Here is a 72,089-nt window from a genome sequence, read left to right as displayed (position 1 = left end):
TTTAGTTTGTTTTTCATGCGATTGCCTATCCTACTTCGAGGAGGAAGATTCGTAGAATTTGAGTACGAAAGAAGTGGAAGAAGCTAATTTAGATATTTATAAGTACTGTATATTTATGCAGACGTGAACGGATGAAGGGGATGAAGATTCGATTGTACTCAGAAACGTTCACGCTTCGGTTAAATGCGGCATAAATTAGAAATTGCATTAGTGGTAAGGCTCTTCCGAGTTTCATGGATAAAAGAGAACGAGCAATGTCCACTCTTACACCAACTTCTTTCTATGCACAAGTATCAGTCACAATGCGAAAACGTTCTTCGGGGAGTAATCGAAATGGATCGATCTAGGAAGGGGAGATTTCGGAATAGTATTATGTATCTGTACCATCGTGTTGTCCATACCATACGTACAATGAAACGGAGCAACGTATTCCGCGAAGTGTAGCTACCGTGGTCGCAATGAAAATGGCGAGGAAGAACGAGGCGGTCTGATATGAAAAAATGACCGCCTACGAGTACCTATTTAGCGTATTGTTAAGGAACGCAGCGAACCGTAGCTCCTTCGGGAACACTCGGCGTGTTCATTCTTGCCGAAGACAGAAAGGACATTGCGACCGGCATTTTAGGTACTTTGTGTCCAATAAGTTCGCCAAGGAAGGAGCAATTACCGTTCTCGGCCTGTAAATGCATGAAAATTATGGGAACCCCTTTCCAAGCGAGCGTTGTCGCTCTGCTCTTTTATTCCATTGCACGCACGCGCATTGAAAATTAACGACAAATTTTACTATATAATTATTGAATTGTGATTCTTTTGATAATTTAAAGTGATAATCGTCAAGATTTCATGCCGGTTACACGTCGTTTTATTTTAATTCATAGAGTATGCATCGAAAGAGAATGTACATACGTATACATACACATTATCTACGTCAGGTAGGAGTTTAGTAACCAGGCGAAATCGGCAGATAATAGGATTTACGAATTTATTGAATTAGAATAAGTAAGTTTGAATTATAGAACATTAATCGGTACAATTAGGCAGATTGTAAAGATAGCATTATAGGAAAAATCAGCTTACAGGATTTTTAAGAATCATTTATATTGAATCACCATTGGAAAAAATGAGGGAATTCAAATTAAAATTGGAAAAAGATTTGGAGGTGTTTGCCTGTCGCCAAGGATTGTGCATTCAAATCCATTCTAGCTGCGGGTAGGGCTTCCTCATGCGAACACGAATTGTCTCAAAGGGAACATTCAACTGTTTGCGGTTACGCTCCTCTTCCCCTTTTCGGGTCTTTTATATTAGAGAGTGATCAGCTGCGTCTGTCAGGTGTTTCAGTAAAGAAACGGATACAAATTTTTCTCCCTTATTTCCTCGAATGGATAGCCTAGTGGTCTTTCTGCTACTCGTTCTTAATTCGCCTTCGCAACGCTAGAGAACACGTGTGAAATACCGCTTAAATCTTCTAATAACTTTTTTGTTGCACCCATTATCTGGGACGAATGATTTTCGAACTTATTCCTTGCTAAATTTCGGTTTTTGTACGTATAAAATTTATCATTGCCAACCTTGGATCGAAGTCTTCTTGTAGTTTAGACTCGAAAGAGCCGAGTATCGAATGACCGCAGTATTAATTTGCAATTGCTTAGTGGATGTCTGCGAGTAGTTGTACGGTTTCGCGAATCGCCGTGTGTATGACGCTTCGCGATGGCAAAGGCAATATCATTCTTCACTTAGGCGAGGCACACATGAATGGCGTATTACCAGGCGCGAACGGTAGTGACACCTGAGCAGAATAATAATCGTATACAAACGGCAGTTTAGTTTATAGTTTGTTGAGTACCTGCGGCGTAACCATTCGTTCTTTTTCTCGTTCATCCGTGTTTATTATGCAGTAAAAAGATTAATGCATCGCATCTCCGAGCGAGACGACACGACGTCCAGACAGAAGTTGCTGTCAAGAATCGACCCACGAAAAGAAGAGTACGAGTTCACTCTGATACAAAAATAACTACTCTCTTATCTACATGACTACTACGTTTTGCATAATAAAATTTTATTTGTCTATACATATTTTGAAGTATGCATGCAAATTGCACTTGATAAGTGATTGTAAAACGGATGACAATGATAAAATTAAGTCATAGTAGAAACGTATTTTTTCAGGGTAACAAAATACAGTATCGCCTATTGATAAAAATATGAAGTTACTCGTCAGGCGTAAAAAGAAAATAAACTCGTTTTGTAAAAGTAATAGGTCGAGTCTATCGTTAAGCAACACGGTTAGTAGGAAAATGAAGACGACTGCGAAGGCATAAAGGGTTTTAAACACATTGTTAAAACATTACTTAGTGTAACTTTTATGCATTCGAAAAGAAAGAGACACGCCCCCGCTTCTTGACCCAGGTCTCTTAGAACCACGTAGACCCATTCGAAATCGAATTTTATATGGAGATTGCCGTTGTTCCCGAGAGCACTAAAGAGTTAAGGGCCTCTTAAAATGACTGTCGTTTGTTCGTAAGAGAGGCAGCAGCCACTAGCTGCCTTCCTCCGCTACGCGCTGGTCCTTTCCGTGACGCGGGCAGCTGGCGTTATTATTATTACAAAGACGAGTCCGCGGTATAAATAAATCGTAAATCAACCAGCGTCATAAACGTCGAAATGCTTCGAGACAGTTCGGAGCGTGCGATCACCGCACAATGGCGCCGCAATTTTGCAATTTGAACGCTTATAACCATTGCCTCAACTCCAAACTCTTCGCGTACGCCCATCGTGTTTATTCGCCCGCGAACGAATCCACGAATCAAATTTCTTCTTTTCCTCCTTTCAACTCTTCATTCCTCGCCTCCTCTTTTTGGCGTAAGTGTGCTCGCTCGCGAAAGAATACGTGATTCGGGTGTGAAGAATTGATTTCGAGGATTTGGCTCGCATCGTCTTAAACTTACGACCGGGCGACATCGGTCTGAATTCGTTTTCGCCCTTTTATAATTGAATCGACGAAAAGTCGCGGCTGAAGATTTATTTCGACGATTTATCAATGCGTCTAAGAGACAGAAAGGCGGTACGTAGGTATTGAGTCAATTATTGTAACGTAATCCCTATGAATCTCTGTATCATTATTTACTGAACACTAGCTCTTGCAAGTAGTAATTCATCGATTGTTTCCAATGTTCGAAACGTTGTATGTTTCGTTCAATTTCTTTCCATACAATGCAATAATATCATGTAAGGATGACTTCCGTTCGAATAATTCAACTAATTTTTTCTCGACACATTAAAATAGTGTCAAATACGTTTAATAAAAATTTACTTGATACACTCATGATGTACTAATTACATCTTCGATGTATTCATTTTCGTCAATCGTAAATGATCGTTTCATTCCATTAATCAAACTGGAACCATGTGCGAAAGCCTTTAAAGCGAATCCTGGAGGGTCTCATAATATACATATACCAAAACTAAAGTATTCGTCGCACCCAGTCCCATTTTTTACGAATTCCTCCTTGAGCGATGTTATTAAAGGATAAATGTTTCCCTGGCACTCGGCGAATGACGCAACATGATAAAGAGGAACTAATTACAAGCGAAGCCGGGGATAAGGTGGTAGGTGGTTCGGGTATCCAACTTTCAAAATAAGAGCACATCCGCTCGAGGGTGCAATTAATCACGCCGGAAAGAGAGCTGCCTTCCGGGGTTTTATTAACCAATTACCCGGGACGCGGTACATTTGATGTTCCGAATAAATAGCCGGCAAATAGCGCCAGCGAATTCATTAGTGGATCATTGGTCCTATGAATACCACTTTTCCACCGAGAAGTCGTAATTTCACAAAACTTTTTAACTACTTTTTTTTTAAGCAACCATTAACGACTTCAGGATATCGTGATAAATTAAACGTTGTTTATTGCCATAATAATTTATGAAGCCTACACGAGAAGTTTGATGATTCTTCATCGTTATTAAAAATGTTCGTGTCATTATCGATTATCCATTCATGCGACAGACGCTGGTTCTTTTGGCACAATTCCATCGCTATAACGTTTCGAGTTTGATAAGCCAATCTCAACCGCACGTTGTAAAGATCGGGTTTAGTTACACCGTCCGTCGACGTAAAAATTTATTTACCCGATAGTCGGTATACTTTTGACGAGCGTAGTAGATTGCCGTCCGGCATGCAACGCGGTTACAAACTCAAACGGCATAGGTAATAAGCCGAGCCGTACGTTTCCCGAATCTAGCCAAAAATCTATGAAATCCAAATAGGGAAAAGAAACGTTGGACTAGAGGACAAGAAGATTCGCAAATCACTTTCATACAAATGTATGAACAGCCGGGGACTGGAAATCGTGATTCCGTGAGAGTGCGGCGCGCGAGGAGCTTTGCATTGTGCTAGGAGCCGCGAGGAGGGTCGAAAAAGAAAGAAGACGTCAAGGAGGATGCGGCGACGATATAGAGAATAGCGTATTGCAGTTTAGAGGAGCGCAGTGTGCGGTTTAGTAACGCGCAGCAGCGATCGTAGCGTGTGGCGTGCATACCACCGTGGTTGTATGTCTCGTCTTGAGCCTGGTCTCTCTCTCCCACGCATCTGCCAGTCTCGCTCTCTCGTACTAGCGGCGGCACCCTTTGATCTTTCTGGCCACGCCCCCTTTTTTCATTTTTTCACTCCTTAAAAGGCAGATGGACAAAGTGTATTGTAAAGTGGGCAGCGCGCCCAGGAAGACAGTCAGAAGAGAAAGAGCGAGCAAGAGATGAAACATACGGAAGGATAGATCTCGAAGAGCAAGGAGAGATGAAGAGGACGTTGCGGCATAGAGGAGATGAGAGAGAAAGGATGACTAGAAGGGGTAAAGGAGAGAGGGACGCTGTAGGTGAGGCTGCTGGCTCTCCGTGTCCAGTTACAATTATTAAGGATTCTCCGCTGGCCTGCCATGGGAGAGAGGAGGATGCTTCGGGAGGAAGAGGCAAGAATCGGGCGAATGCTTCGCTAATTATCCGATCCCCGCGTCTTGGGGCTAATGGGCCGTGGAAGAAGAACAGAGAAAAGTCGGGAACTTGAGCGAGACAGCCAAAGACCGGTAATATCCAATTGATCATCCGACAAATCTTACTGATGAACGAGGAACTTCCTATCTCATTCTGCTCGTTCTATGCGAAATCTGCTACTTCTATTGGCTGCTGATATTATTCGGCTGACTCGCGTTGAGTCTGACAATGATCACCTTTGCGTATTTTATTGGTGCACCGTCAATGATTCATCGACTCCGCGAGAAGAATCGAAATTGACGAATGGAAATTGAACTGAAAATGATATTACTACCTGTAGTATGATGCGAAACAATATTCTATTGTGCCATAGTAAAAGAATTGCAGACAACCTTTGTCTCGTAAAAGAGGGACTTTTTAAAGTCTGATGCGATTAATCCATTTCACGGTTCGGCCGAGAAACTATTCAAATTTCCGGCGAATCACGGTGGTCTTTTACCTCGAGGCTCTGATTCATCCAACAACACCAAAATCCCTGGGCTAACATTCAAGCTGACGTCTCGTAGGTGACTGACCGTCAAACTAATTTTCTTCTTTTTCTTTCTCGTTTCATGTGGAACAGCAACATCTTTCTTATTTTACCTCCACGTGTAATTGGTGCTATCTTTATCGGTTACTGACATCTGGTTTCGTAGCGAATTCCTACCTCTGTCCGTGAAAATGATATCTTAATTGGAGCTGATGATATCGCGAAAGAGCGAAGGTAGAGTGATTCATAAATCCATTCTGTTCGTACGCTTTCAGGAAAAGTTTTCGCGTGTTGGGCATAGCTACGATGAAGAAAAACTTTCGTGGATAAGTGAATCTGCAGACTCGCCTGGGGTAGATGGAAACACGAGGGTAACTATGGAAATTATTAAATATCTGGACTGCAGAAAGCGATTGATCAAACTCGGTTTCCAACGAACGACTTCCAAATATCTGCATACGTACACGTACTTTAAACCTATCCGCGATTTTGAAGTAGCAGCAAACATATGCGTTTAGATTTCAGTACTTTCTACACGGTACATGGTAATTGCCACGTAATGAACCAGCGATATTGACGAGTAATACGTATAATAAAACAGTCATGTGATTCGAGTGCTCATGAACCGGTCAGCGTTTCCGCGTTTTCGTTTAGCCATTCGAGGATAATTGTTTCATAATAGTTACGAAAGACGACGCAGTAGAGTAATGCATGGTTTCAGTTAGCTATGATCGTTGGGGTTTATCGCGTAAATGGTCTCGGCATATGATTTCGTGGCCTTTCCGCTTCGACTCGAGTGCACCTATGGAAAATCATCGTTCATCGAGCTTCCACTCGATCGTATCTATAAGCGGTTGCCACCCCTCACAGTTATGCGAACCATTACTTTGACCGAGCACGATCGTATTATAGGTATAGTTCAATAACACGACAGATTAAGCCCTCTTCCGTGATTTTTACCGCGGGACGTTACAGGCAATTGCAAGTATTCGAGTAATCATCACGGACGCATTACGTTGATCGCGTCGAGCGTGCCATAATATCGGGTAAAATGCTGCTCGTTCAAAGATTCAACTGGCTCACAAAGGCGCATATGGCGAAGGTAATTTTCGGTCCGTACCGAATGCAAATGGAGTGTCAACGAGTTCATTATGGAGGAACGTTTATCCCCGTGGCCTCTCATGCGACGAGTAGTCGATCGTGTGGCCCGAGCCAATAACTCGTCTCGATTTTCCCCGGTAATAGCTGATGACGTAACGCGCGTCACAACCTGAAGAGCATTCTCTTGCGACTTTCTTCCTCTTTCTTTTTCTCTCCGTCTCTCTTTCTATCTCGAAGGCTCGTCATCCGCCATCTTACGAGAACGCCGAAGGATGTGGTTATTAAAATTACAGGGAAGGGCATATACGTACGTACACAGACCGGACTTCCTCGAGGTAACGAGTGCTCGAGCGAGAAGAAGCTCGCGTCTCTTCTCGTTGATGCAGAAAAATTCGCGTGTACACGCGCAATTGTGTCATCAACCGCACACAAACGCATGGACCACCGACGTTTTCCACGTAAAGTTGTTTGCACGCGGTTCAACGTCGAGGTATTATTAGCCGGAGCACAAAATGGAGCGCAAAACTGTAAATAAAAGTCGTGCGACTTCTTTTCAATGTACTTTCCTACCTACGCTGCAATGCTTCTTTGTTCCTTCTTTCGACTTGTCGTCTGTTTCGTTTTAACACAGACCGATTGTCAGAGAATAGAGTCGTCTCGCCACGAGCGGACGATCTTTCCGTTTAAGAGTAGAAGAAAAACTTACAAATCGTTTCGTATTAAGATGTACCCACGGCGACAAAAGAATCGTGGGGACGGGTTTTTAAATGCATTAAGCGCCATATTGGTGCCGATGCATCAGCCCATGATTTAAGCGGCTCTAAATATTAATCCCAGGAATTATAAATGAGATCGTGACTTTAGAGTTCTCATTTACATACGAAGAGCATCGTCTTGCTACATATTCTATAACAGACTTTATCTACTTAGATCTTCAATAGTACAGAACATCTTCGGTACAACTGTGAGAATAAGTCGAATTATATTTATTCAATGAATCATATTATTGCTTGCATGTATTGTTATTATCCATGTATAAGTGTTAACTATACGAATAAATTTATAATATTTAAGTGTACGAGGTTATGATAGTATATCCAGCATATGTGGGTGCGTGTAATGGAAAATTTTCCGTTTATTCGAGAAGTTTTCGTCCCAAGGGGTGTAACTACATACATAAATATCAAACTGTTTCAGTGCACCTGATGGCGCGGCGCCGTGTCGTGCACACGCGAGCGAATAGGATTTTCTATGGAATCAATTTCCCTTGTGCGATTCAAGACTGTAGATACCGACAAACTTTTGTCGAGCAAGTATAACTGAGCGTTTCTGTCTATTGTTGTCCGAGTTTCAAGTTAATCGTAGTATGCTGTGATTTTTGATATTGCAAGTATGAATTAAATATTATGATTCTCTTTTTCAAATCATATTGCGTACCACATAATTCAGTCGTTAGGTCACGTCGACTGAAACCGCTTCTAATGCAATCTACACAAGTTTATATGACTTACACACTTTTGTGTTTTACTTGTAAACTCGTTTGGATATACAGAATTTCAGTATTGATTGTACAATCGTGGAATTGTATTGTACTTGAGAAAATACAAATAAAAAATATGTAACAATTTTGTTCATTTGGAGCTTTATTTTCGAAAAACCCGGCTTTAAATTTCTTCCGAGTACGTATACACTTGTCTATGTTGTGGTTAAATGGATCGATACCCTGTAATCTACTGTCACAGCTGTGCTACTGTCTCTGACGGTGATAATTAAACAGCGGACTTTATGCATGTTTAACAAAACGGAATATGCAAGAATTATGAATGCTGCATGTGATGCACAAAACTATGGAGACTATCAAAAGCTGAATGCATATTTCAATGTTTCAATGCTAAAATAAGTGTTTGTCTGAACACAAATCTTTCGCACTGATACCATAAATGTTTTATTTCGCATAAACATCCGCTGTCTAGTGACAATCATAAAAGCTTTAGAGATTAACAAGATTAACTGAATTCTGTATCATCTATTTCGAGTATTTTCTGAAAAATGCAACCAAAGAACGAGCGATTCCCATGTACAACTTTTTTAATTGTTTTAAACGCATATGCGCAATGTTTGGAACCAGAAAATCCCAAGAAAGGCGCAGTTTACGCGGAAGAGTGGCCATTGAAACGGGCCCGATACTTCCTGTTTATTAAGGTTCCTCGAACGTTTACGCAATACAATGGATAATTGTCGATCGCGTTTAATACCGTCTGTTTTTTTCACCGGGAGACCGTTAACAAAACCAACAGCAAAGTGTCGAATAGGCTGCAAAATGTAACGCGCACAACCGGAAGGCAATTAAGGTGAAAATAACAGTGTTGTGCATTAGCTTGCAAGATGGTGGATGGAACGCGTTCCACCCCCGTTTACCGATGTTCCCAACGGCTTATTATTTCCCACGTCGTTCAATTTCCGCTTTCGTAACGGATTTTTCTCACCGTCTATCTCTCTTCACTCATCGTCCTTCCTAACGCCTCTTATCTCGAAATCCTCCATAGAGTTTAGAACGTTTCAAGGAAATTACGGACATTTTAGTTTTATTTCTAAAAGACCCCATTCGATTCAACAGTGAGTTGTCGGTTTTTAAATTGTTGATGAATTCTCGAAATAGGTAAGAGATGCAGATAATTAAGGAAAAGGGGGGTTTATATCGACGACGAACGGAGGACAGTCATTTTATTAAAAATGATAGGAGGGTTGCCAACGGTAGACGTGGCTCGATTTCTTAAATATTTTATGCATCTACGACGGCGGCCATGTTGCACACTGTACTTTGCTACGGAGCATTGAACAACAAGGGTTGTTAGTCTCTGTATCTATACTCTTAAACTTCGTACACTTGCACAAGTCGTGTAATTCCAACGACGACGATATTACGCGCGTCATAAGCTCCTCGTATCGATGGGAGGGATTGTTTCTAATTGAGTCGCCATTTCAGTTTACTTGAATAATTAATCGAATCTCGACAAGCGGCGAATTTTATTTTAAAGCTTAAGACAAATGCGGTTGTAAAAAATTGTCGCTGTTCCTTCATTCCTTCGATCTTACGTAATGAAGTAATCAATAGTAAGTAAGAGGAACTTGAATGATACTTAGGATCACGGTGATAGATACTGTAGCTTACAGGAAGTCGGAAATATCGCAAACGGATAATTCATATTTAGTCGACGTGGAGTCAAGATGGAACTAGCGATCGCGTAACATAATGCGCAATTCTTGTGTATTTTATCGATGACTTGCAGAGAATATATTTATGAGGATACACCCACGTTATAGAGAAATTATGGTTTTCAGTCGTAGCGCGATTGCATTATAATAATTCGTGGTTAGCCAGAAATATGCGTGTCTACGCAGATATCTGTCTTCAGCCTATTATTCTTCCTACTTTCTCTTTCGATAGGTCGATTCGTGATGCATTGCGAGTAGCCGAGCTGGTTTATTCTATTCGAAAGCTTCGTTATTTATTGGTTCTCGTAAGACTACCGTTCGGGAAAAAATAGTTGCGCGAGAGTTTTGAAACGCGGCGCGCGCAATGAACAACGTTTCCGCGATTCATTCGTGAAATTCAAACGAGACGTAATGGAAATAGGAACGCGACGATCTCGTGACGAAACCCAGTAAAATGCGAGGCGCAAATGGAACCCGTAGGTGGTGGAAATTGGCTGCGGCTAGATTACCGTTGTTAGGGTGAATCGAAAAAGAAAAGTCTGAGCTAGACGGTTGATTACTACTGGGACTCATCTGCATCGACAGAAATTGTTTCCGACACGAATTCTCCTCTCCTTCGACTGTAGATGCCTAGGTACTTTGAAAATTAGCGACACGAAACGGTATCCACGAGAATGTTTGCAAGTACAATTATTATAGAAATCCATCGTAAGTGGTCGGGTAAGGTAAAGTGATCGCGGTTGTTTCAAACTCGTAGATCGAATAATAAATACATATAACAGGGAAACTTATAATTCTACACCACAATTCCAAGCACCCAATCAATAATAATTTTCAACGTAGATATACTGGGGATATAATTCAATTTCGACGATGGAATATTGTTCGTATTTGCTTCTCATCTCCAGGAAATGCTAGAACATCATAATTAAAACAGTCAAAGATATCCAGCGACTGGCATGGCAATTGCGATCCGAGGTAATCAACGAAATACCGTAGCTTTTCTTCCCCTCGGCTCCTCCGTTCACGATCGTGTACTACCCGCATGTAAATTGTCCGCCTTGGCGTCTCCGCGTTTCCAACTATAATATCATTTTAATGACGAAAAAGCCGCGTGTGCCGCGTCGGTAGCAATTAGTCCACGAAAAAAATTTGATACAGCGCAGCGCGCGCAGAGTAAGTGTACTGTCGATTATAATACCCTCCCGGGTCCGTGTAATACCTACGTTTCTCTTTCCCCGAGTTGATCTCGGGATTTGGTCCCATCTCGAGCGAGCGTAGGTGGACGCGAAATGGCAATCGAAATTAGAAAATGTTATTAGAAGAGAGACGAGGTCGCTACCGGAGGACAGAGCCGTGCGCGTCTGTCTCATCCGAGGTAAATTGTTGGAAATGTTTCGTGTACGAGATGCCACCGTAGGATCCATCCTGATGGACGTGCAAGAGACGCTCACGGAGATGAAACGTGGAAAGGAAGACTGTAGGGAATAGGAGACCGCTGCCGCCGTGCTGGTTATTATCCGCAACACTTGACGAAAACTTTTCGTGCCGAGCGGATAATTGTTTACGAAGCTCCGTCGAGCGACAGAGTGATTTCACGTGAAAGGATCATCTGTTAGCTCGGAGCTTGGCGGTGGATAATAATGAATTAAACCGAGCCAGATGGATCTATCAATCGTTCCGTTTCATCTACGGCACGATGGAATTATTCTCGTCGCGAACGGAATCTAATGGCGCTGTGGATTGTTCTGATGACACTGCAAGAGCATCGTGAAGAGAGAATATCGGAGAGATCAACGATGAGAAGCTAGAATCGGTTTCAACAATGATGAGACCGGAAAGCAATTATCCTCCGAGGATCTGAATGGCTTTAATTCGATAGAGAAATGCAAGTAGGAGAGCTTTATAGTCGAGGTCACGACAAAATGGCATCAGAAAGTCCCCATAGAGAGAGAAAAGAAAAAAATCATAGAGGAATGTCCATAGAATTTAGAACGGTTTCTTTCTCCCGGACGATTTATCATCGATCGAGCGGTGATCGCGTGGGTGTTGCATCGCCGCAGGTAACTAGCGAACCATTGAAATAAAACATCTGCGAATGTTGAATCAGCTCGGGCAGTTTCAAATTGTCGACCACGTATTCCCAGAACTCGCAGCACCTAACTGCGGATTCTAACTACCAACGAAACGAAGAACGTTTAAGTTGCGGTAAAAGTTTCTCGTAAAAGTTCCTCGGCGTGTAATCAATCTTTCGATAGTTCGCGGTAACCGCGCAGAACACCTCGATATTTCGCCGCGAAACTTATAACGGTATCACACTCGGGGCGAGCGAACGCTGCGCTGCTCGCTCGGGCCGCGCGCGAGTGCGCGTAATTGGAAGATGATACACCGTGTTAGACTTTTAACCGCGCCAGGGTAATTGCTTGTGTAATTCTTAATTTCACGTTACGCTGAAAATTCCGAAAGCAAAGCAGAGACGGTACCTCCCCTTTTCGCTGTTATCTTTCGTATCGCTCGGGGCTATCCACACGCTGCTCGAAGCTCGAGCATCCGCGATAGACAAACTCTGACACGCTTCGTTAACGCGAAGGCGCTCGCTTCGTTCGTGCTAATTAATTCGTAGATAATTTTTAATTTTACCTTAGTATGTTGCTAGTGCGTTTGCTCGTTGACGAACGCTTTATTTATTCGTACACGTGTTTAATTGTTCCGTTCCGCACTGATATAAACGATAAGAATAGATTATAGTGTTATTCGACGCGATTCGCACACCGATATTATTATTGTCAGATTACCCTCAATTTTATGAATCAGATTGTACAGTACTAATCGTGTATATTCGAAGTGAGGATGTTTTCTTAAATTGCTCCATTTTATTCTACGAAGAGGTTTAAACGTAATTTGTCATTCCATTCTGGTAATACGCTGGGCGCGTAGCCAATCAATCCGTTCTCTATTTCACTTATAGTCATTTCATTCGTTCCTCGACGCAATCGCGATGTTTGCATTACCCAAAAGTAGAATTTCCGGTTCGAGCGGGATTACGGTTATAAAAGGAGAAGGAACGTAAATCAATCGATCTCATGGCACCGACGTATGGTCTTATCATTTGTTATCGTTGTCGGGTATCGCAACGTTCCATTAATCACCAGTGATTTGGCGTGGGCTCGCGTCTAAATATAATATACCGATTAGAGCGTCGACAACACCGCTTCTTGGTTGCCCACGTGTCCAGCGTGCACCACGAGCGCATTATTAAATGTCAAAGTGTTAATGGAACACGCTCGTGACGAGTCGAACGACGCGACTCGCTGTGATAATTACGGTTAATTAAATCGATCGTTGTTAACCGGTTCGAGGCGTTATGCTCGAGCATCGGGTATCGAGTTCGCGGAATCCAAATGCACGATTCGTTCCGTTTCGTTCACGGATTCGACGTGGAATTCCTCGACTTCTTATCAGCCGTATCGCGACAGGATCTCAGGTAGCCGGGGCATAAAGTACATCGCGAGGCGTGTGTTCGAGGTGTAAAAACGTCGATGAAGAACATGTGCGAGGAGGAGAAGGCCGTGGAAAAGGGTTCGGCGGACGACGGAGAGAGCTGGTACCGGAGACGAAGCGCGAGAGAGTTAAAGATCGAGAGAGAGACCAGCTCGGCGGGCAAAGGGATTGAACGAAGGGTTGCGAGGTGGGGGCAAGAGACGGGAGAAGTGACTCCCACCAGACGCGGGTAGGTAGAACATCAAAGGGAACCGACTTCTCGTTCGCGAGGTGAAGAACCGGCCATCTCCGGGCCACACACGAATTGGTTTTATATACTTACTTTAAGGTTCTGTACCACTAAAGTGTAATACCTTTTAACCGCGCTGCGTCGCGTATCGCTGATCTACGGAAACTCGCGCGGATTATATTTGGAGTAATTTCGTAAGTAGGTACACGTATGTCCTTCGACCCGTCATTCATCATTACGTTCTTTCACGCAAGAAATAATTCACGGACGAATTGATCGACGTGCATAAAAATATGGAAATTACCTTACTAGGGGAGATCATAGAATGTACATCACCCAAGAATGTTTACTTACTTAACTAGTTATGCACTCGTTCGGTAGCACTGATCTGAAATGAATTCTCACGAGAATGTGTCACATGGAAGAGGGAAGACACCGTGTCACGATAGTGTCCCAGCTACTGACGTAAGCTAAATTGAAATCTGCCCGTGGAAACGTACCATTTTAATCTGTATTAAATCGCCGTCCCTCCCTGCTTATCCTTTGACGAGCGAAAAAAAGTAAGGACGGACAAAGCCGTTCGCCGGGGGTAATACGGGCGCCTAGTCGTTCCACCGCGTCCACGTTCGAAATATCAAGTCATCAACGACTATTCAGTGGCTGGTGAGGACGAATCACGGTCTCTGAGCATGACGAATCCAGGGCAGTGTTCACAAACTTTGTCGAGCGATCGACGAACGACCCGATGACTGACTGTGTCAAACGAGGGGAGAGGACCGATTTAAGGCGTGAGCCGGGATGGAAAATTGATGGAGCGTCATGGAAGAGTCAATGCACAAAAGAGCGCCCGAGGACCGTTCGAGGTTCACCAAAATCCACAACGCGTGGATTCATCCATGAATGGCTTGTGCGCAAGGAGAAGGAGGCAGAGAACGATCTTCCCGTCCCTCCCTCGAAAAGTGGTTAGTGAAACTGATTCGGGCTAAATGGAGCCTAAATGGAGTTGGAATTGACTGGCCTGAGTCGCGTCAAGCCGCGCCGCGCCGTTGACTTTTGTACGGCCAGGATACCTCGAGTGTTTGGCCACCCTGGACCTTACAATTACGGACTGAATGCGGACCCGTTTGCCCCGAGGGACAAGGGTGTCACCAGTTATGCCACGCGCTGCTCTCTTTTAGCCGCTCACGCTGCACGATTTTTAATCCTATGGCCATTCACGATTTACTGGAATAAAACGACAACGGCAGACTTATGAAATTTCAGTCGCGACGAATGAGACTCCGATGGTAGGGATAGCAGCGGTCGCGAGAGAAAAAGACGTTTATTGCCGGACGTTACGAGCATCTTCTGTTGAAAGGGTAATTTCGAAAATCGTATCCCTTTCGATTAGCCGGATCGTTCCACGCGTCGCCATGTTGCCTCGGCTACGCCAACTGCCTCGGACTGAAAACTTCGCCGGTAACCGCAACAGGAAATACACAAGGAATTTACGACGTCGTATGGCAACCGAGCAGTGAACTGCACAGTGAACTGCGGTTAATATCGAAGCGTAGATTCGACCGCTGCCTGACGGTCAGAATACGCATCGTAAGCATTCGAGCATTTTAGATGATACTAGATGTAACCGTCTCTAACGAGAAACTTAGATGATTTTCATAATTTCGATGAAATGTATTAATATATGTATGTAGTCGTTCGTAATCCATAATAATGGTGCATTAACATACCTAGCAAGGGATGAGAAGAGAGGCTCTTCTAAATTTTCTGTGCACGGGTAGGGAATCACGACGGAGAGTCACTACCTTGATAGAATACACACGCCTCTTTCATTCAGACCTACCCTAAACTAGACCAACAATACGATTCCGGAAGAAGAGAAAATCCCCTATTGATGCCCCTTCGCTAATTATTAGGGTCATTCAATAAGGAGATTTATGTAACGCATGATGGAGTATCCGGGGTTCCCTCTGGGTGAACAGCTTGAACGATATGTCAAATTGCGAGGAATGACTTATGCTATCTATGTACTGCGGACGCGTAATTAGCTACGGTGTCTGTCGACAGCTTCGTTCAATGGTTTCGGTGAACGAACGATGCAAACGATTCCAGCATTAGAAATAGTTTAAAATTTTTGCCCGAAGGGTGAAGAATGTTCTCACGTGGTTGAAAAAACGAGAGATTCGAACGTTTCTTTGTCGTGACAAAACCAGAACGATTAAAATGCGAGTGCAGTGGGTAAAGCGGTTTCAAATGGCAATTATCAGTTAGCACGCTTTCTAAACGTTGCGAGGTCTCGAGTATTCTTGAACAATTAATAATTTATACGTGCCGCCTTAAGGCGACGTCTCACGGGTACGATAATAAAACTGTCTGGATAGCCAGACCGCTTCCAGTTCTGGCCACGACTTTCGGTCCTCCCGAGAGAACCGAAGCTATCGTTCAACCGGTAGCTGCCGTAACGATTTATTAGTATCGATGGGCGGGACTATTACTCGTTTGCTATCTCCTAGACGCTGTTCTATTTCTTTTTATTCCTCACCTCCTTCTGTATCCAGTTCGTTTAAATTCAATCGTAACTTTAACAATAAGTTTGTCGTGAAAATAGACGCCTCTACGAAATTTCGTAAGTGTCATTTTAAATATAATTCGAAGATATTTATCGATTATGACATGTATTAAAAAACCAATTGCTGATATAGACTTCTCTATTCTATCATAGCATCGTTAAGTCTACACTTATATATACAAGGTAGAAAATATTAACTTGTGTAAAGTTACCAATTGATGGTACGTAAGATCATCTAAAAACGGGTGTTTGCATATGCGATTTGGGTTCCGAGTTGGTTCACGGTAGGAACCGGAGAGTGACAGAGAGCAGCGTGCGTTTCGGGGTATCGCGAATCGATCGGACCCAGAGTCATGCTTGCAAATAAACGCCTGCGGAGAACTCTCGAGTGGTGCGCGGTGTGTCTGTATTCACAGCTCTACATACCTGCGCCGGTTCATTCTTGAATCGCGGCTGCAGGCGTCGAACGCCATCCTCGGGCCCACCCATGGACACGGGGCCCTCGAAGTAGGGAACCGTGGCTAAATCGCATAGAGCACGAAAGGGAAGCGAATCGAGACACGATTCCGGAGAAACGGGATGAAACGACGTTTTTCCGAGTTCATCATTGATTTTGGATTTACATCCTCGCAAGCTGTCGGTTAGATTCGTCGTGGCTAGATTCACAAAGACGTAGAAAACGCGATTGAGATTTAATAATGGGTATACTAGAGGCCATGGAATCAGTTAGAATGAGACCTGATTGCCCTGATTCTTCCTAAATAGAAGTCAATCGCGCGTTTTTAGTATTGGATCGTATTTATCAAATGAAATTAGGAGGTATACAAATGAATAGTCTCTTATAACGGAAATGGTTAGTGTAATAACAGCTTTGAATGTATGTATGTATGTAGGTGCAATCTGTCTTGAAATTCGGAGCTTCGTTGATAGGAGAAAGAAGCGCTGGTATCGATCGGACAATGAACCAAAAGAATCTTCTTCGGTTCATGGTGACCGAGACGACATTCGATTTGTCAGCACCCTAGCTGCTCCGCCGGGCCGAACGATCTCCCGAGCTATATCGAATCATTTCCGGACGATAGAATACAAATTCCCTTTCTGCCGCGCTGCGTCGGTGTGTAAGGAGCGTGTAGAACCGGAAGACTAGCAGCTTCAGTTTAAACGCCCCCTCGACGGTGTCATTAGTCTATCGACAAAGCGAGAACTCCGCTGCTGCCTGAAATTGTCCGTCCGTGTCAGCGAAATGGCTTCGGGCATTAAGAAAAACTGGCAGACTGAACTCACGTTTTTCGTCTTCTTCGAATTTTTTTTCCTCTGGCGTTAAATAAAAACGAACTTACACAATTTAATCTGACTCTACAATCGCTTCCACTATAATCTAATGACAGTCAATTCAGACAATCGTTGAATCCATGACCAGCGAAGTTTGATTTACTTCTTCGTTACGATCCAACGTTTTTCAATTACGCTTCGGGAACAACCTTCGCGCCAGATAATTTAAATGGAAAAGTTAGCCCGATTGTTTGCCATCCGACTCACAGTTTCGAGGTACAGTCATCTTCGCTCTAAAGGAGATCGCGTGCCTAATAAGAGACGCCTTCGAGTTCCGACACCTTCGCAGGGGTTAACAATGGCCGGTCGTTTGTCCGATTGGCTACGGCCATCGACCGGCATTGTTCACTCGTCGGACTTCTGGTCATCTGTAGGTATTTACCTTGAACAACCACAAAAGAGATCTTCCGACACTTCATGGATCCTTTGTACGAATATCTGAAATGAAATTGCGCTCTGTTACATTAACATTCAACAAACATCGTGTCTCGCGTTTGCAAATCCCTTTTCGATTCGATTTTCGTGACGACCTTTCAGTGCGGTGTATCGATCTTTCCCCCAATTTTCATTTCACTACCTCTGCTCTTTTCGTCCTGTCTCCTTTTTACAAGCGTTACATCCGTGGAGACAGATCCATCAGCAGTCTCGGAAGGGAAGCTCGTTAAATCAGCGTCCGGCTCGCGTAATTTCGTCGGAGGTCTCATCTCGCATAGATGAGAAAAATAGGGGCGGGTGGGAATGTGTGGGTGATGATAGGTGGTGGCGCGGCGTGTTCGCGCGCAACCCCCGTTGATACGTAAAAATTCGCCAGAAGAGGGGTTGATGGCGATGGTCGGTAACGGCGCGAGATGTATAAATCGGTGCCGGGATTAGCGTCGCAGCTCGTCGGCCCGTTTCGCCAATCAGAATTAAGCGGAGGCGTGGACTGGAGCGGAAGCGGCGCAAACCCGAGGGTGGTGGTACCAGGAACAGACGGGATAACCTTGAACGGGAGAGAGACGACGAAGGGGGCGAGGGCGTGTTGAGGGCTGGTACGAAGGACGCGAGTGGGGTTAATTTGGTACCGAGATCCGATGCCCGGTGGGGGGAAATAGATAGACTCCCTACCCTCCGCGTGTTCGATCCACGGGGAAGAAGAAGGGGTGCTCGTAACGGAGGAAGAAGAGCGCACATGCGCGAAACCCGGGTTAAACTGGTGTCGGAGAACGGGTTCGCGTGACTCGTACCTACTACCAAGGCTCTCGTCAATTATGGCTAAGTACACGTATCGCGTCTAACGCGGAGAGGACACACGGCATAGCGCAGAACGTGATGGAACGAGTCGATAGCGCGGCGAAGACGTCGTATACACATTATTAGCGGGCGTCGTCACGCCGCTTTATGCCTTTGATTAAGACCCGCGTCTGCGTCCGAACACCGAAACAATGTTTAGACTAATGTTATTCATGGGTAGGGTAGTCTAGCGAGCTTCGTTCCCCCTTGTAGGAGACGCGTTGCTTTGTGCGGTTACGAGTAATGTTTGATCGGTGATAGATACCTAGTTCGGGGGTGACACGCTGCCGCTAGGGGAACAGTGTTACTATTTATTTGCATTGTGACGAGTTCCAAGATGTAATTTCGAATAATACTTTCATAGTTCGAGGTACCCTGTAGTAAAAAGTTAAGCTCATCTCTCAACACGTTCACTAGCCTTAAACGTTAGTGTGTTCCGGTGGAACGCATTAACATGATTGTCTAACAGAATATGGCCGTGTCCACTGCTCCCAGCTTTTATGAGAGGTATCGGGACTGCCGTTTGTACTTGCGATACGAAGGACAATAAGATTATCTCGAATTTTGTTTGATCCGAAGCGGGGACCCGAAGTCCTTGAAGTAAGGCCAAGCAAACAAGCGTCGCTCTCTTCTCTAGAACGTGTGGGCCGCGCGAGTTCTTCACTGGTTCGTTATTACGACGAGATGCACGCGGCAATTACTGTTAAGTATAGGTGTCCATTATATCAGCTGAAAGAGAAGAACCTCGGTTTCGATGGAACGGCTCGATAAGAATGACGGTGTACCGGATAGTTATTAGTGCTCGTCACGTCGTTTTATCCGTGCGAGTGGCAGCTCGGTGTGCGGTATTCTCCGTTTAAACGTAGACCCGATGCAGAGTCATTTTTTCCTTGCCCCAGGACTGCCGCGGTGCGACGCGATGCGATGCCGCCTCATCCATCGCCGCGTTTCGCTGGTGGTAGTGATGGTAATTTTATCGGTAGTTGCGAACCCGCCTCGTTTCGCGTACTTAACGACTTATTAAGTTGCACGAGGCGTTAATCAGACACGGATTTCGATTCCTCGATACGAAAAACGTTATCTTTTCTCGAGACCGAGAGAAGGTAAGCCGAGTAATCGTACATGCATGACGTTTGACTGATATTTCAAAGCTCGGATTCGTTCAGATGCCCGTATCGAACCGCTAACATTCTTCTAAATGTCATGAATTCACGACGGTGGAAAGTCGGAGTTTTTGTCGGCGCGCCAGGAACGCGAAATGCTCGAGTGGATTGCGAAAGGTCTTCGTGGCTGCTTATTTATTTCGCTAACGAATTCAACGTGCGCAAACTGCACGTATCTAACGCGATTGCTAGCCGGCGGACTGTTAGCGTATAAATAACCTTTCATTAAAGCTGATATCTACAGGCTGATGTCCCACGACGATACCTTCCGTCAGATATTGCAAATTATCTGCCAGGACTGTCCCCTTATTTCTTCATCGAATTAGCCATGTATGATATACGAAATTTTCCGTTAATCCTGCAACAGTACAAGTGACTCCCAATTGGTAAAGGGATCTTGAGGAAGCATAGAACCCGATTCAACCTCAATTTTATGAGACACGCGCGTGTGGTCCCACGAGGGAATGATCGGAAGGGAGGAAAGGAAGCCGATGGAAAGTGTAAATTTCTCTGAAAAAAACCTCTCATTGATGAATAGTTTATCGCGTTCCGGATCCCGAAATTCGAAGAGTGGGAATGCTCGAAGTTCGTGGTCCCCTGGCCAACCCCACCATAACGATCCGCTGCGCGAGGTGCCCCTACTACTGGCAGGACACAATGGGCCCTACCTAAATATCGGGGGATCATGCTAAACGGCGGTAGATCAAAGGGACCGACAGAATCCAGTGGCGAGCTATCATAATAATTAGGCTCGCTCGCGCCTCTTTGTATCGGGATAGAAAAGCCGACGGGAAGGCCGAAGAAGATGGGAAGAAAAAGGGCCGGACGAATGGTCCCGTTCCTTTTTTCTCTCTCTCTCTCTCTCTCTCTCTCTCTCTCTTTCTTCGTCATTTTCTCTTCATTCGGTTTGCCTTTGTCGTTTCAACTACATCGTCTCTTATGCTTCTTCTTCGTCTTAAGTCTCTGCTAAATCGGAACCAACGGACAACTGAATGGGCCTCGTCGATTTCGTTGCACGTGATCTTGGATTCCTGCCACGCTTCGCTCTCACTCCGAGATTCTGGAAACAGCAATTGGGATACGTTCCTAGTTCGAGCCAACACGTTGAGTAGCTTTGAAAAGAAGCCGACATTGGATTCTATGATTTGGAGAAATAAATTGGTGCCAATAAGAGGTCGAAAAAATAAATGAATCATTTTACACTATGGGAAACATTCATTTTCATTTATCTTAATTTTATTGGATATCTATCTAAAAGTCATGCAACTGTTCTTAAGGGGCAGACTCTGATAGTGGTGCGATAACACAGAATGTTATCATTGATTGGCTAAAAATATTTGGCTATTGGCATTTAATTGGATTCAATCCTACGTCTTTATTTCCTAATTAGAGACTTAAGACAAAATTCGTTTCAATATCTACTTTAAGATTCATTCTAGGATAGTCTTGTCATTATTCAGTAAGATTATACCGACATTTCATAAAATAAGTGTTACAAAATGGAACAAAGTTCGTAGTCACTATGCTTTTGAATTTCAAATACTTTTATGTTAAAAACAGATTGCTCTGAGTAAAATAAAGATCAACGCACATTGGCATACACCTTGAACTAAGCATTAAAACGAATTTTATCTTGATTCTCTGAGAAATAAAGATGTAGAATCGAATAGCAAATATTTTGCAATATTTTCCCCTGATTGTTGATAAAACAAAACGAGGGACGTTAAAAATTTACCGACAAATGTTAGGAAAATGGCTAGCTAGTTTCTTATGACGGGTTATCGACAAAGAAAAAAGGCGAACAAAAGTGCAGGGCCTCTCTAGTGAACTGTGAAGTAAGAAAAGGAGTAAAATTCGATGTTATTCAGCAAGAAGCACTCGATGGATATAGATTTTCGTGTCGTGTCGGCTGCTAGTTGTCGACCAGATTGCTACGATTACACGACGAGTGGAATCGATTCTCGGCATCGATCGCGGATAATAGTCTGTATAATAGTCGCGAGTGTACCTTTCTAGACCCGTTCCGGACGAGCGATACTCGAAACCGATGTTACTCGGTTCGACCCTACACGACGAATGCTTCCAACGATTCCGGAAACATGTTCGCTACCGAGCATCGCGGGCTACTTCCGCTTGTCTCGGTCGATCGTCGAGATGCGATCGGCATCGGGAAAGAACAAAACTCGATCAGAAAAACCGAATGCGAGCTTGATCGCCAAGACCAGGCTTTAATAATAAATGAATTCTTCCACTACGATTCCAAGTTTTTTGCTAATGCTCCGTTTCTTTTACTGGAGAACGCGTGCACGCACGCGGGCCGAATGTACCGCGATTGCGGTGCCATTACGACCAATTCGCAGCGAGACCTGTAATAATAATAATAATAATAATAATAATAATATTACGTGTAGTAATAAAAGACGTCGCGGGGACCGCAGCAGTGTTTATCGCGTACAATCGTAGAGCAATCGAACGCGAGAATCACCGATAGCAAAAATCATATCCTCGCACGGATAAATCGAAAACATTTACAAGAATACGATCATTACCGAGAATGTAAAACAGTGGAAAATTCGAGATTCCAGTATAGTTTTATTTGACTCGCCGAACGGGAGGAGTTCGCGAGCGGACGCGGCGTTCGAGCGGAACTTAGAAATCGGCAGCCCGGGTGGGATGAAATCATGGTGGGCCTCGTTAGGCGAGCTTTTCGTCGTGGAGGGTCAATCCCACGTTCGAAGCCGGTCCGACGATAGGAAGAAGAGAAAGACAAAGGAGAACGATGGAGAAAGAGAGGAAGAAAGTGTCTATCAGGAGAGGAGTAGGACAAGCCGATCCGTGGACGAGGCGGTGAAACGGGAAGAGAAAGAGGGACGGACGTAAGGGTCGGGTACGTCGAGGCCGGTGGAGCAGTGCCACAGGACGTTAAGTACGTCTCGTAAAAATTCCATCGAGGCAGCGTCATTTTGCCGTGTCTAAGGGGCTACGCTACGCCGAGGTCTGACCTGGGGATTGGATAGGCAGGACCAAGATTAAGGCCGCCCATGGAGGACTACTTCGGGTACGTCCCATCCGCAGAGGTGGTGCTACGCGTAGAAGGGGATTCGAACTCGAACGATCGCACTCCCTCCTACGAAACGCGGTTCGAGGCGGTCGAGAGAGAAACGCCTGCCCCCGCAGGAACACCGTGCCGGAGATATCCGTCCCCGTACCATTTCGAGTCACTGGCTTGGCCTGGCCTGATAGCGAGCCGCCAAATCCTCGTACCTCGTTTTTCCATCCACGTATTGACGTTTCGTACACGTCCGTCGCGGCGACATGCTTCAGTTTGCTACTGGACGAACAACACCGTGTGCTTCGCAGCCGTGACAATGCCGCGACGTCGAAACGTCAGGCAGCGCGAGTGAAATTTAGTTTCCGGTGACGAACGAGGGGGTGCGGATTCGCTGTAAAAGTCACGAGGACCGAGGGTTATTCTTCCTCACAAAGGATCGCAGAACGAGATGGTTAACCGAGTGAACAGTGCTTCTTGAGTTCCTGAAACCTGACATTATTGTTGGACTTGTTTCTTTCTGTGCAAAGGTAAGATTGTTCCAATGAGGATTTCGAGGATGCCGCGTATGGAACGGGCAAAGTTTTTGTGGGAGTCGTAGGAGGTTCTCGTGATGTAAGAGGAACTGCTCGAACGATGACTAGAGACGATCCTATGAGAATTGCAATGACAGTGCATCGTTGAGTAAAGGAACTGCAACGAAAAGTGTTTTCGTAGTGTTTGTTCGTATGCGAACGCGCGATGGCTTGTTCGATGGAGAACGGTGCACGGTTGGAAAATGCGAAAATGCGTGAAATCTCGGTGCGCGTGAATACCAATTGATTAAAATTCGTATTGAAAAGTAATGTTCGTGTATTGAAAGAACACCAAGACTGTTGACTCTCTTAAGTTAGATCTCGTCAACTTTTTCGAAGAATCGATTCCGTCGCAGAGATCCGACGATCACCGATTGGGAATGTGCACCACGGAAATGACAGAATCGTACACGATGTCGCCGTCGACGACGGTGTCTTCCAGCGCCACGACGCCGGGCTGCTTAGGATCGCCGGCTCACCGACGGACACCTTGCAGGAGTTCCCCCGGTCGTGGCGAAGTCCAGGACGACGAGGACGAGATTTCCGTAGGTTGCCCTAGTCCTCTGCCCCTCGTCGTAGCCGCACCCACCGTAGAAGAGGACGAGAGGTTATCCCAATCGAGGGAAGAATACGTGGAACGACTCAGCCCTCGAAGAAGTTACACCAGAGACTCGGTGGTCGACGACGAGGACAGTTACTCCCGTAGCGGCGATTACAGAATTTCGAACGGCAGACGAATGCGAACGCACGAAAGCAGCGGTGGAGACTCCGTGACCACGTTGAGGGACGAGGAAGAGGATGAAGAGGACGAGGAAGAAGTGAACAGTAGGACTAGTAGTAACGGTGCCGCGGCAGCCGGTGCCACAGACGATTACTTCAAACCTTTGAAGCGTCTGAAGATGGTGCAGATGCAGCAATCGGACGACGAGGACGACAGAGATCGTGATGCGAACGAGCGGGGAGTTAAGTCTTTCAGTATCCTGGATATTCTCTCGCACAGACCCAAAGCGAAAATCGTGCGTCCATGGGACACGGTCGAATCGAGCTTAAATCATCATCATCATCGGCATCATTTGCATCAACAGCAACAGCCACCGCATCAACATCACTTGCATCCTCACCACAACCATTCCACAACGGCCAGAGATCTGTCCTTGATGGGAATGTCCTTAGCGTCCATGTCCGGTTCCATCAGTGAACCGCCTCTCAGCAGCTCGTCCTCTTCCGGCAGGAGCTCTGTTTCCGATTCCGGAAGTCCGGACCCTCTGGCTCACCATCATCATGGTTTGCATCACAGCATGCACTCGAGTTTGCATCACCCGACGTTGCAACAGCAGCAGCAGCTCAAGAGAAAATCGTCGCAGCAACACGGTTCTCAGAGCGGGCATCAAGGGAAGAGGACAACGGGACAAGGAAGTCCTCTGGATGCTCTATTCCAGATGACCAGCAAAACGTTCGACGCCGGCGAGCACAGTCAAGGTGAGTTTCTTCGGATGACACCTTTAAAAGCGACGTACACATGGTATAAGAAGGTTACTATTTGGTAATGGAATAGTTGACGCATGGACATTGTTACCTATAAGAAGTTTCAGTTCGAGACAAGTGAAACGGAAGACGGAATTACTGAAAACAGGAATGATATCGTAAAAAATATGACGGAGCAACTGATTACGTGTATCGTATTTCAGTCGCACCTTGTATAACGTCACAACGTGGCGGTGTGACCGGTGAAACAATGGGCAACGCGATTCATTTGCACATGCAAATCTTCACGAGCCGTTCTTAATAGAATCGAATGGACAGTTTCTTTATTAATGGCCGAGGCTCGCTTTTGTGCTCTCATCGCGGTAACATCGATGAATGCAAGCCTTAATTTTGATTGATGTTCTCGTTGGGTTCGATCAGCCAGTCCACTCGACGTCCTTTCGTCGATATCGTTTATGCCACGATGTTATTGTTTCGAATAACGCGATTAATTGAATCATCTTAACCCGGAGTCGCATGATTCCCACTTTCTGACCTTCTTGTTTACGTACAAACGTGAAAATATTAATCATCTTATCATAAACGACATAAGGTCTTCGTCAACCGGTCGTAATGCGTTGGCTCCAACAGAAAACTGTTGATTATACTACGCTATGACATAAAGTACTCATCTGTTCGTCACCCATCTGTGACAATCCGCGTGGCATGACACGTGAATGCGATAATTTGGACAATGAAATACGCGTTCAGTGACGAACAAATAAGCAGGGGAATATTTTTATACCACACGAAAATTTCTTAAGAACGTTGATAATGTTTATACTTGAGAAAAATATTGAACTCGCTGCTGTATGTATATTCGGTGAGGAAACTCATTAGTAAATGGGTCGGTTATTTTTCTTTTGCACGACATTTCGGTAATTAGAGCGGCTCTTTGATGAGCTCCCCTTCGCCAGACAGATCTGTTACAATTTTTAGGTACGAAAGACGCGTGCACGAACGTTTGATATACATACATACGTACACGTTACCAAGTGCTACTTTTCAGAAGCACGCTTCTTCGAACGCGACTAATATTAGTAACTGCTTGTACCGCCTGTTACGAGACGGTTCATAATTGAACGACGATGACATTTTTCAGCGAGGCTTCGCTAGGTATAAAATGGTGTCCGATACTAGATGCGGTCTGATTGCTGTTACGATTGATGGTACGCGAGGGACAAGCTTAATGGAACGCATCATGCGCTAACTTGATGTGTGCCATCGATCGGTAGTCGTTATTTATTCTGTTTCTTACTAAAGGCATTGATTCGCGGTAACTATATCCATCTCGGTTAGTCACAAATAGGCTCTAACTATCCAGGGTCGCTTACCTCGAAATTTTCGTCAATATAATCCATTATTGTTTCACGTTACTGGTATCTAAAACTTTTACATTGGTCTTCAAGTAAATATACTCCAGCTAATACTTCCTGAACCGAGTTCGTCTATGATCATTCTCAAGCGGGATAGTTTCGAAGGTACAGGGATACTAAGAAGAAGTAATGGATCGTAAAAGTTCTATCCCCACTTAATCATCGGCGCGCTAGAGCTGAGAGACCCTCCAGGCTCTAATGGAATTATAATTTCACCGGAGACGCAATAAACGCAAGAATCTCCTTAAGGAAAGCTGTTCCTGGTATCACGGGAACCTCCTTGCGTATTGGTTTAACAATAAAAAATTGGATTTACGGATATCCTCTAAAATCGGCAACACAAACAGAGACTGGTCGGATTGTGTCTGGAATCCGTGCCCGACGTTCCTTTAATCCAATTACCTGCAATAGTAAAGACACGGCAAAGGAAATGCGGACACACAAACACCCGAACTCCTTTTTCCGAGAGGAATCATAAAACCCAGTTTTCCTTAATGCACAGGCCCCCATTAGGGATCTATCGGGACCCGGCAAATTGAATTTCACATCGTTGGTGGGATCAAAATCGTAGAAAAAAGACGAGGGTCCGCAACAATCATCGTAAAATTAAGGGTTTATAAAACGGACCGAATATTCCCTACGAGGAAGGCCCTTCGACCACCAGTCTCGTGATAGTCCATTGTTTACCATGGTCTGTGCAAATTGTTTTACAATACGGATCCATGCTGCATGTTTCGTACAATGGAAACGATTCTGTGTTTCGCTATCTCAGCTATGTAAACATACCGCGTTTCCTTCTTCGGGGGAAGCTGCAACGGCCTTCGAGACACTTTCTAAATTCTTATTGCCCACTTATACTGTACAAACAATGAATTCCTTTATCTTCGAAATAAGATGGTTCATACGTAGCTCTGAGATTTATAACAGGGAGTATACAAAATTTGTATTAAAAGGAAATGTGAAAAGTAATATAATACATTGGTATGATTCATAATGGTGCAATGAATCTGATTCAGATGCATTTACGTACTTTCTTACTTGTTTACTACCCCATATAATGGGACAAGGATACGTAAACGCGACCAGTTGAGGAGGCAATCCTCGAATTATTTAATATTCTCCGTCACCCCAGTGGCAGGATAATGACAAGGAAACGGCATCGCGACCTTAGGCACCTGGATTGTTCGGGCATCAAGACATCGTTCATCATTTTCATACCGCACTTCCGCTCGCTCGTCCAATTACCTTCTCGGGTTGCGAACAGTGGCGGCGGCGGAGGTGCCGCGGGAAGAAAAAATTTCACGACGAACGCCGGGCTACAGTGAGTCGGTCTTAAAAGGAGAGAAAATAAGAGAAGAAAAGGAATAAAAGAAACCCCGTTCTCCGACGAAAGGACAGTTTGGCATTACGTTCGAGGGGCGCGTAAAAGGCGCATATTATCCCGTAGGATGACCAGACGTGGATGGTCGCGCGCACGGACACACTTCTGGTCACGTCCGTGTGCGTGACCGTGCGCCAGGACCAGTACGCAATTTTAGGCCCACCCGTACACACACGCGGCCACCGATCTTCACGCGAGTAATTTATTATGTGGCGCGGCGAGAGCATGTGTCTCATTTGCATATAGCGTGATACAGAAAACGCAAGCCACCACTTCCGACGGCGAAGGCCAATAAGCGAAACATTTCGATAAAAGAGACCGCTGATACTTTTCCTCTTTTTTCTCTCTCTACCGCGTGGCTACAGCGCAACGTACAAAAGATGAGAGGGATAGGAAATGAAAATTCTTCAGGTTCTCTGAATCGTGTTAAAGAACGATTTAGATCAATTCTCTCTTTGGAGAGATTACTCTATTTCAACTGGGATAGATACGTAGATAAAGACTGACGCTACGCGAGAGATGTTCGTCGGCGAAATGATTAATTCTCGTGAGAAAGTCGATTATCCTTAAACTCCATAACCTTGATGAACATCTGACAAGGAAAAAGTCTTGATGGGAATTCGTTAGGATTCGTTCGACCTGTGGAAAGAGTGTCCGGCGATGTTTATCAATTTTAAGTTTAGGCTAAAATGCCACTTCTTAAAGCCGCGCAAGGGCGTCTACACGAGAGAAAGGACGAAGGAAGAAGGTAAAACAGAATGGGGAACCCGAGTTTTGCCTCGAGCATCGCGGTGTAAAACCTGGTGTGCGTTCGCTTTATGCAATTTATTATACGTTCTTTAAAAGAGCTAATATTAGCAAAAAGGCAACAATTACGTTTCGTGATTGGATGTACGCGTATTGAAACTCGGCCAGGATTAATGAAACTTAATCAGAGAACTTTTAAAGTATCTTGTCTTGTTTTCACAATGTGCAGGTCATCTCATAAAATTCTATTGTTGAATTAGCTTTACCATATAATTTGAAATGGGATATTCATGTCCCTTTAGATAGGTAAGTTTGGTTGTAAGACACAATATCATGTAGGAACATTTACAATAGGGACGCGACCGAAAGAAAAGAAAAAAGGTTCCGATGTTCTGCGAAAAGTAAACGGTTAGTACGTCCCCGGTGTATCAAAATAAAAGGATGGTTAGTAATTCGGTTCTGATAGCTCATGCGAACAATCGCAAATTCTAAGCGGTTTACACGTGATAATATTATACTTATTTCTACAATAAATTCTTTCTCAATTTGGTACAGGCTCTGCGGTTTATTTATCAATCCTGATAAGTAAAAGACTCTACATCTATTTTCAATTAAACGCTCTATGAAAATTGTTTAGGGAATAACCATTCTGCTCGATTGGAAACTTTCTAATTCATATGTTTAAAGTCTCAAGGATTTTTTAAATTGTTCATGGGAATCTTGAAGATTTTACTAACTGGGTGACCAACAAGAGTATCAGCTAGGGAACAGTATACACAATTGAATATTTATTTGAAAATGTAAGTAGCTCGGTTTCTCATCACATCTTGCGCAGAAGACTCCCAGTGGAATTGGATCCATTTGTATTATCTCGTAGGTTCTCGAGTCTGCTGGGGGTTCGATCGGGATCGTTTTTGCGGCCGATTCGTATTCTTTTCTTTGCCCCGTACCACCCGGAATACGCATAAAATGTGCTGTTGTTCACACGAGAGAGATCGGGACCCAGCCGATCCAAGGGCCAGTTTTCTTCTTAGCGAAGGCCGCTTGCGGTCTCGGGACCAGAATTACGACTGATATCGAATTGGAATCGTTCGTAATATCATTCGATACGTGTTCCATTACCGCCCGGCCAAGCCTGACCCTCGGGATTCAAATTAGATTACCGGTACGTTAGGTACTGCCGATCGTACGTACCACCCGTGTCCTCCTGAGAAAATCGTGTACTTACATGTCCGTTGATGTCTATGCATATAGTGGACTCATTTGAATATATGCACGTAATTTCTCATGTTCGTTATTCCAAAGCTTGCATTAAATTGTCTCTTATGATGCAGAAATTAAACATGAACGATTCTTATCTAGTTGAACACGATTTTATTTTTCTAAACAGAGATAATCTCGTTCTTCCGTCCAAATGTGATATTCTACAAATGATTATAGATACGTATGTCTGTATCTTTATGTATGAATGTATAGATGAGTATAGAAACGTGAGTATAGCACGTATAGAAACGTACACGTCGGCGAGAACCGTAGGAACAGAGAGAGGGCCCGAGGGTTTCTACAACACGGTAGCCTCACGTATACGCAATTTACTTCTGATTATTATGCTCTCTATACTTACGCGGCATTCTTATCTCGTCTTCCCTTGCTCTTCGTTCGTCTGCTCACCGCATGGTTCCCCCTTCTCTTTGAACCGTTTCTGGTTCCTTGTCTCAATATTGAATTTCAACGATGCCCTGCACGAGAATCGATTTATAATATCTAACTAATCATTAGATACTCTCAACGATACTCAGACTCGTTAGATTCTTAGAATGTACATTATTCAATGTCGTGTTGATATTTATTATCATTTAATTTCATCATTCATCGTTTACACACCTAGTACTTATATTCCCAACGAGTCGTTTACATAGCATCGGTAAGTCTTATTGTTAAAATGTAGACACCGATTTTCAGTTCCTATCATCTTACGCTTGTTACGTAGTCTCGGAGCTGGCAGTCGGCTTCGGCTGCCTGTTGAAGCCTCTAGCTCATTATCGGGGATGCTACTGTACAGGGTGATTCCGGAAGCTGGGTCGGGTTTCTTCTGATCGTATCTCTCGGTACGAAGTATACCCTGTGTATCACGTTGCATATCGGCAAGCATTGTTTCAGCTTCGCGCGCGTTCGATAGCATCGTACGCGATTACGATATTACCAAAATTACAATACGACCACTCTTTCGGTATCACCCTCTACTGATACCTCTCGATTCTTCCCAGGACCTTCAGTTTTCAAGGTTTAACATCGAGCTCATCAAGCAAACCCTAACAACACCGCTTCTATTAAAACATGTATATTGTATATCTATACGTATATACTTACCTTCTATAATGCTTATCCTCTCGTCAAAGTATTTTAACTGAAGAAAGATACGCCATAAAACTCAATTGGACTTCCCGATCCGATCGGTCAGACTTGTCTCGAGATTCCCGAGCATCGCATTTCCTCTCGTTAATAAGCCGCGTTAAATCGACGCCGATTCGGCTGGTTTAACTGGTAAACGAGGAATCGATCAGCAAATTGTATCTCCTTCTATCGGGAGCGACGCGCAACGATCCTCGGTCCACTTTGCGTGTTTTTATCGGTTCTACCTGGTTCAGCTTTTGCGCTGGTCTCGCGTTTTCGTGCTTACCTCAAATTACCGCCCCAAGTCGATTTTTTTCCCCTTTCACGGGCGCGCGACGCAGGTCGTGGTGTTCTTCTCTCGTTCGCGGAACACGCATATAACAGTTTCTCGAACCGGGTTTTTACCCCGTACTCGGCTCGATCCTAGCGAGATCTCTACGCGCGAGAGCCCGCAAACTCGACCGCATCGTGCATCGTAAACAGCTCTCGCATCTCGCTACGGAAGGATTTTCTCCCTTTTTGCCGATGGACCCGGTTTCGCGGGACAATCGAGCGTAACGACGACGACGATAGGCTTCTAAACTGTGAGTCGCGTATCGAACAGCGTGAACAAAAGATATCCCGTTGTCAGATAACGATCGGACTGTGTGTGTACAACAGGTTTGTCGGGACGAGAAATCAGCTGTGGTTGGAATTGTTCCAATTCGAGCGGAGAACTCGTTTTGTTAACTGAATCGTTTAATGCTGTTCGATGTGATTAGATGAATGAAATGCGCGAAGTTCGACAGTAGTTTAATTTAATAGAAAATACTTTAAAATCGTTAGATCTAATATCAAAATAGACATCGACTGACAGCTGACTAATTGCGAGTAATGCATGGATGTCAACTTGTTATTAGTTGGCAATTAGCCTAATCTCGTTTTTCTACAGGTACTTAGCTGGTATCGTTCACGCACTCGGATTGGCATTACGTTTGTTGCGTAACGCCAGCAATGGCACCGACGAACGGCCAGACTCGTAATTATTGGACGCAAAGTTCTATCTCAAATATTAGTCAATATGGAGGTTGTATCTCGGGATTAACGTCCAATAGACGAAACGATGAAAATATTTGCGGACAATTTAATAATTAATCATAACACATTTATATGTAATTGAGCTTGTTTATTTATAGTTTCGTCACTCTAAGAGCATTTTTACAATCATTTTGTAGTTACATAGTTCTGAACGTTTCTATGAGGTAATGAATGGCGAACAAAATGCGCATAATGGTTCAATACTTCCATTCAGCTGCGTTAAAGTTAAACTTTCTGGATTCGCCAGAAATTCGTAAAAGGAAAAAAGCAATGCGAGAATAGTGGCTGCTAGCTTGGATAGTTTTTCAATTCTTTTTATCCAATTCTCGGCTACTTAGCTATAGAGATATCGACATATTTTTATGACATGTCGAACAGGGGCTACCTAATGTATATTTTTAATAGGAATGGAGACTTCTGGCCTTTCCGTGTGAATGCAAAGTTCCGAAGAGTCTCCTTTTAGCTCCTTCAGTTCTCCGCATGTTGTGGTCTCTGGCAGTCAAAACGATATCTGTTTCCTCTGACTAAAGAGAATATACTAAATAGGTTAAAGGACCCCACTCGAATTTCCGTATCCTTGAAGTTAAGCAAGAAAGAAACACGAGGCTGAATCAAAGGAAAAAAGTGTAGGAGGGTAGGTCGTTCGTTTCAAGTTGTTGTGACAGTTTGCCGAACAAACAAAACACCAGCCGCCTCTTTTCGGTTGTAAGAGGAAACAAGGGAGAAAGGGAGAGAGAGAGAGAGAGAGAGAGAGAAAGACACCGGATGCCGGCAGAACTTTTTACTCGATAAGCAGGCACCCCCGCTGCGTTAAGTGACCAGTCGGTTTTTGAACAAGTGTGTGCTGCCTTTTTCGAGCAAGACACCCGACTCTCCTCGTACACCCTCGCAGGATGATTCTTAAACCGAACCGAACGCCGAGTCTCTAGGGTTCCGTTGCATGTTGCTTTACTCCTCTTTTTATTTTCTGAATGCTTTTCGTTGGGTGTTACCTATGATTTGTCCAGAATTCCAATGTTCGTGCAAATTATTTCGTACAAGGCTATAATTATCGATGGTATACTTTTAAGAGTGATTTCCTATGCATTTTTATCAATTCCATATTTACGGATTCTTTGCTTTTCAACGAAATTCTGTAGAATGACAACACATGCTGCGGAAATCTTCAGGGAGTACAATAAGCGAGTAAAAATCGGTGGACAGATGGTATGTACGATAGGTGGGGAACAACAGCGGATTCGATTCATTTCGTGCGGGATACGCGTACAGACAGACTGGTTCCCTGCCACTTTCCTCGCGGTGGCAACAAGGTAGAGCTCGAACGCGAGCTGAGCGGCCTATTAATGCACGCGAGAAACCCTCGATTGGCTGTGGAAATTATGACGCTGTCGCCATTCGTGCAACTTTGTATTACACGGGGTGGCTGCCGTGCTAGCAAAATCACCGGGTACGAAGTTGTAATAAAACGTCACGGCCAGTCAAATTGGACGTAAATTGATGTTAATGATATCATTTTAACCGGAGAAAGTACCACGCGCGCGGATACTCCGTACATCCTCTCTATAAAATTAGAAGATTTGCCTGACTTCTCCTTCTTAAGATTTTTTATAAATCTCTCATCGATTTCATTTCCCGCAATAATGCCGTCAGCTAAGCTAAAAAGTTGTTGATAATAATGATTCATTCTGCGCAAACTTTTAAACATAACACTTTGTGACAGTTCCATTCTAAGATAGTAATATATTCTTCAATTATTTTTCTCCACACTATATCTCATCAGCCGTTCATATTCTCAACATTCTACAACTTCATTTGCATTTCCGGCGAAATTCATGTAGCAGAAATTCAACATCCGGTAAGAGGATGGATCCCAGCCAGGGTTTCCTAATTCTCGTGGAACGTAATTCAGTGGGCGCGTTATGTTCAAGCAATTCCCTCGGAGTTGTGGTGTAATCTCGGTGCCGCGTTCCTCTCGACAGGATTTCCACCGATAACTCAATGAAATTAGCAGGGGACATAGAACGTTGCTATTGCGGCCGAATAATTCTCAATTAGTCGCTGGGACGATCGCGACTCGCTAAGTCGTATTTATGCCAGTCGTTCGAGCCTCGTCCTGGCTTGCTCTCGCCTTTGGCTTCGTATTACGCCGTGCCCCGGGAGATTTATGCGATCGATCCGTCTCAGTTTGGATCCCCGCGTCCAATAATCACTATCCGACCCGTTCCAATGTCCACCCCCGTCTATTTTTCCCTCTCGGCCCGTGCTTCGTGGCATGTACACTACCGCAAACTGCCGGAGCGACGCGTGCCCGAAGAAAATCGTTCCCGTAGCGACAATACTGGATTCGTCCGGGGATTTCCAACCGTGGAGACGATCATCGTCGACCCTCCACAGAGCAAATAGAAATAAATTTCACACAGATTACGCGACGAACGGTGTCCCGATTCACTCGATTTTTATTGATCTCTCGCCCACCTTTATTGCCTGCTTTCGTTTCTTGATCCGAGTGATTCATTTCTCGGGACAGTTCAGGCCACGTGTACGTAGAAGCTCATCTCATGTGGTTTGCAGAGACGAATTTCTTTTTATTTCTTTACGTGGAAATATCGTTTACCGAAATGTCGCAGGCGTGCACGCGTACCTTACGTAAAACGTAAAAATGTAATCTAATACGTTCATCCTGTACAATCGCTCATTGTCCTTTAAAAAATACATAAACAGGAGTAAGAGTAAAAAGGAGATAGGAGAGACAGTCGAAGTCGAAGTCACGGACAGAGCGAGGGGGCGAGAGGTTGAATCTTTCGAAGGCTTCTATAATAGCTTTTACGGCGGCGGACGACGGGGCAACCACCGTTGAAATTGATTTTCGCGTGTCACGTATTTTTCGGCAGGGGCGAGAGGTGATTGTCAGAGAGAAGCGAAGATGCCCGCAGCAGAGCGGCTTCTTTTTGTCTCTCTTCTCTCTCCTCTCCTCTGTCTCTATCTCTTTCTCGCTCTCTCCGTCTCCCTTTGGCGTTTGGGCTGGTAGCAAGCCGAGTGTGTACGTACGAAAAAGCCGCGCTCGGCTGCCGGGGAACACGGCGCAGACACGACGACGAACACCAAGCTGAAACGAAAAGGGTAGGAAAGGGAGAAAAAGGAGAGCTCGGTGGAACGGCTGCAAAACGCGAACCGAAACGGTACGGGGAAGAGGGAGAAAGAGAGAAAGACAAACAGATGGACGGAAAGGAAAGAGCGACGCAGAATAGAGCCATAAAGCCTTTTCGCGTCAAACCGCGTGCGCTCCGAGCGAGCCTCTCTTCATTCTTTCGAATTCGAGACTTCCGTTCGAACAGCCTCTTTGCCCTGTGTTCCGATTCTTGTTAGATAGAACCTCAAACAGCCGTTTCGGGTGTAGCAATAAGAAGAAGGAAGACGCGACAGAATGAAGACGTGAGGCGGTCGTGAAATTGGCGAACGCGTCAATTTCGGAGAAACATCCTTTCATTCTCAAATATGCGTCTATTCCAATGTAATTAGGTCTTCGATGAATTGGCACTGTTTCGTTCGTCTCTTATTTTACTTCCTTCCTACCTTTCTTCTTCTTTCTGTATTTCTCGACTTCATGTCATTTCTTTTCCGCCCCTCGTGATTTTCTTATTTTTATTTTGCATGCAAATCGTACACTGTTCGACGGACGTTCGCGGCCCGCCTTCCACGAAACTTTACGGCCGTGCTAATTCTTCCCGGTGCGGAGGTGTTAAGTGAAACAAAAGCCAGGGTCGCCTTGGACCGTCAAAGAAATGTGGCCTTTTTTCGCCTCCGTTGTAGTTCACCGGCATCGGGTATGCAAACGATCTTATCGGGATCGGGATCGAACGACTTCCTGCTCACTAGTGTTCGCCCGTAATTCCGAGCGCTGACGGGAACGAGACTCAGAAGATGTACGACGTATTAGCATCTATTGTCGAGTCCGCGTCGATTTGGAATCTTTGTACAATTTCTCTTATGTATACTGTTCATGACTGTACTGGATACGTAAAACTCTGTGCTGCCAAACGGATTCTTGAATTGCCAAAAATTGAAGCAACGTCGAGGTATCTCGTTAAAACACATTAGAATTAAAAGGCTTGAGAAATAAGTAGTACCCTGTTGCTGATTTAATTTATTTGCTGATTTCTTAACGTAACGAGGTTTCTCGTTTATAATTAACAGTCGCTCTTATCGGAAATAGCTCGTGGCGGAGTCTCGTATATCTCATAATTCGTTTGAAAAATTCTGTCTAGTGGATTGGCTTCATGAATAGTATGCGATTTTGCGCTCGCGTCATAGTTTCTCGAATGCTATCTAAAACGGCAAGTTACTATGCCCGAGATACGTACGTTATATGTATATTTTATAAGGCAAACGACGACGGAACGCCGCGCCGCGAGGGCGATAGGCGAAAGGTGTGAGCCATTAGACATTGCTCAAATAGAATGTTATACTTCGTTAAAATGGAATGAGTTACGACTAAATTACCTTTCATTCTCGTCAAGGGAAATTATGTTTACCGATATAGAGTTTCTCACGCGTAAAATAGCGTGTTTACGACACGAATGCGTCATGTTAAGTTATAAAGTTTATTCAAGTATCTACCAATCGATCAAATTATCCCCAAAGAATTTCATTTCTTCTTTAAGAAACGCAACGCCGTAGCAAAGTATCGCAATCGAGTATCGATTATCCGACGCACAGGTAGACATAGAGGCTATCTCGAACTTCCATTCACTCAATCAATAACAGGTGTATCGTTATCGATTCATCGAATCATCCATCCCGAATCGTAATCTCGGTTCGCAAACTTGGCAACTAGCTGTTTTTCTTCGCTTATCCTTTCACCAATGATTTCTGTCACGTATTTGTGGAACCACGTAGCAACGATAATCCTGCCTACTATCGTCTCTTTGCTTAGATTCACTGTTATTCGTAGTATAAGTTTTCATTACATGCATATCGATTCTGAAGCGCACACACCAGAATTATTAAGATACTTGCGCTCTAATTCAATTAGTCGTTTTCAATTAATCACCAAATGCACGACGTTTATGCTAAACTAAAACACAACAAACTTCTTTGAGACGCGAAAAACAAGGCGATGAGAAGGAATATTGCACAAGGGTTAATCGATCTGGAAGTCATTAGCGCATTAGGCATGATAGCCCGTCTCGATACGCGAGCCCAGCACGGCCATGTTTGCTCTAGATTAATGTCCTGTGGACATGAACGCCAGGCGTTTCGTATTCTTTAATTAGACAGTCTGGGAACGCTATAAACGTCGGTCACGTAGCTCGCCTAACGTTGAAACCGAGTGGAGCTGTCGCGAGAGGTCTAATCGGAAGATCTACGATTTTTTAAAACATCACGGAAGGAAGTAAAGTGGCCGAGGCCAGTAATGTTTCTTCACGATCGCTTCAATTGATTTCGCCTGTTCGTGGAAATGTAAATTAACGAGGTTTCCGTCTAACTCTCCTAATACCACTTAGGTATCTATTACTATTTTGAAAATTTCTGGCTGTTTGCAATCATTAAACCGTGTCAATTCGAGACCTATAATAACGATTCGTTCTTTGACTTTGATGTACGAGGAAAAGTTTTTAACTGCGGGTTAATAAGACTTTAATCGCGATCACATTTAAAGCCGTGTAACAACCGGCACAGTGGGCTAGCCATTAATTGAGTGACGTATTCGCATGGTTAGAATGACTTAGTCAACCTAGTCGCTACTATCGGGTTGTAGTACCCTTACATTAACCAGTCTACCTTACTTCCACCTTATAGACACGAGCCATCGAGCGACCTGACTCGACTCTCAAGCTCGGTTGAAATGAGTAACGAATACTTCATAAGTATTCGCATGGCTCGTGCGGAGGTATACATATAACATACATACTATAGGTAGTACCTAACACGTAGGCATCGCGGCTAGACTTGGGAGAGCCGCGTATTGTGTACACGAAGTTTTCCATCCGTTGGTTTTGTAATGTTGCAATTAATAATAAAAAAGCCGGAGGAAAAATCGAGGCACGCTCGACTACCGGCCAACTATTAACGTAATGAATCGTCGTATTAACGATAATCGCGTGTATTGCGATTAAAATTAATCGGAGTAATTATCGTCGGAGCTAGGGTTTACGACCGATCCGTAGAATGATTTATCCGGCCCGACGTTATAATCCGCGTCTCGCGTAAAGGGTAAATCAAACGTAATTAAAGCACAGAAAATTTCGCGGCTGTGCGTTGAACGGCTCCGATTGCTAACAACAGCGGACACCGAAGGAAACTGCGACCACTTGCATTGTCCGGTAGCTTGTAATTTAAGATCGTTAAGAATGGTGGTGAAGTTTTTAATGACCACGTACTTAAACGCGAAACTTTCGGTCGCAACTCCTGGTCGAGATAAGACCATTACGATACCGCCGTTTAGTACATTAATTCAATTATCAATGAGAAAATCTATTTATCTTTACCAGTAAGTTAAGAAACGGTGACTCAAACTGATTTAGTTCCTGGCTAACGGTTAATGAGTCGTGAGATAATGCTAAAATCTCAGCTCGTTAACTAGGCAAACCGACTTGGTACAATGTTAGTGAACGCAACGAATGGGTAGCACTGGTGCACCCGGTCGAGCAAAATTCGAGCTCGAATTAGGATCCAGATATTGTTACATGATTGAACTAGAACAAGGGCTCCCCAGTTGGGGTTAACGAGTGTTAGCTGTTACCACATTATAACGAGATATCGAACGAACCCCGCGAGCGCGGTATCGCGTTTCACCCTTAAAGAGTGGATATTACAGGAGATACACTGTTGGCGTTGCGTGGGGTGGTAGCGTAGTAGGTAAATCGGGAAGGGAAGGTACCAGAAGACAAGGAAAATGTTCGGTAGCCGCCGAGAGTCGAGCATCGTCGTGGTTGCACACGCGATCCTCATTACGCAGGTATGCCGTGTCGTGATCGTTACCTCGGTCCGCAATGAATATTATGTTTTCGTATCGGATAATAGCAACGATAACGCGATCAAATGATTTCAGGAGATGATTTTCATCGATATGTTATGTTTGGCAGTGAAGCGTGCCGAGTTATCGCGCGTTAAAAATATGCATGTTTATTTGTTAAGAGAGACGTGCCAAAAGAACAAACTAAAGCTAGGAGCGAGTTTTGCTTTAAGTAAAATATTTTCAAAAGGAATAAAATACAAGGCTTACTAAGAAACGAGGAGGAAGGGAAAAGAATATCTGTTTAGCGATAATCACAAAGTAGCTTGTACAAGAAAAGCGTAAACTCTTATGAGAACAGTCACGTGAACGTCATGTTGTAATGTCTTATAGTAGACTTTGTATCGATTCGTGGACGGTGACAATGTCAATGGCGTTCACGTGGAAAACAAACGGTTTACCCCTGTGGAGTAGTACGCGGGTGTGGAAGATCGTAGGCGTAACGTGAAAATGAGCTTCTGGAGTGTGAATAACTTTGGTGTCGCGTTAGTAGCGGCGAATGGCAATGGGATAGGTATCGTCATCTCGTTCTATCACGTTGTCGCGACCCCGAAAACTTGTAACATCGAGGGCGGAGACGTTACGCTACTAGGGGTTGAAGAGGACAGAAGTGGCGAAAGGGAAGCGTATGGTGGAAGTGGCAGAGGGGGAACGGCATCAGTGTCGTTGCGGGGAAATCGGGCGGAAAATGGGAAATTCAGCGGCCTGGTGACAAATGGTTGTTCACCATCGAGGTGAAGCTCAGCTCGAGGTGTTAGACGAGATCCGGGAATAGGGAACGAAAGAGAGAGAAACAGGGACCACGTTCTAGGGTTTAGGGTGAATACACTGCGCGACCGTTGACCAGTAACAAAATTGCTTGAACGAGAAATTCGCGAATCGACCATTGAGACGGATTGATGAGGTTGTGGCAAGAAAAATATGGTTTACGTAGCTATTCCGTCCAATTTCATCATACATATATAATTTAAAATTGTCACAGAACGCGAACAAGGTCGATTGAAGCGTAGTATTACGTATTCAGCAGCAATGAAGGTTGTGCTATAACTTGACATTTTTCACGGAATCAAAGGGAATACATCAACCAAAGACGTGTGTGACACAATATGCTATATGTGTTGTACATAAGACACTACTTTTTGTGTAATCTCTTTTCATTACTGTCTAGTTGTTTTACAAATCAGCGTACGGCATTTGGAAAATAGGTACCAAAAGTTTTCGCGATAAAAATGATGAAGTTTAAGTATTCGACGTTAACCGGTTTTTTCTCTGATAACAATCTCGAGTAGATAGGTTGCTGGCGTTGGGGGAGGTTGGATGCCCGAAGAGAATGTATCGGCATAGCTGAGATTTTATTAAGCGTACTATCCCGTTGGGGGTCTCATAAATCGATCCATTTATTTTACGAGTCAAGAGCCCCAGGGCATTGTGTCGAGTCTCTCAAAAAACCACTTTTCCGATACACAGACTTCGGTCGATTCTCCCTTTTCATCTTGCGGATGGATTCGAACAAAAAGCCCGCTGGTCCCGTTCCTGGTAGGAATCTTTTGCGAAGGTCGGCAGCGATATCGCGTGGCGATAAAATACGAAATTGCTGAATTCCTGCGGAATAATTAAATACCGCCCTCGGTTACTTTAAACTTGTTTGTACTGTTATCTAGAATCTTTTGGAGAATAAGTTTTGTATCTTTTCTTCGTTCATCTTGTATCTCTTTATAGACTGATGCAAAGATTTGAGAAGTATTGAAATATTGCGTACCTTCAGTTAAGGTAAAAATCGTGTGAAAACGCAGAACCGAGGAACATAGCGTGGCTGGAAGCATGGTAAAATGGAAAATTACTAAATTCCAGGAAGATAATTAAACTTCACTCCGGCCCGGGACGTCGTCGCGACCGTATCTCCACGAGCTTTGTCCACCAACCGAGACCGTTCCGCGTCTTTTAAAACGTGCATTATGCGATCATTACTTATTTAATTTATTCTCCACTAACAAAACAGCAGATAATAATCCCAAACAAAGGGGGGAAAGAACAATTTCTTTTTCGTCTAAAATCAGTTATTTGAACATATTTAAAAATTGCTAAAAAAGAGAACAAATATTTTTCCGACAGTCTGCGTTGACTACCTCTGTTACTGGTATGAAGATTCAGTGGTAAGGGATGTTAGACGGAAAATTGCTGAATTCTCATGGAATAATTAAAGGGCACCCTCGCGAACGGACCGCGACACCCTCCGAACATCCCGGCCGGTTCCTCGAATTTACTGCCGCTCTCGTGGATCTTACGGCCGTTGCGTATCGGTTACACCTTTCAACGCCCGACGATTAACGTCGCCAACCCCCAGTAAAACACGGCGCCGCGCTTCTCGCGGCTGGATACGGGGGTTGAACTCGGCGGATAAATAAACGACGACACAGTCGGAATCGGAAGAGGGTGTCTGAAGAAACGAACGATGAGAGGGGCTCGAAACAATGTGCCGGATAATCGCGTGAAACGATTTGCTCTTTTCACGGCTGATTACGTTCGCAATCTGTTGACCGAACGGGAGAGAAACACCGGGGCGGATAGGCGGTGAAATAATAGCGTTCTAAATTCAATCTGTGTCATCGAAAGTAGCTCGAAGTTGACGTATGATTCCGAGATACAAAAAGCAAAAGAATAATCAAATTATAGGTGAAAGAAAGAAACGTGAATTACTGTTAAGTCCGTTTTTTTACACACTAAGTCCGTGTAATTTATTTCACTGTGTTTTTCGTGTAGCTCATAACGTCATTACAGCTGCAGAGTTTTTACGGATTAAATAATAACGAGTATATGTCTATTGACGTGAATAAACGGCGGGTTAGATTTAGTCTATTTTCGTGTTGACGCACTAATGATTGACGTAATGGCGACGACGACGGTTAGTTTGTAGAGAAGATATTGACCGCGAGGAGCCGTAGTTACGAGATTGGAAAAGTTTCCGAGGGGGTACGTGTAATGTGCCTCACTTAGAGATGCTTTAGTTTAACGCTTCCGAATGTACATGCTATATTCCTGGTATGATAGGAATAGAGCAAGCTTGAAACTTCGAAACTTTCCTGGAGACAGCTTTTATCATTACATGCAAAAAAAAAAGTTTTCCTTGTATAATCCTATGATAGTATTCTATGTACATTTGTATTATTTATGCGCTTGAATACGTTTGCATGCAACGGGTAGACAGAAAGTCCGATTTTTAAATCCATAATAGTTTGAGAAAACTATTAAGAGTAGGTTTATATTTCGATGACAGATAGCTTTGAACGTCGGCGCCGGGTCGGGTACCGAAAAGCGGCCATTTTTATGTGGGAGCCGATAAACCAGAAATGTCTTCGTAAATGAACGAGGCTTCTGCTTCAAATCACGAGCAGATAGCCGGCTCGTTTGAGGATTTATCTCAGCCCCTGGTCTACGGCTGTTCCTCCCTTTTAGTGAGCTTGAACATGGTGCCGTTAGCCTCTTCGCCGCGGGCGATCTCCATTCATGCGTCCAATTTAGACGTCAATGATGCAAATAAAACATCGGATCCCTTAATCGATCATCGCACCGATCCCGGTGTTTCTTTTCTTCTTTCGATGCCCCGTTCTTGCCCTAACGCGGTTTATGCTACCTTTTCTTTCTTTATAACGTATCAAATCGTATCATCAGCGATACAATTAAAGATTTCTTTCACCTTTTAAATATTAAAAGATTCTCACTGTAATTATTATCGTGATTATCAGTGAACAAACATTTCCTTCGTTTGCTAATCTCTAACGCGAATGGTCTTTAACAAAAGTATTATACGGATGGCTTCATGACGAGGCCGGTGCAGTTCTCATGGCAACAATCCAAGCATGAATCGTGGCGAGTTCGGAATGAAGCTGAGGGAAAAAGGGAGGTGGGAGGTAGTAAAGTAAGTAACATCGTGGGACACGCGAGTATCGTTAGTCGAGGCGGTGCGGCAATTAGGGAGCGAGCAAGTCGGAAAAGTAGTAGCCGGGATCGTAATTCACAGGGGACAAGAAAATCTTTTATCACCGTGTCGGCGGTGTCATCAGCTCAAGCCGCGGCCCCGCATGTTGGCTGGGCTCCAATCCCCTGAGAAGTCATTACCTAATTACCCGTCCCGCTTTATGAATACTCACGCGTCGTGCTTTACGCGTCCTGGAAAAGAATAGACCACCTCGTGGAAACCGAATCTAAGAAACAAATGAATCGCCATTAGTTTCGATTCAAATGAAACATTCCCGATTGAAAGTTGATCGTTCCTCGCCGAGTATTATCTCCGTATCTTTGGTATAAAGTGATTCCGTCTGGTTAGTAATTTACTTGAAAATCGAGGAACACGCTCCAAATGGTGGGTAATCAGGTTCAAAGAGGGTTTGGGTTCGCCTTTGCGCCGACAACGGAGTAACGGTTATAATGACCCCGCGATAGATCATCGTGCAACCCTCATATCTCGCGGAGTTCAAAGGGTAAACGAGGAGAACCGCGTACTCGCGTATACGTATACGTGTATACTTGCATGATCTCGTAGATTTCGCTCGCACGAACGTGTTTCAAGCTCGCATTCCACGGAAGCTAGGCGCAAAATGAAGTTGTTCGCGCGCGGGTATCTGTACACGATGAAGGATTTGTGGATCTCGAAAAATATTTGTGCCCTCTGTAGAGAGTGGGGGTCATAGTTTTAAACGAGTATATCAAAAAGCGTATCCAGATTTTATTTTGTATAGTGCTCGTCATTTTAGAAACTTTAATATTGAACTGTACAAAGCTTATTATACGATTAAAATTGTTTTTCATTGGCATGTTGATATAAAATTTTATGAAAAGATAGGAAACGATAAACAGAGAGGGAAAAGAATGGATAAAAAATTGGCCAATAGAAGGTAATTCGACGAGTGGCTTCGACTCTACATTCCACGTAAATTGGACACGCGCGCCTGCTGCATGACGAGCTAGAACGCGTTCGCTCTCTCGGAAATAAACACCTGCTAATGTCCATTAGTCAATTCTTCTTGGCTACACATTTTTTCCCCGAGTACCGAGCGTAGATGGACACAGATTAATCGTACGGAAGTAAGCACCGTACAATGCGTTCGTACTCGGCGTAGACCAGCACCGAAATTATTTCGACACACGCGTGTTTTCCCGATTATTCACCGGGTAATAACTTATGGGACCCGTTTCTTATTCGGTTGAACGAAACTTAATTATGTCGCTACCGGTGTTGATTGGATTGATTGCCTGTGGGCGAAAATGACTAAGCGACACTCGAATCGACTCGGTATTGCGAGCATTACAACGTAACCTGATTTATTGGAACGTTTAATTTAATCCATCAGTTATGGTGTTCAATGGGAGATCAACTATAAATCCGGCAAATCTCTTGGAGCATTGTATCTGGTTTGCGTTGAATCGAGAATCAATTCCAAATATAGCACTACATAACATTTTTTAAAATAAATGCGACAATTGATGGGTTAAAAAGTTTACAGAAAACGAACGTTGTTTTGAAACACGATCTTTCTTAAAGGTAACATATCGTGTTCTACGATGTCGCTCATGAATAATTGCGACCTTACTCTACTCACGAACAATGAGATCAAGATATTTTTGTCGTTGGGAAGATGAAGGAATACAAATCGATTACTTGGAGTGCCTACTGTGTCGAGAAACATTGTCGCCAGCACCGGTATTAATATTTACTCGAGAGCCGTGAATACAGCAGAGAATATCAGGGAGCAAATTGGTAGAAACATCGTTACTTGTTGAAATTACAATGCATCTCTAATAGGTTCGTGTTGTTTCTTTTCTCTGTTGCACGCTCGATTCGCGTACTTTTGTCGCCTATTACTCGAACGTAAATACCGTTTCAGACAAAAGTTTCGACGTTCGATTTCTTTCTCTCACTCCGTAATATTCGTCTGACACACAGGCAGATAACTTTATTTTCATTCTTCTCGAACGATACTCTCTTTAATTGGTCGTTTCTATTCGGGTCGAGAATGAGGAGAAAAGTTTTTGCGTGTAATTACGTCGAGGGGTTCGAGCTTTCAACAATTTAAAAAAGTAGCGATCGATGCGTAATTACGTCACCGTACTGACAGTATGCACGATCATTTTAGGTTTCAAGTACAACCCATCATCTAGTCGTTTTACCACTTGCATCGGAAATAATAGATGAGCCTCAATTATAGAATTGTGAATGTACTCCTGGATGAAACTCTCTTGTCTAAATGTCCACGCGCCATTAAAAACGCTACGACGTTCTTGCGTATACGTATGTATAGTACATATACTACAATAGAAACAACGCGCAAAGTAAGTACATACCTGGCTATGGAAGAACAACTTACAACCTACCTATTCACCACGGGGCACCTGCTTCGCGAGGATTTCTCAACAAAACTGCTCCGGTATCGATTTCTTGGAACATCTGCTCGATTAGACGCGGCCGATCCTCACGGGCGAGATCGGTGAATTAGTCGAGCGGAAAGCGAGGGAAAGCAAATCCGAGACGCGAAAACGCAATCCGGTTTATGTTAGTTACGCGTACAGGTGGCGACATTTGACACGGTGCGCCGGCACGTTTTCTTTCCTCACGATTATCCTGATCGATCGATCGACGATTGGAGATGCTTCCAATTACGCGGCCCGTTTCGTAACTATCCACGACGCCAGGGATCGTTCTGAACGGATTTTCCAGCAGTCGACCTTTCGAACGAATCACACATGAGCTCGCTCGGTCCCGTCAATCGACCGATCGATTCGCTCTCGCACGAGATTATCCGCGTGGAATTGATCGATCGATCCCCTCAATTACGTCTAATGGTGATTGGACGTGTAGACCGTTGCGAAACGAGTATCGACCAGTCGCCTAATTTTGAAGCTTATCGGGGTTTCAAATAGAATAAGTATTCTTCCAACAATTATTTTCAGTGCGCATATTTGAAATAAGATCAGTTCTCTAGATAGTTATAGTCAATTATAATAATATGTATTAAGCGATAACCGACTGTAGGAAAAAAAAGGAAGTAGGGTTCATTTCAATGTAAAACTTTAATGAAGTCTTACATTCATGCCTCAAATCTACCCGTGTCCAAAAATTCACGCGCACCCTCCATTCGTTTATCATCTATTCCATTTTCTTGATTCTCAATTATTTCACTCATACTTCATGTCACACATCACATTATTGGCACCTTTGCGTAAGTTCCTCACATGACGTCATAAATTATGATTTAATATCGTACGTTTGTCGTACGACACCGTATTTAACAATTTCTAATGGTGCTAAGGCAATAAGCGCCAGCCGTGAAGCTATCGATATTAGTGATAACTCTTGAATGGTGACAAAGCTGACGCAAATCTCAGAACCGCGCCTAATATGGCGGCCATATGTTTCCGTTTCACGTATCGAAGAATCTAATCAGCAGCTATTTATTAAGAAAACATTTCTTGATATCTTAAAAGATTAGTGAAACCAGAATACATCCTGCGCCCTTCTTAAACGTGATTCGGAGGTACAGCCGCGTTGCGACCGAATTCGCATTGACACAGCTGTCTGGGATAGTTCTAAATACGAATTCTTTAGTACCGGGTAGATTAACTGGAGTTGAAAATTCCGTAATCGACAGTGACGATAGAGTTTTATTAGATTCCAGTAGTGCTTTCGTGGTTCGTTTCGCTCGCTCGCGAACAAATTGGAGGGAGATCGCTGCTTCTCAATGATTAGCCTGCAAACTAATTTACACGAGGCTATACTGGATGGCTGTTAATTAGGCTTAGTGGGTTGTCGTGCATCGTTGATAGCTGCCTTGTATGGATCGGGGACCAGACTAAATCGAAGCTCGAAGATAGCGAGGAAGATAAAGATAGGTACACTAGGAGTGAAGTGGAACCTGTCCTTTTGCGTCTCCCTTCCTCTTTTCTTACTCGCGATTTCTCTATCCTACGGATTAAAATTATCGTTGGTCCACTTGAAAGTATGGAGTAGTCACTGAATGAATGGCTTTTTATTGAATGAATATTTATACTCTTGATACTTATACGTATCGGAAATCTATCCCTGTCAGTAATTGACTCGCAATCAGTTCTAGAAGGCTTTAGAAATCTCCATGCGCTTTATATTTTCTTGTTAACGCTGGAACTTTGTTTTAATATCGACGTTGGCATTTCTTTGGTGCGAATAAGAATACTGTAATTATCCGTTCGAGTAAAGCGAAAAGAAATACGTTGATGTGAAGAATACGAAAAACAAATGTTCCATTGATCGGCAAAAGGCGGCAACTTTGAAGAGTTTCTGTATGTATCGTTTTTGTGAAATTCTTTAACGGAACCAATTAATCCGAGAGGAAAAAGATCGGACGTACGGGTTCGGGTATGTCGGGCACAAAGGTTTACAAGAGTGATCCGCGACAATCGATTCGGACAGGAAATTAAGGAGCTGCTCAAAGACCGCGAGACTCCATTGTCTCGTTTTCCTTTTCATCAACGAAGCGTATCGAAGCGGTGTGGTGTCCGGATCGGATTCACGTAAACTGGAATCATCGACGGATCCGCGGCCATAGAGCGTCACGTTTTCATTCTGCCCTCCTCGTTATTGTCCCGTTTTTCACCATTTACTTATTGCGGCTGATCGAAAGAAACAGCGGATCGTTCGGCGAGAAAAAAGATTGGATTGTACGGATACTTAACCGGGCTCGAAACTGATCGAGAATCTTAAAACAAAGTACGTAATCGTATTGTTTCTAAAAGGAGAAAATGATAGAGAATGACGCGGCAAAACTCTCTTCTGTGGCGTAACTTTCTCTCTCTCTCTCTCTCTCTCTCTTTCTCTCTTTCTGTACTTCTCTCTCAATCTTGTAATTAATTGTCCAGTGTGTAACTAATCGCAGGTGTCGTTTCCACGATCAATCATTCATTAGAATAGTAATTAACAATAGTGCCGTCGATTAATCATCGGAGTACTTACCGATAATTTTGTTCCCGTACAATTAACGAGATAAAAGACGGTTTATTGAGTGATACAAAACCGTAATTGATTGATATTCTGGCTGTTCCTTTAACCCTTTCTAGCTTAAATTTTTTATTTTCTCAGGATTTGAGAGAGGCAGTTTTTATTCGCTGATTAAATCCCCGCAGGTGCGTTAATAGCGAGCGTTATTAAATAGAACCATTTGTCGGTTACAGCTTTTCTTCGGTTCGACGTGACAGCCAACCAAGATAGCTCGATGTTATTAATAATATAAGTTCGAACTATGTATCGAGTGTCGAACGAATAATACTGATTGTTACTCCTTGGCAGTACTTTGTTCCTTTCACCGCCAGTTTCGCACTTCTGGCTTTCGCCAGTATGCTGCACCGTTGTTTCTACCTATGTACGAATTGTAAAAAGGGGAGAAAAGAAAAGAAGGAGCGGTCAAGAAAGTTCCTCACATTGCATTTTTCACTTTATTTATTGTTGTACTTATGATTTCGAAGGTATCCTAACAGTTAAAAGAGACATTTTTAAAAACCTTTTAAACACGCAAACTAGTGTAGCGTGATCATTGTTAAATCGCAATGGCGTCTATGATTATGCGATTTTATTGAATGTCCGATATGAAAAGAGATCCATCGAGTGATATAGCTGACTTAACAGACTCGATGAAATCGATCTAGTTTTTGTGACCGTGGTTTGCTTTCAACTTGTGTGCGCTCTGTCGCAACTGTTATCGACGATGTTCACTTCTAAACGTACGCGTTATTATTCTCCTCGATGACAGTCGAACGAGACTCGTGTCTGACTTGATCGTTTCACGGTGTTTGGCCGAAAGAATTTCCGCGGCGATGACTCCTTCCTCTATTTTCTTGCGGCGAATCGAAGTATGAAACAGGTCTGAATTTCCAGTTGTCCAAGCCAATTACACGCTTGATAAGTCTTCTTAATCAAACGCTAGATCACAATTTACCGAAGTTTCGAGGAATGAAGGTAATCGGTCGGAAGAACGGGAGAGAAATTAAAGGTTGCTTATTTGATCGGATTTACGGGCAACGACACGTTAACGAGGGTAAGTCGAGGAACGCGTGAGCGCGCCTCGTTAATTACACCGGCCGGCAGCCACGAGGCTAATTCGCTAAGTTCGATTTTAATTCGTCGTTCCGTTAATCGAACATTACATTATGCTAATTGTACGAGTGTCAGATGAGCTTCTTCTTTCCTTTTCTTGAAATTATTTTTTACCGGTTAATTTCAGGACGAGGGAAGCAAGAAATTTATGGACGGCTTTAATAGAAAAATCATTGTAATTACCGCAGCGAGAAAAGTGAACAAGTGCTGGGTTAGGGTCGCAAGTCGATTAGGAAGCGATCGAACTACTCATCTTCTGGGCCGGCTGTTGCGTGTAATTAATATATCGAGTCTGGTGGGGAATTATTTCGTTTAGGCTCGCGCCACAACGTTTGTAGTTTGTCGAAAACGCCGCTCTATCATTTGTCTAGTCGATAGCTGTCACTGTCTTTTGTAACACCGTCACACTTTAGTAAGCTTTACTTTCCGTCCTTTTAAACGGTGACATCTACTAAAAAATAGTGAAACAAATTTTCTACGAGGTTTGGTAATCGTTGATCCACGCTGATTAGATGTTGTTCAATTTCAAGTCCTTCGGAGAGGAAACCGTGTCTTCCGGTTTGCACTGACCTCTAAACGGTCGAGGTTGAACTCCGATAAATGGTGTTTTCTGAGAAATTTCGGCGAACCTCTACGAGCGCTGATTTATACGAGCGAAAGTGTCAGAGCGCACCGCGAGGTATACGCGTTCGTTCGTGGAACTGATGGAATGCAACCCCGAAGACAGAAATTGTTTTCCGAGAAGCATCAACTTACGAGCGTGTTACTCAATACCATATAAACCTCCGTGGCTGGATATTGCGCCCTGGGGAATCGCACAGTTAGTTTCCGGGGTTGAACCGGGTTTCGAGGGACCGTGTCCCTGACCAGCGATTCTTCCGAGTGTTGAGAGATCCGGAAGTCGTTCGATCCGCCCGGTCTGTCAACCAAGTGGTTTTATCGCGTCGAGTAATTGACGTGAAATGCTTAACTGTCCGTTGACGAATAGGGAGACATTATACGAGCTCCACAATGCGATAGTAAAACGTTCCCCTCAAAGCAACGTGCTGCTTATTAATTTTGAACAATCAGTTTATGAAACAATTAATTTGTTCGATAGTTGAAGTTCGTTTCACGTAGGATTTCTTTCATATACGCAGCGTATCGACTCATACAAGTAGCTAGCTCGTAAACGCACACGAAGAGAGTCTCACGCATGTAGTACAGAGAAAGTGGTGGAGGCAGGAGGTATAAAAAAATGGTTAGTGGCTTCTAATTGCAGAAGTGACGACGCCGTAACTAATGACCGGGAGACGACGTCCTGTCAGTAGCCGCGACGAGACGAGACGACTCGATTTCCTCTCTCTCTCTTTCCTTCTCGACTCGACGAGGTGCGGACGAGAGCGCATTTTAAATAAGCCAATGAAAAGCGTGCCCGTTCATAGTTCCGACGGTCCCCTTTTACCATTCCGTGGAAACTATTCCTTACCCTTGATGATCGGTAGCCGGGAATTGCGTAAATAAGGTACTTTTAGGTAGTTTTTCGATACATTAACAGAGATTGATGTCGAGTTCTTTCGTGAAAAGTAATACCTTAATTTAGATTGAAAATTTAATGTAATAACTTTTACGGGTAGAGGAATGAATTAAATTGGATAATAGTTGTAAAATCGAGGAAATGCATTGATTTTAATGGAATATAGCAACCTCCATTTTGTATTAGTTACGTAGTGAAGAAGCGGAATATTTCTGCGATAATTACGCTAATCAGCGGCACGTGAATCGAGAGGGGAGTCGTCTTTCGACCGAAAACCCGTAAAAGACGACACAGGCGCCGGAAATAGAAACGACGCGGAGAGGCTAAACGTCGCATAAGAGGATGAAGATGGGAATCTGAGAAAGAAGTCCGTTTTAATAGGATCACTGCGGTGCGGTCAAACGACGGTTTTGAAGCGGCCTGTTATTTCAAGAGTTCAGAAAGAGAAGTTTCGTTTCTCTAAGTATTACGCGCGACACGTTTGAGGACGTATGTTCTCTGAGTTGCTTCTTTCCAAACATTGTGTCTTTCATTACGGTTGCCATTTTATTTATAGATTTATGCTTTTCAATTAGACATGCACATTTGATAGGTTTGTGTCAACGATTCATTGGCTGCGTGTACAGTATGTGAAGCCACTGTTCATAATATTGACTATAATTCTGTCGTTGAAATTCTATTTGTTTGAGAATTTGAAAGTTTGAATTTACGAGAGAAGAAACGAGAGAGATGCGCAAAGTATCTATTTTGTGCAGTATGGATGAAGTAAAGACAGTTTGAAGCAGGTCGTATGCCACGAAAAAGACGGAGAGCCAACTGTTCCTCGCGTCTTCATCAACGGGGTCCCGTGAAGGAAGACCACCCATCAGGAGCAATATCGTTTCATCAGTCGCTAATATCACTGCTTCGAGTGGTTCAACACCTTGTAACGCCAGGTGGGACGTTAACGGCGCCGCAGGAAGTCCTAATGAAGACAAATCTTACCCAAAATGGCGGCTATACTTATTATCTGCTCCGCCTTTTCCCCGTTTCTCTTTGTTCACCCGCCTCTTGTCTTGTCTAAATTCAATTCCACCCTTCGCCATTATTAAATCGGAGAAAGCGGCGTTGGACGATCAATTTCGAAACAAGAGCACCAATGAGAAACCTTCGATACTCCATTTTTAATCTCCGTAGAGTTCGTCGTGGTAATTTATAAATTATTAACTTCCGAACCATTCGTACTCGCATTATTCCAACGACGATGAACATCGACGAACTCGGTCGTACAATTCGTTTGACATGTCAATTTGCATTTACACTGAAATATTTTCACCGCGATGCATTTCAATCTAACCTTATGAATACGCACACCACTCTCAGGCGAACGGTGGTAGTTCGTTGTCGACTTCAAAGACACAGAAGACTGAAGAATGCGCGCGGGGTAAATTCTGTAAGGAGTAAAGAGAGATGATGCGATAAACGGAGAGAAAATCGCATTTATAAACCGGCGAAAAATCGAATGATAAATCTCCGGACGGGGTGCGTTCTGCGATTCTCTCTGCCCTTGGGCCTAAACGACTAAATAAGTGTTCCAATTTCAAAATTACCCGCTAAACGATTTGTAGGCCGGCAGAAAATATATCGTTGACATGTGGGCAAAGCCCCTCGGGTTAGCCGGGGGAGGAAGCGTGTTCCCGGGAGCCTCGAGGAGATGGAAAAAGAGACCAGGGAACCCGGAGAAGGCAGACGAAGAAACGCGGACTCGGGAAAAGGAAAGGTACGCGAAAGAGAGAGAAGGAGAGGACGCGGATGGTTGCCGCTGGGAGACAAATGACCGTCGACCGACGGAAGACACATCCAAATTGCTCCACGGTGTCGCTGTCCCGCCTCTTTTTACGTGTCCCCTTTCGCTGTATTCTTCGTGGCGTCTTCGTCCTCCTCGAGTCACGAGCGAACGACCTATTAGCAAAATATTCGGGGAAGCGGCGACGCGTGCCACCGGCGAGCTTTTCTAACGAGTATTTTGATACCGGCGATGCCTCGGATGTTAGCCCATCACCGTACCGGTCAGCCTCCGTCTACTGTCTTATTTATAGGACACTCTCTCGCGGAACAACTCTTTTTCCCTTTGCCCTTACTTTCGCGAACGGGCGCGGAATCATACTGCGCCAGTGTATTGTCTTTCTATTACAATGAATCTAACACTCCCTGAATTCTTTCTTGATAAGCGAAAAGACGATCGACGACGTGAATTTCTCATTTCTCATGGAATGTTTTCTTGACGAAGAAACACGGATTATGTTATTATAGCCTCTCGATAATAAAAATTGAAGCTTCGCATTGATTCCTTCCTAGTGATTAAAGAGGCAAGATAGGGATCAGTTTAATTGACATTTCCAGATGGAATGATAATCCGTGAGAAATATTGTTTACATTAAATATGGTACTGTGATTATGATTCCCGTGGACAATAATTTGAAAGTACCAGTAAAAACGTAAACAGGTCGGGGATTAAAGGAATGACTGTTTTAATTGGTGAACGGGTAATGGTAACGTATAGAGAGAGAGAGAGTGGCAGTGGATAAATCAGTCGATTAAGATGCTTTCGAATTTTCCACTTATCATGAAGCAATAAGTGTTTATGAGATCTGGAGATAAATGTTCGATCGACTTTCATTGGATCCGTGCACTGTTACGTTTTTTTTTATTCTCTCTCTCTCTTCTCTCGCGATTCATACCGCGCCGCTAACCAGTCAGCCACAGTTTTTCGTCTCGCTCCAAAAATTACGTCGATGGGTATACAACCAGAACATTTCACGAGTATACTCGTTCGTCACTCGATAATTTTGTATTATACACGCTTCTACTTTCTTTGTGATCGTTTCTAACTTTTCTGCTCCTGTGTGTATAGCTTAGATCTAAAAACAGATTTTCGTTAATACGAAGTCACAGGAAACTACTTGTACAATAACTCATTCTCGTTTTTTCGTATCAGTAAAATTGCTCTCCATGTTTCAATAAGGATAGTCGGCAACGATTAATTAATAACGAGTGGAGTAATTTAAAATACGGTTTGATATTATATGAGTTAACGTCTCATTTAGCGTGTCGTTTCGATTAAGAAACTAGAGGGCACAAAAAGGCAATCACTCTTTCACAATCTAACAAGCGATCGAGGTGCAGAAAAACGGTGTTACGTAAAATTCTTCCGCATACGTCCGAAGAACGTAAACGATTTTTACGTTCGCGTGTGACGCAAGGATCTTTCGACTGTACGAGCTCAAATCCGAAAGAGAAAAATGAACCGAGTGCAAGAAAGAAGCGAAAGCGATCCATGTGTTATCATTGCAATTACAATGCAAGCCTGTTGCATATTTCTTTATTCTTCTCTTTTTCAATCGTTCTGCTCGGAAAAATGGAACCGACTCGTTTCGCTTTACTCTTTCTAGAATTTCTAAGCTTCTCTTCTCGTTGTTATGCACGGCCCTGTGAGAAATTACCAATCAGATGACTCAGCGAATCAGTTGAATTTCCACCGTATTAAATCTAACTAACGAGAGCCTGTTACCAAATAATTTATTGGATCGGTTGTTTTCAGACTCTTAACTTTAACTAGGTACTCCAGAGATTTCTATTCGGGTGGAATCAAAAAGCTCTCATCGCTGTTAGTAATATTTTCACGAGGTCAAAAGTTTTTGCATTATAACATTTACTGACGTTTATCCCTCCTATTAAATTCCTTATAATCTTTCTTGGCGCGTACAATTTACATTTTTACGCAATGCTCGCGTGAAAAAAAAGGAAAAAAATACGAGCTAACGGTTGTCGGTCACGTGTCACCGTTTCATTTCGTAGCCGCGGTTCGTTCAGCGGCCCATAAAAAAGTCGCGAAATTTACGACAGCCGTGAACGCGAATCGACCTCTGACACACAGAGCGACCACCGACTATTGATCCTGGCTAGAACGCGACGTTTGAAAGGTTAAGCACACGACTTGGTTCTAATTAAAAGTAATAAATAATCGCTGCCTAAACGGGAAACGATGAAAATGAAAGGTCAAATGTCTTGCATATATGCACGAGTTCTTTACTTGGATAATAATTGTCTAACAGACATTGACTATGTAAGTGTTTGTTCACTGAAAAACGACACTCCTATTATATTCATCATATGACGTCTTTAACGATGTACTTGTTATACAGTCAATCCCAAAAGTTTATGCACTTTAGAAACGCATTTTTTAAAAAGAAATCAGACGTCGGAAGAACATTGCTAATAATAAACAACAAAAAAAAATTTTCGATTTTTCCGAGATTTTTCCAAGGGGTACCCCTTCAATTTCTACCAAATTTTCGTTTTTGGCCAATAACTCCCAAACCGTTGGACATACGGAAAAATTGCATGTGACCTTTCTTGTAGAGGACGACGAGATCTACAATTTCCATGAGAATTTTTTTCGCTAGCGTCAAGAGTTAATGAGTAATTTGCAAAAAACTGTTTTTTCGTTTTTCGTCAATAACTCATTAAATATTAATGCTAGCGAAAAAATTTTATATGAAAATTGTAGATCTCGTTGTCCTCCATAAGAAAGGTTATATACAATTTTTCCTTAAATGCGATTCGCATCAGAATTTTATTGGAGTCAAAGAAAATGAAATTGATCAATTGATAAATATGCGAACTTCCATATGTCTCAACTATAAAATAAATGAAAAAAGTATCTACGTGTTGCATTTGTTATTGTTTGCTAATGGAGTATCAAGTATTAATTAAGAAAATGTAATATAGGTAATCTGCTTTAAATGTGTGACTGCTTTTATATTCCGAATACGCAGCGCGTGTCTGATAAGGAGCGGAAACTTGATGCTACCGAGCGCGATGACTTCCGCTTTGTACAGGTAAAAGACCGGCGTACATACGTCTACGGATTAACGCGTTAAAATAAAATTTACGTTGATAGCTTATTAATGGCGGACAGGACGCGAGACGAATGACGTCGGTGCTTTTAATATATTCGCGGGTTGTAATCGACGGTCGACCAACGAGAAACTTTGAAGTTAATGACGCACGACCGCTTCGCAACTTCGAACGTCTGCGGTTCTCCTCGCGTATTTCGAATAGTTGCGTCATTTTTACCCCTTTTTTTTCCAGAACTGCAAAATCCTTTGATCTTTCTTTCTTCAGCCGCGGGAAGCTTCTTCTCTTTTATCGATCAGTTGCGTCCATTTTCAAGAAACTACCGGGTAATGCCGAGAACAGTTCTTTCTCTTCCTGGAGGGAACACTTCCTTCCTCTCTCTCTCTCTCTTTCGATCGTTTCGTCCGTTTTGAAGAAACAGAAGGGAGAATGGACAGGGATAGCAGGTCTTGTAATGAAGCGCGATTTCGGCAGAGTCACTGTGTTAATCGAACGACCGTTTCTGGCCACCTGTGGTCCAACTGTACCACGCTAGAACGTGGCGGCAGGTGGTCCAACCGTATCGTGCTTTTTCGTGATCGACGGTATCGTGAACGGACAGGGTTAACTTTTATTTTGAAGAGAAAGCACATCTAACGTAGAATTCTAAAATTCTACATTTTCAAGACGTTTTTAATGTTCGCATTTTTCAAATATATGTTATCAGGAGTTTTATTGCAAAAAAAAATTGTTTCTTATTAAGTCACCAATCTGTAGTATTCGTCGTTGCTTTTTGGCAAGGAATAAGTAATTTTGAGTCACAAATTTAAACGCGAGTCACATAGTATGTAGATTTTCAACGCTGCAATGGAGTGAAGGTAGTAAAGGATCTCGACGAAATGTAAAGCACAGCGTAATTACGTAGAAAGGTGAGAAAATCCGCAAGACGGGGTAGCATTAAGGGAGGAGAAGAAAGAGAGGATTACGAAAGCCGAAGAGATAGAGGTAAGACGATACGGCCGAAGCGGCGAATTCGTGAACATCAAACGAATTAAATCTCTGCGGCAGGACGACCGCAGAAACTAATATCTCGGCGAGATCTCTCCCTTTCTCTCTTTCGCTTCTTCTGTTCCACCCTCCTCGACTACCGGTCCGCCATCGTATTTCTGGATTCCGTTTCAAGAGGATTCGTGTCTGACGGTGCGTAGAGCAGACGATGACAAAATTATCGTCGTTCACTTTTCTCGAAAAGACAGTCATCCGCGTTTCGACGGGACGACGAACGAAAAGGGTGGAGACGGGCACATGAGTAAAATAGGAAAGAGGATCGGCTCGAATAAGAAGAGCGACAACGACAAAGAGAAACGACTCGTAAACCGAGGTGAAACGTTCATCTTCGCGATGGACGTGAAACATTTTTGCGGTAGACTTCTCTCTCTGTCCTTAAACGGCTGTCAGATTATAAAGTAGCGGCGGGACGATGTAATTTTCGAGGTAAACGAGCTGGTACGAGCGTAATTAACGCTGACACTCGTAGCGGACCGCCGTGCAGCGTAGCGTCGTGTGTTAGATACTCGTACAATTAGACAATTCTCGACATTGACTAAGGGAGAATTGGTGCGAGCGACGTAGAAAAAGAGACGACAAAAAAGGGAATGGGCTCGATCAGTGGATGCATTAAAACGGTGAATCTATATGATTCGAGGCAACGTAATAACACTTCCTACGAGGTTTGAATGCGCTAGTCTTTATCTACTGATAATTAAGTCGTTTTCAGGCGTGGTTGAGAGAAGTGGTCGAACTTGTCCACGCAACCGAGGAAAACGTGCGAACCGAGAAAAATTGAACGAGGTGCAAGCTCGCGCTTGTAATATGTAAATTTACGTTCTAATTTGAGGCAACACCGTTAGAAAAATAGTTCTCGTCAGATAATAGGTGTAATAGATACTCATTATTTTGATCGATTATCTCGATTTAAATCGCATTTAAGAGGATTGAAGTCTTCCTTCACGAAGTTGGAAACGATTCCGGGATCTTTAAGTGGAATCTATAGCATCTATTAAGTATCTGCGTTTCCTGAATCAAATATTCGGATCGAATTACCTCCCTCGCAATTTATTCACTGATTAATTTGCAAGAAATTAAATAGATTAGAAACCGAACCTATTAATTATATTATATTGCCTTAATAAATCATGAAACCCGATAATTTGATGCGAAGATTAATTCGTGTTCAATCAGTGAAGAAGTTTGACATAGATTCATAAAAATGAGTTGTTGCCAACATTTAATTTCAATATTTATTTCAATCCGACGAAAATTCGTTTAATCGAATGTTCAAAACAATATTAGATATAGCAATATAGCAATAAACGTTGAATACACGGATAAAAAAGAGCCGACGCGGAGAGCGTAGCGATCGGACATTTAAAATCGTTTGAGGTGAGGGGCGGAAGACATCCTTGAGGAGGACGTGGCACGAAGCAAGGACGCGAAGGCCGCCACGCATCGGAAAGAGTAATTTTCGTGCGGGACTGTACCTATACAAGTCGGGTTGCGCAGGTGTGACCGATGGCGGCTTTCCTTTGATCCCGCAGGAGCTCCACGGCTACCTCGTCCGCGACTCATCGGCCGCCTCTCTTTTTCGTCACTCGATTCGATTATTTCCTAATGGCGAACGCCATCGCGAAAACGGCCGTCGCTAATCTTCTCGCCACCGCGTTTTCCGCTTCGTCCGCCTTGCCGCTCTGTGCCGAGTGAAGCCGCCGAGCTGAGTGAGCAGCGGGATCGCCCGAAACGAACGGGAAAAAATTTCGCGAGCCTGTTGCCTGAAAACGAGCGCGCGATGAGCTGTTCAAACGACTTTATCGTTTAGGAAAGCACGCGTTTAGGCGTCTCATTGTCAGAACGGGTGGCATGACTTGTCGTGCATCTGTTTTTTTAATTCGCACATCAACCCTTGAAACGAAGAGTGGCATTAAATCGAATTGGTGGAGATTGTTGATTGCGTGTAAGGTTTGTTCGTCGAGATATTCGAATTTGACTCGTTGCTGCCGTTAAGGGCAACGAAAATTTCGACATCCCAAGCAAAGAAGCTCCGTTGGAATCCCGTCATCCTCTGAACACCGTGACGAATATGTAATACGATTTTTATGGACAGAGATCCCTGCCACCGCCACGAAAATGCATCTGACTTGTAGCTGGAATATCTTGGTGTGCTAGAGAAAAGGATAAACTGTATCCTATAAAGCAAACGGGGTCCCTCGTTTCTTCTAGGCCCTTGGCCATTTAAACCGCGCTCGAGGATATCCGATTCGTTTTACATTTCTCCTTTCTCTTACTCTCTCGCATACGTTTAGAGATTAAGAAATTTTAATACTGGAATCTCCCGAATTTTAGTTTATATTTATGATCGCATTAGGGCAACTCGTGCGTTTCTTAGTTCGCTGGAAGAAGAAAGTGAAGCTTAATATAATTAAGCAATAGACGTAATTGTGTGCCGAGGAACGAACTTATTTTACCAGAGATTCGATTGACAATAACTTTCCCGTTAAACTGATTCGCAGCTGTTGCTAACGACAAAAGTTACAAATGGTTAACACCCAATTCGATGAAAATCTCCGGGAAGAAAAAGCATATATGGATGTAATCGATTGGTTCTAGCTTATTTTCTCACGCGCACGTTCCTGTGATCATCCTTCTTCGCGAGAAACGTGGGAATCGTTACGTGACACCGTAATAAGTTCTCTCGCGCCATGCATCAACTTCTTATCAACCGAACGCCGATTCTATTAACCGTGATAAGCACGTGGAACGACCCATTCCGTTAGAAGAATCTTCTTTAACAGGTGTTATATTCTGTTTCAGAGCAAGCGAACCATCTGAACCTGTTTAACAACCGGCAGCAACCGAAGAAGAAACGGAAGAGTCGAACGGCATTTACGAACCAACAGATATTCGAGTTAGAGAAACGATTTCTCTACCAGAAGTACTTGAGCCCAGCGGATAGGGACGAGATCGCGGCTCAGTTGGGTTTGAGCAACGCTCAGGTGATCACGTGGTTCCAAAATAGGCGGGCGAAACTGAAGAGGGACATGGAGGAGCTGAAGAAAGACGTGCAGACGGTGAACCCGTTGTTGGTAGCGCAACATCACAAAACCTTCCTAGAAAACGTCCAGGATCTGGGCATTCTGAAGAAGCGACCTTTGCCCAACAGCATGGACGAGAAGTCGTAGGGATTGAGACGCCTCGATGCTCGTCGTTGAGGAACAAATCATAATTCTGTTGAAACTAGAAGCTTGTACGAATTGTCTATCGGATGATCTAGGATGATAGAGCGAGCACGTTCTGGAAATGCGCTTCCTCCGAAAGACATGCGTAAAGGTGGAAGGTGTAGTTGAGATTTTACGCGGTTCAATTTAGTTGAACACTATAAGTAGTTCAACGAATTTGAAACTAAATGAACATCCACTCAAGATGACATGACGACTTCAATTGTTCGTACATTTTATCTTGAATTTTACTGAAGCTAACTTGATTGAATCGTGTAAGTTTACCTTCGAACACTCCTTTTTCCTACGTAGACCAACTCGATGGTATCTTTTGAGTAGGATTTTCGTAGACTCCTTTTCTGTAGCACTTACAGTTAGTACGCGGGAGTACGAGTGGCACTGGTGGAATTAAATAAATTGGGTTAGTATACTGAATCTTATGGATAGGGCATAGTACAAAGATACAACAGGTCTTTCTGACACACATGACGATTAAGGGCGTATTATCACTATACAGTGTGGAAGGGCGTGGAATTTGTTAATAAAGATCGGTCCTTGTTGTAATCTTTTCGGGTAAAACGAGTGATTAGGACTGGGAATGTGTGGAAAAATTTGAGAGACTGTAGGATTGGAGACGATCGTGGCGATACACGATATTATGTACAATAAATCTTTGCGAGGCAACGACACATTTCGATCAGTGTAAAATATGAATTAAAGACTGCCAAATATATCACAGCTGATCCCCGAACGTGAACGATATATTCCAATATTTAAAATCGCTTGTCTCGTTCGCGATTCATTATCTTATAAAAATTTTTATCGATCAAGTTAACAAGATCTTTGTAATTATTTGAGAGTGAAGAATTCGCGTGTTCTGACCCAGAAGGTTTGAACGAAATTCACGGTTCCTTTTAAGGGAAACGTTTACAATTAAATCTGCTACGATCCATTTGCAGACAGCCTGTATCATATTTGTATTTATTGCGGAAAGAAGAGGAGCGTTAAGGATATGAAAAGCCAAAAGTGATCTAAAGAAAATGCCGGGCGATTACGTACATGTATAGTATAAGTTATTAAGTAAATGTTATAGCGTATAAATTATGAACGAGACACGTTCTCGGTGTTGTACATAAGTTGTATATAATATACGTCGTTCACCCCCCGATTAAATATTACGCATTAAAACGAGATAGAGTCGTCGTCGCAAGCATGATTAGAATAAATGGAAGAAGGGATGTGAAAGCACAGTATAATGAGTCAAAAATCGAACTTTACAAATAAACGATAGATGGGACACTGCAATATACCTGGTCATCAATTTAATTAGTAAGTTTTACGATCGCGTAACATGTATAAATAAATTCGTATCGCGCTTGATGGTTTACAAGGTGATAAACGCGTGTGAACGTGGGACGCGGATGAGTGCGTATGTGCGTGAACGTGAACTCTAGTACTGTGTATAGTGAGTCGAAATAAATGGAAACATTTAAAATAAATGGGAGGAATAATTGTGCCACCTTGATCCATCGATCTCTCTTTCCTTCAATATCGATCCACCGTGGGACAAGAGAAAAGGGGAAGGTAAGCTGCGTGAGAAATAGATAATATTCAGCAAATCATCATAAGGGTTATAATCAGACTGGGGGCATTCGTAGGAAATTGAAACGTGCAAGGAAATTGCAGGTAACGTAATATGCAAGAATATATGAAATACTAAAGAAATATCAAATATACGATGCAACATTATGCGCAAGGAGCAAAACAAATTACAATAGTAGTACATTTCTAGGTCGTTTGGATTGTAATTTTCTTTCCTATCTAGGTGTAAAACATAGGTACAACTTCTTTTAACAACGTGCAGTAAACGTAACATTTCATTCAGGCGATGTGGAAACAGTAATTATTGTCGAGTTACTTTCCGATGCACCTTACAAATTTGTTTTTACGATATGATTCTAAGGTCTACATATCATGATGTCATTTTCTGTTAAGTTCGTGAATGAAGTAAGAAATACCAAAGCATAGAAAATTCTGAGAGGAAACATTCGACATTTATCGTGTCCGGAAATGGCACGATACGCGCACTCCTTCCGGGAATCTTTTTGAAGTCGGTAGCAAGGTTTATGGCGCAGGAATCATAATTTATTAAGATAAAGTCGTTTCGCGGTTCAAAACATGTAATGTGTTGAGGCTTAAGCTCTGGTTTTCGTCATAACCGAGCTTAGTTTTATTTAGACAGCAAAATTTGCATAGATCATATTCGCTAAACTTCTAGCTAATATAATTGGTCGAAGGCATTAATTAATCATTCGCAAAACGCTTAATTGTTGACAAATGATCGAGTTTTATAACGAAGTCTAGTTCTAATCATGTTTCTAAATAGTTGTATAATCCGTACACAGGCAACTGTTCTTTTCTCTTCGCGCCTCTCCGTCTGGCCGACCGGGGAAGATGTACGGGAAGATATCCGGCGAGCGCGTACACGTATTATGCCGACCTACTTCCTGTTAGCGGAATATCTGATGTTAAACGGAACCATTTTATATCGAGTCTCGTTAATGAGCCCGTCATTAGCCTGTCGTCATTATCTCGATATAAAACATGCGTCGTTACCGCCGTCGTTGATCGATTAATCGAGTCTGAATCTAGGATGTCTATTAGAGGCGTGATTACTCGCGATGAGCATGTACATGCTGATTACACGTTTCACGGTCCGCCTCGTGTATAACGACGATACGACATACGCTGCGACTCGCGACTCTATACTTTCGCGGTGAAGCAAAAAAGGATATGTATGTATAAGAAGGAAAACTCATTGGCGAGAACATAAATATAAAAATATTTATCTTAGAATTTTCGTATTTTAGATGGTCATATTATATTTTATCTGTTGGAGGAAATTTGATCAGAGACACATATATTTTACAAATGGCTTCAATTGCAGTGTATTATCGTGTCAGATTAAATTGGCGATCAAATTTTTACATACGTGAATTATACCCTTATTTTCTCCTATTATATTTGCGTTCTGAAGTACGTTTCTCATAAATTAAGGGACTAGAGACAGATTAATTTCAGTCTCATTTTAATAGAACTTTTTCTTTCTAAATTCATTTCTTAACATTCATTCAAGTAATTTAATAAAGAAACAAATGCCAAGATGAGAAATGTTCTTCTGAATTTGAGTTACAAACATTTACTCGTAAATGTTGTGATTTCATTCGAAAATGAATCATTGGTTTGAACGGTGCGTGGGTTTGTAGCTGTCGCTGGTATCGACGAGTCTGTATATGAAGCAGTAAGCAAGGTAGCTGAGACCGCCCTGTAATTCAGACACCGCAACATCCAAATAAAGAATTCATAATGGCGATGATGACCACCGCCAATTTTCTCGATATAGCCGATACACCAATAACTCAGAACGATATCCGACCGGGTACATCGACGTAATTTTTAAAATAATTGTCCTCGGGTATGGCTGGAGCAAGAATGACATTCGCCGGTGGAATGCATAAAAACGAATCTGGATAGGATATCGGCGCGTTATCGTACGGACGACGATAAGAAGAGCAAACAATCCTTGAACGTAATTAATCGCGTCACGCGAACGCCCCTGTTTTATTCGCCCACCGTCTTGAAATTATAAATAGCATCCACTCGCGTGCGATACCTGTGATCTTGAAGCATTACCTTGTCTCCTTCTTTTTGCTACTCCTTCGTAGGTGCATCTGATTTATTTGACTGGTAATAAATTAGTCCTCGAAGAAGAGCTACCGTTCTTTCTAGTGTTTTTCTCTTATAATCGAAGTTAAAAATAGTCAATTATTTCTGAGATGAAATATAAATACGGATTCGTAGATGCGCAATAATAATTCCGATTTTGAAATAATATAATTAAAGTCCAGTTGAACAGCAGTACAAAAATATCGCTTTGAATAATGCTCGTTGCGAAGAGAATTGGTTCTGGGGAGAGGAAGGTCATTTTAGCATTGACACGCCCACGTAATTCGGACTCGTTCGCTCGTTGACTCGGTTAACCCGCGGCCAGTCGCGTGTCAATCAGCCGCGGATCCATAATTTTGACGCGATCCGTTCGGCACGCGAGAAACGAGTTTCCCTTGGTCCACGATGTAATTAGGCTGGTGTGAATCTAGGTTCCCCAGGCCCATCACCACGAGCCTCGTTAATACGATATCCGCTCGTTGTAAGCCTAAATCTTTCCTTCCTCCATCGAACTTATTTTTCTCCTCTTCTTCTTCGACTTCTTCTTTCTTCATTCTGCCTCCCGCCATCGCATCGTTCGTTGTCGTTTTCTTGGCTCCTCTTTTTCTCTCCCTGCCGTTTTTTAGATTCCCCGTAGACCGACTGCTCCTTCCTCCTGGGGAAACCCTCCTTCCCAACTTGTCGGGGTCTTTGATCTCCCGTTCTCGCCAACGAGTTTCATTTACACGGGAGGAGGACTCTCTTTTCAGGGCGAAACTAGCCACGCTAACGAGAACTCTCGCGGACCGAACATGATGCCTCCTTGATAGATTTAAGTAAACGAACTGAAATTCGTTAAGGAACTCCTATACAATTAATCGGAAACAATGTAAATATTAATAAGAAATTAATTTCGATCCACAACCGCCATCCAGGCTGCATTCGGAAAGACTGATCCTTAAACAAGGTTTAAATTGATGGATTCTATATGAATCAGACGTTTATGAATGTTTCAAAAACATACTGATGTACTTGACAGCTGGATTGAGCAGTAAATTTCCTTGTTCTCTCACGGAATACCGCGAAAAATGTCGAACAAGATGAAAGGAGAGAACGGAACAGAAGATCGGAGGAGGACATGAAACTAGCTACGGACGTAAGGGAAGAGGAACGTCGGTTTGGTCGTTGTCTGCGCGAATGGGACAGCTGATGAGCCGGCGTCCCCGAAGGCGATCGGCCGAGACCAATCAGTGTCCGTCCATCCGCGGCCTAATGACACCTGCAGGCTAAAAAGCCATGATATTCAACAGTCCCGGACGCTAACGAACTCTCTCTCTCTTTCGATGTACCGCCTGATCTCCACGGAAATCCGCTACGATTCGGTTTTTAACCGAACACCTTGCGAGGTGCCGCCTTTTTCAACGAATATCGGCTGATTCGTCAACAAATTGGTTCATCGAATATCGCGCGATTCTTTGAAGTCAACTAAAAATTAAGAAACTGAGGATAACTCAACGAGGAATGAACTTTTACCTGAAATCAAAGTAGGACACCAGAGACTGAATGCCTAAGTCTAAGACGCTTCATCTGAATATAAGAATGGCATTATATTTATATGTATAATACATACGTACATACGTATGTGACGGCTAATGGGTCTACCGGTTCGCAGGTTCGTCGGGTCAACCGGATTCTCTCGCTCAATCATCGTTCGACGGTTGAACGAAAGGTTCACGGGAGATTAGTCTTTTCTCCGTATGTTCGTATTCTTCTTCATTAAGTGATGGACATGACCGTACTTTAGGAACTGCGTGGCGTTACTGCCGAAGCGGTATGCGTTTGTTTTCCAAGTCGCGCGAGTCGCCGCCGGTTAGCCGGCCGAGTCGGCGTACCGTGCAATTTTCCACGTGTCATTAATATCCGAGCTCGTGGCGCCTCGCTTGCAAATTAAACCGCTTAATAAACGCGCCGGTCAAGTCAGGCTCTGATAGCAAAACGTTAACTAGATCTGTCTAACGGTTATCGTTTGCTATGACCGCCAACGATATTCCAGTGTATCGACATTAGGAAATGTGTATCGATGGTCGAAATCGTCCACGGCGTTTACGTACACAGGTTCAACCGTAATAACAGGGAAAGCCTGTAGTCTGGAATAACAAATGATAATGCTAGCGAGCGGAACTCTGACGTCGATTTCATTCGTTTGACAGCCTGTAAACGTCAAAATCAGACCCATCCATCAACCGAGATGATTACCCGTTCGATCATTCCTGGTAACCAGGCGGACGACTCCTTTGGTGACCGTTAATTATGGTGACATCGAATAAACGACGCATTGGAGCGCGATCCGATTTTCTATTGTATTTGATAGACAAGCTTAATTGCTGTATATTGGCATAGTCAAATTAACGCATTGGCTATCATGATCGACGAGACAGATCATGGTCAATGACGGCTAATAAATTTTTTTAAATGATTCGTATGAAATGATTTGGTGTGAGTAAAGACTCAACACAAATTAAGAAAGGAGTAATCAAATGTCGTTCCAAAAGATGACTCAAGATACTGTCTTGATTTGATTAAAGCACTTAATGCAGTTTTAAACAAGGGAGTATTGCTGGATTTGTATAGCCTCAATGTACAGGTTGTTTCAAGCGGTGTATACGAAGAATGATCAAGGATCACGATGACGTCAGGTTGACGGAACGGAGCGGGTATCGGATAGGTTAATGGTAAAAGAGGCCCGGGACTTGGGACCAGGCGGCGAGGTCTGCCAGCGCAGCGGCTCGGCTGTCTGATTACAGACCTCGAGATCCCCTACACTCTCGCTCTCACCTCGGTTATTGTACCGAGGGAGGCCGGGACATCACTATAGAATACTATAGATCACGGGCCGGATGGCAGTTTGTCCGATCAGCGCCGACCGAAGAAGTGTTGCAACACATAAACGCGCGTGAAGGTGGTCCTCGGCATTCCAGTTTCCATAGAAATTTATCGGTGGCGTTTCGCGGCCACCTAATCCGATTCCTTTCTTCGCCCGTGATTCACTTCCCCTATCGAAACTATCCGTCCGTTCATCTTAAAAGCGAAGGATTGAGGCCTTCCTTGCCGGACAAGATAAATTGCCGAATATTTGTTGGATTCTTTATCTTTCTTCAACAACGAAATTATAAAGTCGTCTTTAAGTTTGAAGTTACCAAAAATTTCATTTGATACAACTGTGTGTATAATCGCTTGAATGTGGCGAATATATCGAAGACAGATTGAAGAAAGATGTACAGGAAGTACAGGAGGAAAGTTTAATAGTCTACGATTAGCACAAAAAGTATTAAATAGTATCTATTACAGTAAGTAATAATAACATACGCGAGTGATCGATGGAAAGGTTGAGGATCGATCGGCTCGATAGGAGAAATGTCATAATCTACAACGGAGTTGGAAAGTAGAAGCAGTGTGTTCGTCGGCCCCGGTTAGCGGGAGATTTAGGTTCGTGGACGTAGCGGGTCTGGCAACGTCTATTCTACTAGTTGTAGTAGAGTGTAGCAAAGTAGTATAGTGGCGTGGCGTGTGTGTCGGCGCAGGCAGATTAGAGGCTTCAGGATAATTAAGTACATAGCGCGTTCGACTAACGCCCAGCTACGTATACATACATACATACATACGTATATGGTAGAGTTCTGCAGATATTCGATATTCATGCCTTCTATTTCCCTTCAAGAGATTTCGCTCTCCTCCATCCTAAGGATCCTAAGGATTCCTAAGGATCTTGGATCGGAGCTGCTGGTATACGAACGTCCAACCCAATTAGCACTGAAAAATGATACCTCACGACCGGTGCGTTAAACGTCGTTCATCCAGTTCAAGTACATGCGGCTCCAGTTCTTTTTTATTCTCGCTTGTTCCGCATAATAAGCGCGTTAAGAAAGTCGTTAGAGGGGGACAGGTGTCCCATGAACGCGCGAAATAATTACGCTGGCTGTGTTACGATCGTTTAATCGTTGGAGAAGGTAAAGATTAAAATTCGAATCGGTATGATCGACGACGATCGACAGGATGTTCGCCAAGAGACGCAAGCCGTTCATGGAATTAGAAAGAGAAAGAGTGAATTCCACGGATCCCGAGAACGGCATCGCCGTACACGGGGGTTCGGATTATTAGTGAGCGGGTAGTCGTGGAGGGTGTGATTCTGACGTGTCGGACGCCTCTTCTCTGCAGGTGAGAAACCACCAGACCGATCGGAGCAGGATGAGAGTAGTTCTTCGGTCGGAGAAAAAGAGAAACGAGAAATCACCGCGGAGAAGAACAGGCGTAGAAAGAGATGAAGTTCGAAATCGTAACGGCGGAGCAGCGGGCAAACCTGGAGCACGAGCAGCTTGAAGAGAGAAGGAACGATCCGGTACCAGGAGAGAGAGGCACGGATCAAGGTGAGGAGAGTGGAATGGAAGGGGGTGGAAGAGGATGCACGAAGTGGGAGAAGATCAAACGAGCCGACGAGCCACGGGGTGGTCTCTACCCGCGCTGCTTTACCGCTCTCTTCCTTCTCTTCGCCGCTGCCTTTGCCTACCGGCCTCCACCTTTCGCGCTCGTCCTTCTTTCTCCCTGTCTCCTTTTCTCCCGTCTCTCTCACCTTTCTATATTATTCATATTTCCACGCTCGTGTTCGCTCGGCTATGTGTTTCGACGATCATTCGCGCTCTCCTCTCTCTTCACCTAGTATACCGCTTGGGACATGCAATTCTCCTGAGTTTTGCGAGAAATACGCGAGAGCAACATTGTACGGAAGAGGAAGATAGTTCTGGCTGTTTAATTCGTTCGCGTCGTGGAAATTCGAGTGAGCGAAACGGACAGAGGAGGAGCGCTCGCTGATTACAGACCCCGCCAAGCAATTTGCCATTGATACCACGCCGCGTTTATTCGACAACCTAACGACGACAAATGACACTCCAGGGAATCGTTTCTGGCCGATTATCGTCCGGAAATTTGACGTCTCAAAGAGAAGATCGGTTCTCTTTGGTTGGGAGAGTATTAAAAAATCCTCGAAGCCGAAGATTATCTACGGGGTGTACACGCGTGCGCGCGCGAACCCGAGTAGATACCGGCGAACACGCGAGAGGAACGACACACACGATCCAGAACGATGGTCGCATTAATAAATTCGCAGCAAATCACGGGTGAGGATTGCGAGGCGAACGGAGCGATTTTAGTTGCAAATCGCCGAGCGCCGCGAGACCCGACAAAGGCTCCATCAAAAGGACCGCTTTTCTCCCTTCTTCTTTCCTCTTCCATTCCGCTCGTTTCTTCCACTCCTTCTCCCGCAGCTTCACATTCGCCCTTCTTCGTCGTATCGCTCGTTTCTCTCTACTTCTTCACCTTCCGCTCTCTTCCTTTCACGTATAGTACGCTCCCTTTCCTGAGGTGTTGCTCTTTCACTGCTCTAACGATAAGTCGAGCCGAGTTGCTCTCTTCGTTGAGTTATTATGTATGTAGCCGCGGCATCCCGGCCGTTTCTCGATTTCTCCACACCTTTGTTATTATCATACAAACATCGATGCCGGAAAAGCTGCGGTCCCGCGACCGCAGCCGACATTATCCACGCTAATCGTACCCGGTCGAAGTTCTTTCTTCATCGCTTCGTTGAAGTTTCTCCAAGCCTTGATCACGAAAGAAGATATATTACCAACGATTTCACCTTTCATCAATTTTTTTATAATCCATCTTTATCAATTCGATGTATGTCACATAATTTCATGCAGAAAGAATTTCTATCCTGACTGCGGGAAGAAGGAACTTGAGAAGAGCAGGTACTGGTGTCAAAGGATCCATCGAAAGCCCGTGAAAAGATCGATGTCGGCTTTTGCGGTGAAAGAATGGCTGTACCAGGTGCTGCAAGAAATTAGTGGTGGCAGTGTGCTCGTCGTGTCCAGGGCCGTCAAGGTCCCTAATAACCTCGCACCGGATGGTATCGACGATGATGGTCCACTCCCTAACCCTCATCCCGTGGCACCCCTCCGTTGTACATTACCCTCGGCATCTATAGCTCAATTTGCCGACACCTCGCTAAGTATAGGTTGGGTGGGTGGTCCTTCCTGGGACCAGGAGGCCTCTTTGCGAGAGCAAGGAGAGCAGCGGGGCTTGACCCCTCGACGGACAGAGAATGAGAGGGTGAGAAGGTAGTGAAATGGGGGAAGAAAGAGTTTACATCGTATATATCTCGATGAACCATGGCCGCGATCGGGATGCTTGCCCCTGTGCCACCCACTCGCAAAGTTCCTGGATTTATTTGATACTCGGATCCCACGCAATCCCTGTCGTTTTTGGGAGATTTCGAGAATTGTGAATCTCGTTTTTAATGAATATACTACGAAAAACGGTTATGCATTTATTGCTTTTTCGATCAACTCTTATTATTGTTTCTTGCGGTCGATTACGAGTTAGAACTTGCCTTATCGACATTGTAGTGATCATACATACATACATGTACGAAAATATTATGTTTTATTAAAAAGAATTGTGAACTATGGAAAAAATGTCTAATTCTCTGCACCAGAACATTTAGCGCTTTGATCTTCGAACGTTATGAGCATTCAAATTTCGATCGTCGCATTCTTTCTACTCGACGATGTGATTTCTACAATAATTGACTAACACCTGTCGGTAGTCGGAACAAGCGTCGTGTAACAAATTGAAATGGGTGAACAAAAACTGCAGAAAAACGAGCCGCGCTATCGCGTATACCGTAATTACTGACACAATTAGGTATTATAGACAAGTGACTTTCTAAATTGTTGGTCTTGTGTCACGAGTCAGTCGCTTTCCGGACTAAGTAAGCAAGTAAGCGATTGGCTCCTGGATTCGATTGCAAAACGGAGGCTATTATCAGTTAACTGGAAGACAGATTGAAGTACGAGTGCGATGAATATTCGTCGGTCGTTAAGATCATCGCGCCGCGGTGCCTGCGTGCCGCGGACGCCTGCTTTACGGTGAAGCATTTCTTCCACGAACGTGTATAACACAAAATTAGAGCGTGCGTGCCATAGCAACTTGCAAATCGTAAACGACGGCCTCTCTGTACCGAAGTTCGCTGGGCTTATTCGTCGTACAGCCGTTAGTCGAAGTTAGAAAATGCTTAGCACGCGACCAGGAAGTTCAGAAAAATACGTACATATAATTTGTGGTTAAAGGAAAATTGTTAGGAAAGCATAAAAGATTTGATTAGAGTTTAAAAAGCCCTTAATTACAGGGAGATATCTGATTGACAAATTGCTGTATCTTAAGTAGCTTAAGAATGTTGAGGATCGGCGATTTCTACGATATCATGATTCTAGTGGGATTTAAGACAATTATTTATGAGGGTAATTAATTGAAGTGCGTAAACGTTGTTCTTTTCGCGGGAACGGTAGCGAGGAATGCGTTCCGTGGACGAATCGTAGTGTTGCATGACGCCGGCGTATGAATCACGGAAAATGCAACCGGACGCGGGAGGGTGCACCATTCTTGTTCTCCGATTTTATTTCCCGTTTGTGAATCGCATAATTAATTCCCCCCTGCCGCTGGGAGTACAGACATTGGTATAACAGAAAAATGAAAAAGAAAAAAAACACAATGGGAGAATGACGAAACAGGTCATCAATTTCTAGAACCGTTCGCAATCGTGCATCGATCTTTGGTGTAATAAGCATGTACAGAAACGTCGTACGCGGTGATTGCGCGGTCCAATTAGCCGAGAGAAGGTTATCGATCGCGTTGATCGATTTACGTTCTCTATCCAGTGAATCGCGAGGCCTGTTTAATTAATTGGATCCATTAATCGGTAGAATTACGTGGCGATATGATAGATAGGCTATTGAATTTGTAATGCAAAGCGTATTGCACCTTAGACAGAGGCGATAACGATAGTTCGTTGATCTAAATGATAATCTGATAAACTTCGATCTAGGTAGCGTTCTTAACGATTGTCGATTTTAATCGTTAGACTGTTTACGCGTCTCTTTAGAAATATGCACCTTGCACATTGTTATAAGTAAATACCAAGGAACACTTGTTCGACTTTAGTTTCTTGTTGAGAGAAAGATTGATGGACGTTAGTCGGAAGCCGTGTTGCTTTCCAATAAGCCGTGATCGATCAGAAGAAAATATTGTTCCGCACTGTTAATTCGTTTGCCGTTCATGGATCGTAAAACATGCAAAACCAATGTAAATCGAGTCGGTAATCAATCGGGCGTGATTTGTATGCGGAACAATTGGGTTCTGGACTGAAAGAATTCGACGATGATCCACGAATATCGATACCGACGTCCATCTGGACCCGTGCCTCGAGTCGAGCCAAGTTTTGATCGTTAATTAATTTAAGCGCTTAATCCCCACCCGAGCGCGAGAGTTCCATTTTTTCCAGGGTTCCGTTCCGCACGGGCACGATCATAATTTTCAGTTTTAATCGATCTATGAGGCGCGGGCGCAATAATATTTTCGGTGCGGTAGAGGAGACGCGCGGTGCGTGCGGCCCTGTGTGACTCGTGTAATTGGCTCCCAACTGGACTTCAAAGGGTGCCGCTCTCCTTCATCCGAGCCG

General features: G+C 43.6%; 1 protein-coding gene and 1 long non-coding RNA gene across 2 annotated transcripts; one reads left to right on the top strand and one right to left on the bottom strand.

Annotated features, from left to right (window-relative positions):
- Positions 1 to 885: 885 nt before the first annotated feature.
- Positions 886 to 1,947, bottom strand: LOC113464910 (uncharacterized). The gene is made up of 3 exons (XR_003389772.1): positions 1,844 to 1,947; positions 1,569 to 1,786; positions 886 to 1,431 (listed from the first exon to the last, which is right to left on the bottom strand). It is a non-coding gene; the product is annotated as an uncharacterized LOC113464910 (long non-coding RNA).
- A 21,184-nt stretch (positions 1,948 to 23,131) lies between these two features.
- LOC108629816 (barH-like 2 homeobox protein) lies at positions 23,132 to 61,281 on the top strand. The gene is made up of 2 exons (XM_018032691.2): positions 23,132 to 24,998; positions 59,412 to 61,281. Exons 1-2 carry the CDS (start codon positions 23,900 to 23,902, stop codon positions 59,777 to 59,779), a joined length of 1,467 nt encoding a protein of 488 aa, XP_017888180.1. The 5' UTR covers positions 23,132 to 23,899; the 3' UTR covers positions 59,780 to 61,281.
- Positions 61,282 to 72,089: the final 10,808 nt, after the last annotated feature.

This window comes from Ceratina calcarata, unplaced genomic scaffold (assembly GCF_001652005.2).
Source record: "Ceratina calcarata isolate Rehan_Ccalc_2016 unplaced genomic scaffold, ASM165200v1 scaffold588.2, whole genome shotgun sequence".
NCBI classification, from domain to species: domain Eukaryota; kingdom Metazoa; phylum Arthropoda; class Insecta; order Hymenoptera; family Apidae; genus Ceratina; species Ceratina calcarata.
Note: the sequence above shows the minus strand (reverse complement) of the source record. Positions and strands in the feature narration are given on the sequence as shown.

Excerpts from the sequence above, each read along its gene's own strand:
- LOC108629816 (XM_018032691.2), top strand. The coding sequence starts at position 23,900 with ATGTGCACCACGGAAATGACAGAATCGTACACGATGTCGCCGTCGACG. Across the intron at positions 24,999-59,411 it reads CGCCGGCGAGCACAGTCAAG|AGCAAGCGAACCATCTGAAC; the intron begins GTGAGTTTCTTC and ends ATTCTGTTTCAG.